General features: G+C 44.7%; 2 protein-coding genes and 1 long non-coding RNA gene across 15 annotated transcripts; all 3 read right to left on the minus strand.

The window, feature by feature from the left end:
• Positions 1-2,013: 2,013 nt before the first annotated feature.
• Positions 2,014-3,074, minus strand: LOC123124365 (splicing factor U2af large subunit A). Its single transcript, XM_044544992.1, has 2 exons — positions 2,892-3,074; positions 2,014-2,668 (listed from the first exon to the last, which is right to left on the minus strand). The coding sequence occupies exons 1-2, from the start codon at positions 3,066-3,068 to the stop codon at positions 2,147-2,149; spliced, it is 699 nt and encodes a 232-aa protein (XP_044400927.1). The 5' UTR covers positions 3,069-3,074; the 3' UTR covers positions 2,014-2,146.
• Positions 3,075-3,640: 566 nt separating this feature from the next.
• Positions 3,641-16,718, minus strand: LOC123119508 (uncharacterized). 12 transcript variants are annotated; one of them, XM_044539335.1, is made up of 11 exons: positions 16,147-16,714; positions 15,919-15,965; positions 15,616-15,656; positions 14,831-15,365; positions 14,570-14,725; positions 14,321-14,506; positions 14,068-14,244; positions 13,795-13,884; positions 4,726-13,621; positions 4,570-4,629; positions 3,641-4,070 (listed from the first exon to the last, which is right to left on the minus strand). In XM_044539335.1, exons 4-7 carry the CDS (start codon positions 15,348-15,350, stop codon positions 14,072-14,074), a joined length of 1,035 nt encoding a protein of 344 aa, XP_044395270.1. In that variant the 5' UTR covers positions 15,351-15,365; positions 15,616-15,656; positions 15,919-15,965; positions 16,147-16,714; the 3' UTR covers positions 3,641-4,070; positions 4,570-4,629; positions 4,726-13,621; positions 13,795-13,884; positions 14,068-14,071. The 12 variants fall into 12 exon arrangements, 11 of the variants coding, with proteins under 11 accessions (XP_044395270.1, XP_044395271.1, XP_044395268.1 ...); XM_044539336.1 differs by lacking the exon at positions 15,919-15,965; XM_044539333.1 differs by having other exon boundaries at positions 14,831-15,656.
• Positions 16,719-19,104: 2,386 nt separating this feature from the next.
• On the minus strand, positions 19,105-32,685 carry LOC123119509 (uncharacterized). Of its 2 annotated transcripts, XR_006458721.1 has the most exons (10): positions 32,239-32,685; positions 32,021-32,162; positions 31,884-31,955; positions 22,706-22,828; positions 22,257-22,328; positions 21,958-22,047; positions 21,563-21,819; positions 20,889-21,042; positions 20,488-20,795; positions 19,105-19,446 (listed from the first exon to the last, which is right to left on the minus strand). It is a non-coding gene; the product is annotated as an uncharacterized lncRNA (long non-coding RNA). The 2 variants fall into 2 exon arrangements; XR_006458722.1 differs by lacking the exons at positions 22,706-22,828; positions 31,884-31,955 and having other exon boundaries at positions 19,110-19,446; positions 32,239-32,684.
• Between the last annotated feature and the right edge of the window lie 39,404 nt (positions 32,686-72,089).

Genomic DNA, 72,089 nt, shown 5'->3' on the forward strand with positions numbered 1-72,089 from the left:
GACACTACATGAAATTACAAAACCCTTCTTTTTTGCAGGTTCAATAGTAGTTTATTTCATAATAATAGATTTACAATCTAGAGGCAAGAGCTCCTCAATACACGGGGGACCACTTTCGACCCACACTATTGTGGCCCGCTCTGAACGACTACACCTTGCCAGACATTCTGCAATTCTGTTTTGAGTTCCATTTAGCTTATGTGGAATGAACTCTCTACCGATCATTAAAGACTTAATCTCAGCAACTAAATGACCATAAGCCGAACGATCCAAACTTGGCTCAGAGAGACAGGAGAGGGCAGTCGAAGAGTCAGACTGCACCAGAACAAATCCTTTCTTGCTTCGATGGTCTAATAATGTAGAGCATGCAATTAATTTGCTATCAAACTACAACTCTATTTAGAGTTCGGTACTTCGGATGATTACTTTTGCCGTACACAGTTCTAAACATAATTCTTGATCCATGGCATGATCTTTTTATGTCAAATATCTTTTAGTGTTATGTCCATGATGACATGCTTAATAAACATGTAAAGTAAACAAAAGTGATCAGCAAAAGCTATGACTTCAAAAGTTATAGTTTGAGTGTTCCCACCTCAACTTGTTACTCACTCTTGTGCTAAAGTTATACCAAAATTTAATTTTCAATGGCTAAGGCGGGCTAAAATATTCTAGGATATAGAATTGGGAAATTTGAACTAGACAACAAATAGCACTAGTGCTATCGAATAGCCATAATCAACAGAAACTAACAAGTAAAGAAGAACTTAACCTAATTCATACATCTAATAGCATTTTTTACAAAAATGCTGAGGGCCATATATTAGATAAAACGAGCCCTTATAAGAAGCTCCTTATAGAAATAAGAAATTAAAAGCAAGTCCTTGAAGAAAGAAACACCATCTTCCTTCTGCATCCACTGGCGGCGCGCCATGAGCAAAGCTCGTTGCCACCTCTAGGTCTCCATCTGAGCAGAGCAACTTTATGTAAAGCCAGGAGCTTGGAGAAGTAGTGGCCGGGAAATCGTTGATTTAGACTAGAAGACACCGATACATCTGGAAAGATCGCCATCCCGAAAAAGCCAACGCTAAGGACCAGAAGATAATCCCAACTCCGACAAGATAGAGGAGGGGTATAGAAACCATGCAAGTTCCCCACTGCAACCCCATCTTGCCGAGCCTTCATTGGAACCCGAGTAAAATGAGACGCTACAATATCACCCCTACCGTCGATCACCTACACAAAACAAAGACATAAATGAGATCCAATATCTGCCCCTAGTTGAAACTCCGCACGCCCTTCGCAAATGCCGAACAACATCGCCGGAACGTGGATAGGACGGGGATAATTTATTCCTAGCCATTGATGACACTATCGTCTCACCACCAGCAAGATACATGAACTTGATCCTAACTGAAGTTAGGGTGACTGAAGACTACAAAGACAACCCAACTGCCCCCCCCCCCCCCCCCCGACGCCGAAGGTACCTGGAGGCGAGGGGAAGCGGCGGCTGTTAGAGGAACCCTAGTAGCATGTTTTTCAAAGAGGCCATTCACAGTATTTTCAAAACGTGCAAATTGACAAACCTGTATAACTAGAGTGCCACATCCTCTTCCTTGGATAAGATTAATCCTGGATTAAAGAGTATTTCATAGCATAGAGAAAACAAAGGAATTCTGAAAACGTTTTTGAGTTGATAGAATGTTTTTTTCCTGGGGTGCAAATGAATTGTAAGGAAATGTTCCTAAGGATTCCAATGATGTTAATCAAATGAGTAATGTTTGGAAAAAATACTAAGAATTCAAATCCTCCACAAATCATGAAATTCCTTTGAATCAGGGCACCCTTCGAGATAACATTAGTGTGACCTATCCCGGATGGAAATTCAAGTTCGGACGACGAAAAACAATATTTTACTGTAAGCAGATAATCTGCCACAAGTTTTTTCTTATTTGCACTGTTAATCTGCCAAGCTAACCTGAAAATAATCATATAGGATCATTCAATTTCTTCTTCTTCGAACTTCCTAGTTTGAATTACATATAACACATGGAACATTCATACAATGTGCTTTCAGATCAAGATCCATGCTTGCGCGCATGTCTTATAGGCACTAGAAATTAGAGATTGATTAACTACAAATACTTTATCCATCATCTTCAGGGCAGTGTACGTCATAGCCGTAGTCTCCAGCAGCAAACATGTCCTCAGGGTAGAACCCAGCAGCAATTCGCCTTCCAGCAAACCACATGCGATCCATACTCCTCCTACAATGGGACGAGCTGTCGAGGCACGCGTACTCCAGAAATGCCTTCCCGACTCCAGCAACCGCCGGATTACTGCCGGGGCTGGGCCGCGGGATCACAACCTTCACAAGGTTACCAAATGTGCGCGCTTCTTCTGTGACATCCTCCACCAGGTCTTCGAACTCGTCGTCCTCGAGGCAATCGTCCGGCGAGAGCATCTTGGTCAGGCGTACCACCTTGGTCGCTCCGGCTTCGGGAGGCACCCGAGACCGGTCTGTGGTGGTGGTGGTGGTGTTTGTTGGGTGTTGTTGATGAGCATTAGTTCTTGGACGATTTGGCCTGCAGTGAAGATGAAGTTGGAGCGGAGTACCGTCTGGTTTCCTGATGTGTTTACACTCTAAAACGACCGGAGTCCACTCATGCTGCAATTCAGCCAAAATTAAGTTAGAATGGATGTACTGTAGTGACGAAACATCGTCCAAGAGCAAATTAAGCAATTCCGTCACCCGACTTGCCGCAAGCCAATCTGAGCCGATTAGTCAATACCTGAATTGCATGCTTGTGGTGAGTTCGCAGCCGTGAGTCCGCGAGTGGACCAGAAGAGAAAAAAAGAAGTTACGAGAGGGGCGGGAGATGCATGCGAACCTGGTGGGAGTGGCCGTCGGCCGGCGGAGAGGAGTTGGCCATGCGATACGGCGGCGGCAGCGGCGGCGGAAGATTCCGTCGGTGGGATCGGAGTCGGGCCGATCGATCGTCCTTTGTGGGGTTTGGTTGGTTCCGCCTATCGTCGCTGAGGTGGAGGAGACGAGCCGGGCCGTTCATATATAAGGGCCGGCCGGGCCGTGGGGTATGACGTTTCAGATAGGAGTCGGTGTCCGAATTCAGGTAGGCGTTTTTCAGTGTCTCAAAAAAAATAAGGTAGGCGTTTTTCTAGGGGATTTTTGTTTTTATAAGAGTACTTCGGTCCCATCTTTATTTTTACCTAATAACTAGTAAGCGTGCATGTGCAAATGCACGTCTCAACTAATATCCAAGTATATGTGAGAACTATATAGATAGGGCTTGACGACAATGAGTCAGTGGATATCGGCCGAGAGTTTTATGACAGACGAAAAACTATATATTTTACATGCCTTTGGCATGCGGCGGAGGACGGGCTTGGTCTCGTCGGTTCGTGCCCATATTCATACGCTGAGTTTATTATTTTTCAGGTTTCGTACGCTGAGTTGGTATTTTGCCTAACACTTTTTTTTTCAGAAGAGTACAAATTGTGTCCAACAAAAAATACATCTAAATGAGTAAATATAGTGGCAAAATACTTTCTTAGGGGTTTGCCTAACACTTTTTTTCTGTCAAAAGGGTACAAATTGTGTCCAACAAAAAATACATCTAAATGAGTAAATGTCTGAGACTTTCATACATTCATAAGTACATTAGTGTTGAGCTTACAAAGAAAAAATTTTAATATTTGTGAACTCTAACACATCATTATTTCACAAAAAAATGGGGCTGGAAAAGAAATTCGAGGCTCACATTACAGAATTGTCACATAAATTTGGTCTCCACAATCCATAACTCTGACACGTCATTATCACACAGTTCAAAGTAAAAGGCTCACAATACATTAGCCTCACACGATCCAAGGCTCACAATACATTATATATATACAGGAAGTGTTGCTTCAATTGATGTTGTTCTTGGTGCATTGAGCTCAGGTCCCGCTTGGAGAAGATCCTCATATTTTCCAGCTTGGGTGATATGAAACAGAGGCACCTTTAAAGAAAATATGCCTTTGTCACCAATGCTCGAGATATAGAATCAGCACTGCAACAAGATGAAGCATCAGGTACCATATGCAACAAGTTCATGCACATGCAAATGAATTACTTGCAGGTAAATTTTAAATTCAACCAAAAGTGGTGACACACAGCAAGAAGACTTCAACAGAACTATTATGGCTTTTAGTGGAAATCCCACCTTTTTTCTTCAGAAAATACATACCCAAAGAACAGAAGAATTCAACAGTTTTATCGTGTGAAAGCAATCATCTATTCATCCATAAATGTTTTCTTGGAACGACCCGCCATCACAGTTGCATTCAGAGGTACATGCTAATTGATAGTCAATCAAAGCAATTCCAGAGTAGAGCTCAAACTTACAGTAAGCAGAGGTTGATGATTATAGGCTTAGTTCAAAAGTTGCATTATTCTCATAAAAATTAATACTGTAACAGGCAGGCCCGTGAGGAATAATGTCAAAAAAACTGTTAAAAATAATTTTGAGCCTAAATAGTACATGAACATATGCCCAAAATGTAATTCACCTCTTTGCAATGGTCACAGGAGAAATCAAGCTCAGTAGTTTGCTTCTTTAACTCCAGTTCCTATGGAGAAAGCAAGTAAATGAACGTCACCCAACAAAGCATATGCCCTTGTGTTCATTCTCACTGAAAATTTAAAAGGAAAAAGTGAAATAGTACTTAGTGTCGCAGCAGGTGTCCAGAAAAGACCAATCTCCTAGATTTGTATCAGTATGTGAGGCAATAATAAGGCGGACGTGAACCTGCTCCAAATGAAAGAAAAAGTTGGACCTAATTATCATTAATAGCTGGAAAAAAATCTACTGAAACCAGTACTGTTTCAAGCATAGTATGAAGAAAATTTATATAAAGACCTTAATTAGAAAAAACAAACTGGTGTTATATTGGCATCTCTCAACTGAATAAACATTTAACAACTATATATTATTTTTCAGTTCAACTGCAAAATAACAGAATCAGGCACAATACCAACATACTCTTTTGTATCTGGGCAAGAATATTCATAATCAAGATACTCTAGTCCCTTCTTATGGTACTCCAAATGAAAGAAAAAGTTGGACCTAATTATCATTAATAGCTGGGAAAAAATCTACTCAAACCAGTACTGTTTCAAGCATAGTATGAAGAAAATTTATATAAAGACCTTAAATAGAAAAAACAAACTGGTATTATATTGGCATCCCTCAACTGAATAAACATTTAACAACTATATTATTTTTTAGTTCAACTGCAAAATAACAAAATCAGGCACAATACCAACATATTCTTTTGTATCCGGACAAGAATATTCGTAATCAAGATACTCTAGTCCCTTCTTATGGTAGCACAACTGCAGTCTTGTTTTATTTAGATCAATGTTATTACTCTTTTGTATCTGAGAGTTCTGGCCCAAATCTGCCAAATTGGGCAACGAACAAACCCAGACAACGATGCAATATTGGCTATTGGAATCGAACAAACAATCCACACAAATGTCTTGGTACATGGAGAGCATACATGTGTTATCCCTCCAAGACATCTCTGTACACAATGTTCTTGGTGCTTTTACCCGTTTGATCTATTTCTTTATTTGGCTTTGCCAGAACCCGAGTTGTCTGCCTTGAAACACCCCTTGGCAGTGCAACATAAAGCTGGCCGTGCGAGAATACAGGCTCCGGAAGGTAAATGCCAACAGTTGGGATGGTTTGCCCCTGGGCTTTGTTTATGGTTATTGCAAAACTCAGACGAATAGGGAATTGCTTCCTCTTCAACTTGAAAGGAAGTGAAATATCCTCCGAGGGTGCCATCGAGATCCTAGGGATGAACACTCTCTTTCTAGCATGTTGTCCACCAACAATCTTGGCGTCGATTGCGTTATTTTGGAAAGCTCTAATCATCAATCTCGTTCCATTGCAAAGTCCATTATTAGGATCAAGATTTTGGAGCAGAATGACACGACAATTGACTTTAACTTTTAAAATATGGGGAGGCAAGCCATTCAGAGTGAGGTTGTTCAGATAGTCAATTGGGTAGTTATTGCGTGTATCATCATCGATGGAATCAAAGCTATAGTATACCTTTTCTTGGCCGGGAAATCTGTCAATCGTCTTTGCATTTAGGTCGTCCACGTGCTCATTCTTGGTAGAAAGAATAACACGTGTGCTCATGTAGGCACCGGATGATGCGTTCTCATGAAGAGACGGGAACACGTGTTCAATAAGCTTCATGACTGGTGCGTCACCAGGTGTGTAACCTATCACAATTTCATCAGGAAGATGCACATAATCATCACCGATCGTCTCCTCTGTTCCATTGCCAATTCTCAAGAGGTATTTGGAGAACCACGGGTCAATCTGTGCTCTCATATTACGCTTGAGGCGTATTTGTCTAATTTTCTCTCATAGATATGATCTTTGCAGCGTGCCATCAGTGATCTGTGCTCTTATCCCACGCGGGACCACGGGAAGGACCTGCCTAAAATCCCCTCCAAACACCACAACCTTTCCCCCAAATGGCATAACACATCCCATGATATCCTGTAGTGACCTATCCAACGCCTCAACTGCTTGACGCTTCGTCATGGCAACCTCATCCCAGATAATCAGAGATGCTCTCCGAAGCAACTCTACAGTACCACTCTGCTTGGTGAAGCTGCAGGTGCTATTATCCATGAGCTTGATCGGAATTTTGAACCTGGAGTGGGTGGTACGTCCACCTGGCATGATTGATGTGGCTATTCCGGATGTCGCAGTTGCAATAGCTATTTTCCCCAATGAACGCACTTTAGCAAGAAGCGCCTTGTAGAGATAAGTCTTCCCCGTGCCACCAGGACCATCAACAAACAAAACATGTTTCCTGTTGTTCACCACGTGATCCAAGATTTCCTCAAACCCAGCTCTCTGCTCAATGTTCAGGGATGTATACAGATCTAGATGCTCTTGATCCACACCGACTGACAACTCCTCTCGAACCTCCCTTAGGAGGTCGCCGGAACCATCACCGGTCTCAACCAGCTCCGGGAGGCCATAGCTTTTAATATCTTTGCCCATTGAATGCACCAAATCCCGGATGTCTCTAAGGACCATCTGTTCCAGCACAGCCTGGTTGGACTGGGTACGACGGTAATCCTCAGACATTGACTCTAGATGCTTCTCCCACAATGCACGGATGTTGGTCGCCTCGCAGAATACAAGAATAGTTGCAAAAAGCCTTCTTAGAGCATAGGGCATCTGGAAAGTAGCAGACTCAGTCAAGCAATCGTCAAGAGATTTGTCAGTCTCTATTAGGCCCATGAGCTCACACGCTTCCCTGAAGGTCGAGCAAAGCCTTCCATTTACAGTTCTCAAATCCTCATATGAAGTGGCACCTCTTCTATGATTCAGAAGCACTCTCAGGAAGTACCTCTCACCATCAGCAGGGTGTGCATAAACAATCCTTCCAACTTGTCCCCGGCCCCTCTGGCTTCTTTTCTGCCACTTTTTCTTACCCTTAATCCATCGAAAGAATTCTAGGAACTCTTTATACAAGAAGTTTCATGCATAAGGGTCCACCTCATTCATCCTAAAGTATTCTGTGAGCATGGTTTAAGAAGAGGACGGTCGGTTCATGACATCCTCTAGGTTATCAGCACCGCTGATTGCAACAGTATGCATGCTGGGCAAATGCAGCTGTAGTTGCAACACAGCAGGAGAGACACCAAACATACGGAAAGCACATACCCTGTACATAGACTCTACTGGTGTTACAAACCTTGCATCCCTGTATTGCCGAATCTCATTTATCACACCACCATCAGTTGCCGCCGGGTCAACTGAGAAGGAAGCACGATCATGCCCCTTGTATATGTACTTGTACAAATATTTGACTGCCTTTATGCTTGAGCAAGCTTCAACATTAATGTGACAATTATATCTCATAAGCAATCCGGGGTTGTACGGGACAACCCATCTGTTGTCCAACACTGCATTCCTAACTTTGACTTGGCGGCCATCATCCCTTCTTCTATATATAGGGTATGGGTCCTTTCCTTGTTGTGTTGCAGGGCAAAACTGTCGAAGGTAACGAAAACGACAATTTCCATCTATCATGCAAGGACAATTCTTCTGGAGAGTACCACATGGGTCGTGGAGCATATGCTTGATAACCAGTCCATGCAACACAGGGTACTTCTCACAGCTAGGGATCTCTACCGAGATTACCCTATCATAGGCGTCTGGATTTGTTAGCTTACTATCTGAGGCCATGATCAGCAGGAAGTGCTCATGTGGCAGACCCCTTTTTTGGAACTCGGTAACATGAGCATACGCCGCAATCGGACCAAAGTACTTCTTTTTTATCAAGATCTTTCAGACTCCACATCTTGGCCCTGTATACTCTGGCCACCAGGTCAGGACGGTCTTGTGGTGTTTGTCCGAGTGCAAGTCTGGAAGTTATCTCCTCCCAGTAAGGGTTGCAAGTCATAGTGATTAAGTAATCAGGCTTTCCGTATCTCTGGACGACGGCCATCGCATCAAGGAATCTTTGCTGCATGTCTCGATCACCTCCCGGAAAAGTCCGAGGGAGCACGATTCTTTTTCCAATCTGAGCAGCACGCGTCTCTCCAGAAGCAATGGTGTCAACAACACCCTATGAAACAAATGAATTAGGCTCATAATTGGTTCTTGCTTTTAGAATACAAGCATGATGATAATCAACAAGACTACACATTAGGCTCATATTTGGTTAATGCTTAATTCTAGTTATCTAGTAACATACCAGTGTCTGACAAGTTGTCATAGTATGTTGATGAGACTAGGGAGATTTAAGTTACCTGGTATAGCTCAACACGTATGAGTTTTTGGTTCTGAGGCTTTGAGTAGAAATCAAGCCTCATAGTCTCCATTTTGATGTACATGTCAACAAGCCACTGTTGGAGAAGACGCCCCCCAAACAATAGGATGTTAAAAATTCCTTTCCTGATCTGCAACTTGAAACAGTAATACTCCCTCGCACTGACATATTTTCTAGACTCAGTGGCTTCATCCTCATCTTGTTCTTCATTGTCATCTACAAGATGGTTGCGACGACGAGTTATGAATAATGCCACTACTAAAGATCGGAGGAATTCATGGATGGGACCAATTGTTATGACACCTTTACCTGCTTCTCGTTCATCGTCCTGGTTGTCGTCTTCATCATCATTGTCTGCCTGAGTGGGAGTTGGTCCCTCATATGGCAGCCAACGGTTCCTTCCTGTCTCCCCAGCCGGGTAAAATAATGGGTACGCTAAAGGATCATAGCATCCATAGTAGGCTCTGATGTACAAAGGACGGTCCCCTTTTGCATGCACTACAACACTTCTATCAAAAGTGTGTTGCAGGTCACTACCTTCAACCCACATTGCAGCCACCTGAGAAGTTGTAGGGGCATTGTACCTCCGCTGGTCCAATTTTATATTTGTGTTCAATGTAATCTTATATTCCGCTAGGTCTGGAACTGAACCAAGGCTCTTAAATGTCTCGACATACGGGTTGTTCTCCAATATACGAAGAATCTTCCGTATGAGATTGATATCAAGATCTGGAGAGCGCTTGACCCTATGTTCCAAGGCTTCATCTATATCATAAATGTACAGCTGCAAATGCCTGGGCCCGTGATCACCCGGTACAAGGTGGTCTAGACGGTGGTACAACTGACCATGAGCACGAAATGTGTATATACCGGTTCTTGTCGCGGTGTTGACCCGCTGGTCAAGGGTAACACCAAGACTTGTGAAGGAGAAGTGGGAGTTGAAATATCGAATGTGTTGTCTAAAGTATTTTGCATCCTCATCTACCTGATTTGAAAACAATTGTTGTAGCTCTTGAGGAACCTCTGGGGTACATACCTTGACTTTACCTTTTCTGCAACAAAAGGCTGGGCTTTCATACTGGAACCTAATTGCTCCACAATGGACACAGTCTTTTACTGGCTTCAAAACATGATGCTTAGTCGATAGATTCTTGTAGACATGGTCATAAGGATCATCAGACTCAAAAGCATGTGAAACATTAGGTGTCAATCTGTATGATTGTTTGACACGAGAAAAATCTTATAAGCTCTCCGTGAGAAGGGAAGAGAAGGAGTGTGGATTTCTCTCATGCGCCGGGGGAAAGAATATGCGGGCGTGCCAGTGTACCGTAGTACACAAAGAAAAGGGGTACGGGAAACAAGTATTTCATTAATCTCATCGGATAAACAAAATTACAAGATCCCATAAAAAATGAATGCGCTTCGTGGCCTACTAGCGCGGCCAGCCTGACTATGGCGATGTGCGGTCTCCTGGTTCCCGGGGCCTCGGAAAGCTCCCGGTTAATTACTCCCGCGGGTTATTCCGCGAGATACCTCCGATTAAGCCGTGTGGTCGTCTTCGCTTCGCGTTCTCCATGCATGATGATGGTGTGTGTGTGGTGTGGGTGGCGGCAAAGCCCGTGTCCTCGTCGGTACACGTGCCGCTCAAAACATGGCTTTGTGCTGGCCACGTTCGCCCTCGCCGTCGCGCCTCGTCGGTCTTAACAGCGTTGATGTAGTCGGTGTTGAAGTTGCATGGGTCCTGCTCTGCTCGGACTTCTTGACGATGTAGCGGTTTCGTCGGGGTACGCAAGGGGTTCGCCTTGCGGGAGTATTCTTATGGAGACCGGCGTCGGTGTAAAACCAACGCTCGCTCATATCGGCAATGCCGGTGTGGTTGGCACCTCGTCTCGGCTGGACTCTGAGTTTACGGCAGTCCGCCAAGACAAGGGTGCCACCTCACGGGGCCACAATAAGATGCTGGTGAAGTTGCATCGCGTTCCCGCCATCGCGCGTCACGTTCACTGCCTCCGAAACATGGACAACGCCATGTGGTGGTGCCTCGTCTCGACTAGATGCCGAGTTTACGATGGTCTGCCAAGACAAGGGCAGCGCCTCACTGGGCCGGGGTAAGATCTTGGTGAAGTTGCATCGCCTTCCCACCGTCGCGCCTCATCATCTTGGGCTCCGGGTTGCGAATAGCATCATGCGGCAGTCTTCTCCTCCGGGTCACGGACAGCACCGTGTAGCGCCATCTTCTTCTCTGTGTTGTGAGCTTCATGTTGCGGGCAGCACGGGGGTGTGCGTCGTCTTTGTGGCTCCGAGTCGCGGGCTCCATCTTGATGACGTAGACATCGGTGGCGTCATCCCGCGAGCTCCACGCGTCCATCCTCCGCGACACCAGCTTGATGATGTTGATGATGGACGTCGTGCTGGTGAGTTCCGTGTCGCTATCCACCATGGCACGACGGCGGCATCCTCGCGAGCTCCACGCCTCCATTCTCCATGGCACCAGCTTGATGAAGAAGTTGACGGGCATCGTCCTTGCGAGCTCCGTGTCGTCATCCTTCGTGACACGCGGCGGCATCCCCGCGAGCTCCATGCCTCCGGGCTCCAGCTTGATAATGTTAGCGATGGACGTCATCTTGGTGAGCTCCGGGCCACCATCCACCGTGGCACGGCGGCGGCATCCTCGCGAGCTCCACCGCCTTCGTCCTCCATGGCGCCAGCTTGATGAAGAAGGCGGGCGTCATCCTAGCGAGCTCCGTCCATCCACCGCGGCACGGCGACGCGCCGGCTTGGTGAAGAAGACGATGGGCATCCTCCTAGCAAGCTCCACCCATCCACTGCGGCATGCTGGCGGCATCCTTGTGAGCCTCCGTGCCTCCGGGCTCCAGCTTGACGAAGTAGACGTCGGCAGTGTCCCCAACGAGTGCCACGCCTCCGTCCTCTAGCTCCAGGATGCCGAAGTAGATCGCGGGCGTCCTCCTTGTGAGCTCTCCATCACGATCCTCCGCGGCACCGGGTTGAGGATGTTGGTGATTGGCGTCGTCTTGGCTAGCTCCGCACCGCCATCCACCACGGTAGGGCGGCGGCATCCTCGCGACCTCCACGCCTCCGTCCATCGGCTTGATGAAGAAGGTGACGGCCTCTTTGGAGTGCTCCTTGCTCTGCTGCTAGATGTGATGACGCCGGATGCATATCTCCCCTCTGCGTGCGTCGGCTGCGTGGGTTTGTTGTGCTCAGGATGTCCTTGGGTTTCCTACAAAAATAAGATGATAGCACATAGAAGAAGATTATTGTATGGTTAGATGCATCTCTTTCACCGCACGTATTTCCACAGCCGGCGCGTACGCACGTCCGCCGTTCATCTGATATTCACGACGCTGCCACCACGGGCGCGTCTCGTCCTTGATGCTGCTGCCACGGGCGAGTTTCTCCTCCTTGTGTGCACCTCATCTCCGCCGGCTGCCTCCTCTCTCTCGTCCGCTCTGCTGCGTACCTCCTCCTCCTCTAGTTCGTGGTAGCTGCCTTCTCAACGTTGGGCTGGATACAATCTTACCAGGAGTAACCTGTAAGAGACAAGAATAGAAAGAAAGAGTGCAGCGGTCACGGCCACCATGCGTCCGCTGCCCTTCGTCGTCAGCGTGTTGCAGCTGCCGCATCACTATTGTGCTTCCTCGACGCTGGGCGCACGCGCCGCCGCCATGAGCGTGTCTTGTCCTCGATGTTGGGTGCGTCTCCTCGTCGACGCCGCCGCAACCACGGACGCGTTTCTTCTACGTGCGATATTTGTTTGTGCGTGCGTGAGTTCTCGCCTGGGACGTGTCTCCTTGTTGCGTAGGCTGGCTGGCTTTATATAGTCAGCCGACGGAGTTGGATGGATGGTATGCGGAGCACGTCCGGTCACGGATCTTCTTTTGATTCTTCTTGACGCCCAAGTCTGCATGCAGAAAAGGAAATAAATAGACACGTACCTTGTTATTTGACGCCTATTCCTTTTTATGTGATTCCCGTGGGTCGGCTGTACTTATTTCCAAATTCTCATTCCTAGCTTACCTTGCCCACACACGTGCATGTTACCTGTTTAAATCAAATTAAATAGGAAAAAAATACGTGCATGCAAGGTTAGCTAGGTATTTCAGGTATTCAGGGAAGTATACATGCATGCCCGCCGGCCGCAAATACACAAATACTCCCTCCGTTCCTAAATATAAGTCTTTTTAGACATTTTAAATAGACTACAACATACGGATGTATGTAGACATATTTTAGAGTATAGATTCACTCATTTTGCTCCGTAGGTAGTCACTTGTTGGAATCTCTAAAAAGACTTATATTTAGGAACGGAGGGAGTACGTATGTATATGTGCATGGCACCGTCCAGGACGTGTGCATGGCACCGTCCAGGACGTGTGCATGTACACAATTTGGTTGCACCTATATTTCATGCATACGTATGTGCTGAGTACGATGCGGGCATGTGCCATGCAATAGCATTTTGCCTTTGTATTATTAACCACTAGCCTTTGCACAGATAACCTGCATCAAAACTCATTAAAAATAAAATTATTTTATGCAATATTGCACAAAAAATCGTGGAACAATGATTCAAACTCATGACCTACAATAATATTGGGGTAAAAAATGTGTCATAGTCTGCATGATATAAGGGGATATGCATTCATGGTAAATATCCTGCATTCATCATCACCATCATCATCATCACCATACATTGGTTGCCCGTGTTGTGTGTCGTGCAAGCATTCTACGAAAACAATAAACATTAAATCAGCTTCATGTATGGATGTCAGCATCACTATTTCTAACATTGAAAAATGAAGGAGTGTAACGCTAAGATATGTGAAGAACCAAAATAAGGAGCTATAGCTGTAACTGATAGGATTAATGGTTAAATTATTGAGCATTATTTTCATATACCGTCCACTTCGGCAGATGGATCCATAGGCTCTAATATTCAAGCATCATCGGAGTCTTCACCATTGTTCTGGCCACCTGGATGCACACCACCTGCATGGTAGAAACAAAGTTGAACATCACATGACAGGTGAAATTGAATACTACGAGAAATAGGGTTATTTCTGGCAAAAAATAAGAGTTATTTCTGGCAAAAGTTGAAGATCAATGGTCTTTTATTGGAAATAATTAAATCAGGTATAAGGTTATATTGGCTTGATGGTTGCGCATGTATACTTGGCTAGGGGGCTGCAGATCCACATGCTGGCTCAGCAAGGTTGGACTGTTCAGACCATGGATGGCGTTTTCCCATCTTATACGCGTGTTTCCTCTGCAACACAACTTCTTTTTCTTCTGGCGTCATTCCATGATATTGTTCTCTCATGCGATGCCGTTTCTTGGCAGAAGATACCTCTGAAACCGATACATGGTTAGAATACTGCGTCTGTAATATCAAATTGAGTCAGTCAGGACTGAATCATGAGCATACCAGTCACTTGAACAGAGCGAAGTGAGTTACTTCCGGGCAGAAAACTTTCTTGCCTATGTCTCCCTTCAGATACAGACATGTCCACTACCTCATGAACATTCATCTGTTGTCGTTCATAAGTGGGATTCGTGTGCAGCCAATCAATCTGACCATCTGTCTGCATAGATGATCCACTATGAGCAGTACCTACAGAAATACAATGCATTATATGGCTTTCATATGGTGGTAGAAATTATTTGTTGAAATTACCAGGTGTTACTTGGACGCTAGTGGTTGCAGCTCGCTTTTCTAGTCGAGCGATCCGGAGCTTCTTGCAGTGCTCTGCTATCTCCTCGTCAGAGCTTCGTTTTCTGCGTCCAAGAGCTGCATCTCCAAATTGATGGTCGGTATCAGCCGAGGTTGCAGCTGCATATATATTAGGCTAGTCTGTCAATAGAGTAGGGCAGCATAGTAACATGAAGATAGTAGTCAGAATATTAAATTAGTAGTATGCAAAGATAAAGAACGAACCGGTTATGTTGCTCAAAGGGGTTCGTAGCACATCCAGCGATGAAGAAGCATGTGTTCGAGAGAATTCCTCATGTCCAATAGTAAGGACAGATGCAGCCTTGTTGTCTGCTCGGGCCATACGTCGCTTCTGGTTGTACTCCGCTCTCTTCTCATCGGACAATCGTGCATACCAATTTTTACCGCTTTTTGCTTTTTCACCGGCTTGTACGTTTGAGTTGGATATGTTGCTCAAAGGGGTTCGTAGCACATCCAGCAACGAAGGAGCATGTGGTTCAGAGACTTCCTCATGGTCAATACCAATGGCAGATGCAGCCTTTTTGTCGGCTTGGGCCATATGCCGCTTCTGGTTGTACTCTGCTCTCTTCTCATCGGACATCCGTGCATACCAATTTGTTCCACTTTTTGGTTTTTCACTCGCTTGATTCGCAGTCTCATTAGTAGGTGTATTTGTCAGATCTTTAAATGGGGAACGCTCGGCTGATTCTAACGCAGACGGACGATGATTCCTCATCAGTGACATGTGTTGGGGAACATCCTAAATCAGTAGAATGACAAAACAATGGTACATAGGGTTCTTAAGAGTAGGTATGCAGAGCTGTGATGTAATATTGAGAAGCTTAATTCTTAAATCCTAATTCAGTCCAATGACAAAACGATGCTACACAAGGATCTTAAGAGTAGGCATGCGGAGTTGTCATGTAATATTGAGAAGCTCAATTCATAAATGTTTGAGTAAATCGAACTGTCAAGTGTTTTAGTAAATCTGAAACTGTGACAAAAAGGACCTTAGATGCAGGGAATGGTGATGAGTGGGAATGGTCTGAACCTGTATAAATAAAGTAGGTGTTGTTAGGGAGGAGGCAAAAACAGAAAATATAAAATATTGTGAGTGAGATTGCATAAATATCTTAGATCAGAAAGCTCAGAAGCTTCTGGGTGGTAATTTTTGTGCCACCTGAGGAATGTTCAGAATTCTGAGAGCTTTGAAAAGGTAATTGGAGTGACAGCAAACAATTTGTGAACCATACGAAGAGCTTAAATACTCATAAATCAGATTGAGCTTAAATACTCATAAACCAGACTCTGACCCTTTTAGTGCTGAGTGTGGTATTGGCGTTGGATCATGATAATTCACCTGCGACAGTTGTTCCAGAATAATGGTGGTTAACTTTGTTCGCTGTGTGGAAGGATCATCTATGCACTAAAATAATCATAACCAGAAGGATCATGTACGCATCATATTGTCTTGTGTGGAAGGAACATAATCACAAGCATGCTGTTCAAACAATTCACAGTTCAATGTAAAGAAAACTTACTGGCTGGATAAGGTCGTTGTCGGCAGCAGAGGCGGACACCGCCACCCGGCCGCGCTCACGTTTTTCCGAGTGGCAGCAGAGGAAGGCTGGCGGGATGCTCACGCTCTCCCACCTTGTTGGGGCAGCAGAGGAGGACCGGCGGGCGGCTGCTCACGCTCGCGGCGGAGGAGAATAGGATGGGCGGGAGGAGGGCGGCGGCGGCGGGAGGAGGGCGAGGATGAGCGGGAGAGGGTGGGCGGGCGGCTAATTACGGTCGCGGCGGCTCCAGCTGTCCCGCGGCGAAGGGCTGCGGCGGCTCCCCCGGCGCGTGACGGGCGGCGGCCTCCGGCTATCCCAGGGGCGAAGGGCGCGACGGTCGGCCGCGACCTGCGGCGACTCCCGCAGCGAAGGACGGCGGCGCCCGCGGCGGCGGCTCCGGCTGTCCCGCGGCGAAAGGCGCGACAGTGGGCGGCTCCCGCAGCGAAGGAGCGACGGGCGGCAGACGGCGCGGGGAGGAGCAAGAGGGGGCGAGAGGTCGTGCGGAGGGGGGCGAGAGATCGTGCGTACAGTTTTTTCTTTTTTTTGATGGGCGTGGCTAGTTAGGGCATCTTCAATGCAAAGCGCTTAGATAGGCGCTTAGGAAAATAAAATAACTTTCATAAATTGAAAAATCATCGTTCGCTAACACAACGCTGGCCGCTAACTATAGGCGCTAGCTAACCACTGACCCAGCTGTAAAATTGGTCGTTGGACGCATGTTCTAACTCATCGGAAGGAAAAAAAGGTTAAGCGCTCGCGGCCAGAGTTTGCGTCGATGCCGGGCTTGACGCCAGGATTAGTCAGCCCAACTTCCAATCGGGGAGGATAGTAATCCTGGCGCCTACCCTTAGCGGCCCGCATTGTTGATGCTCTTAGGGCATCTCCAATGCAGGAGCGCTTAAATTCCTGGGCACGAGCGCATACACAAGCGCCCGGGCGCTAGCGTTAGTATTTTGTATTAGTTTTTAAGCGCCCGACTCCTCTTCATGCATCGATGCCAAGAAAGAAACCGGGAATCAGTCAAAAACTGCCAAAACTACTGGGATTTAATTCCTAGCGCCCAGGCCTAAGCGCCTGCATTGTACATGCCCTTAGCGATCGATTAAGTGCGGGTTAGCGATCGATTAAGGGCGTGGTTGGTAGCGTTACCACAGAAAGATTAATGGCCATTAGATATTGGTAATGGATGGGTGTGATTGCTTGGATCTGCCCCTCTCTTTCTTTTATAGATGTATAAGTAGTATATACTCCCTTTGTTCCTAAATATTTGTCTTTCTAAAGGTTTCAACAAGTGACTACATACGGAGCAAAATGAATGAATCTACACTCTAGCATTAGTAGCTCGCATGTCAATCAATTTGCATTTATTGATTGGAAAAGAATTAAAACACACATTAATTGGTAGAGAGAGAGAATAACATAATAAAAAGGAAAGAAATATACATGCATGTACGCACAATGTGACTCGCCAGCTTGTAGACCTTGTATGCACAGATGAATACACATATACATTAAAATTGTACCTTCATAAGGTATCTATGACTTATTATTTGTATCAATAAATTGTGCACTGACTCCAAATATTAGAGACATACCCATGATATATATATACCTACTAATGAATTATGTACATACGCGGGCATGTATATATATCCAATGATTTATTCTAGGTCTTGCTAATAAAGAAATTATATGCATAGTGGATATGTATATACCTACTAACTAAATTATGTACATACGCGGGTATGCATATACCTACTAATGAAATTATATACATACACAGGTATGCATATACCTACTAATTAAATTATATACATATGCGGGTATGCATATACCTACTAATGAAATTATATACATACGCGGGTATGCATATACCTACTAATTAAATTATATACATACGCGGGCATGCATATACCTACTAACGAAATTATGTACATACATAGGTATGCATATACCTACTAACAAAATTACATGTATAGGTATATGTATACCCAATTATGTTGTGAGTATATGTATACCCAATTATGTTGTGGGTATACTTATACCTAACTGAAATTACGTAACATATACGTGTATGTACATACAAAGTGATTTAGCCTACGAATAAATAAGTGCTATATAAGGAGGTAATAAATATTGATTTTTAATCAATATGGTATTTTAATTTCCTTCCTTTTCTATGATGTGACATGCATGCATGGAATGATTAAATAATTAAAGCCTGCCAAATTAAGCCATTTTCACTAGTTTCCAAATCAGTCGCTAAACACGATCCAACGACAAGTCGCTAAACACGATCCAACGACAGATAGGCAAGGTGACTGGGCCCCTAGGTGTCTCAAACTACCGTGTGTGTGTGTGTATATATATATATATATATATATATATATATATATATATATTATATACATCTGGGCTATTCTGTTACGCGTAACAGAATATAGGATGCCCGTGCGTTGCCACGGGCTAACAAAATATATGCACAACAAAAAATATGCTACTAAAAATGTATATACAAAGAGAAATGCCATGTGATATGGGAGTGATAGACAACATGCGATGATATTGCATGCTTGTGATGCGGTAGATAAATACATCTCCTCGTCATCTTTCCCTTCCCCTCCCTATCTCACAATCTTTTGTTCTTCGTGTGTTTCTCATGGGGCAAGCATAATCATTGATATGAATAGTCATGAAAATATCAGATCACTACAACGCACACACACACAAATTATAAATTTGACAAGCATGTTGGTCGATATTTAAACAGGGTAATAAATAAACCAAGATGTGAGACTATTCTATGGTGTACCTAATAAAAAAATCCTTTGTGATTCAGTTGTATATATGTAACTGTAGAAAAATATTGACATACGCAAGAGATTAAAAAAAGCACCATGTCATACATACACGTATTTGATTTGTTCCCATGTTCTATCCACCTTCCTATTCTCCACTAATTCCTCCTTCAAGTCTCCATCTTCCGACTAAATTCAATCAGATCTGAAGCTCATGCATCCTCCTTTTTGTATTGGTCTTCGTATGGTCTTCCTGCCTTTTGTATTGCCTGCATTTATAGCACAGATCTAATTTTTGCAACCAAGATTTGAGTTCCCAATTAATATGATGTGTTACAAATTTTGTAGAGTACTAATAATTTCTAACGACCCTTGTTGGCTTTGCTTTCTTCTACTCGGAAATACCAGAGCATCTTACGAAAATGAAGCTTTCCAGTACTACTCTTTGCAAGTTTAATCCAAGAAGCTCCACGACCATTGTAACCTACAAAAATGAGGAAACATATATCAGATTCAGTGACGTTGTAGTTGTGTTCTCTCCCAGAATAAGCTAGTCAGATGCATCTTTCCAATACTACTTTTTAGTAGTTTCGCGCCCTAATGGTAAAGTATATAGATGCAAAAGGATTTTGCATACTACTAAAATGCATAGCCATTCCAATACACCGATCCAACAAGCACATTATCGTTGTCGGTTAGTGGTTGCCGGTTGTCTATGCTGGTTGTCTCCCTTATCACTTAAGGGGCTTTGGCGAGACCAAGTTCTAATCTCTGCAATTTTACTTCAATCCTCTGCATTAGTGTCATTAATTCAGTGGCGCCATCCGAGCTAGCGGCACTATCCAATCCAATTTCCTATAAATCATTATTAACAACTCTCTTCTCTTTTTACATGTTTTAAAAATCTGCATATTTTCTTGGAATGATTTCAGTAACATAATTGAATGGCTCGGTATATGCTCACATATCCCCGCTCTTACAAGCTACCATAAAGCTTGTATCAGACTGGTAGTGTATACTATATTGCTAACTCTAAGATTGGATTTTGTGTTAACTATAGACAACAACAACAAAGCCTTTAGTCCCAAACAAGTTTGTGTTAACTATAGAATCTTGAAAAAAGAAATAGTGGGCTGATTAGATATAATAAGATTTAAAATAGAAAATAAATGATGAATAGCAAATGACCATTTTAATCAAGCGCTAGAAGTCGCTGCACACTTAAAAAAACAAGCTAATTGCACATCAGCTCCGTCTCGATTCGGTGCCACATTAGAATTAGAGGAAATTTAGAGAGGCAGATCACATTCTTTGTTTGTCTAATGCCAACTTTAATCATACACTATGAATCTACAAAGTTGACTTGTCCAACAAATTTCTGAATTTAATTAGTGTGACTACTTGTTGGAAAGAAATCATCATCATATGACAAAACAAATACCCAAAATATGTTCCCATCACATGACACAACCAAGATGTGCAGTCAACCATGAGGTTGCAATGAAATGTAAGAACAAAGAATTACAGTCGGTTGGGTGGGTTGTGGTCACGTGTGATGAGGATAGTGAGCCCGGCAGCGTAAATGCCGTCAGTTATCTGCTCCTGCGTGGACGCTGACCCAAACACACTGGAGCCCGACTTGCTGTAGATGAGCGACAAGATACCCATCTGGTCATTAGTGGACTCCCTAACAGAAGGGAGCCCATAAATAGGAGGTAAAAAAAGAAACAAAACAGAGTGCGAGTCCCCAAGAACCACATAACGACCAGTTCAAAAAAGAGAAAGAGCCACGAATCGATTCTCACCTGATAGGTTGTCCTCTGTGTATAGCACCTGAAAGTATTGTCGGGAGATAGAAAAGGAGTAAGGGCACAACAGAATACAATATCATGTCATGATGAGTAAAAGGTGTATGTTTGAACATACCATCCTATGGCTTTGTTTGGCAAATATCTTGGCATTCCCTGAAGAAAAGGTTGGCCAGTAGCACAAGTTTAGGTCCTAGTTTTCAGTACAATCAGTTCGGTTCGATAGTCTCATTTGCCGCCATAGTGTTTTGTTTTCTAGTTACACGCCCACCCTGAAATACACCAAATAACTTGATTTGAGATATGGTCGACAGTGTTTTTCTCATTGTTCAGTACCATGCACATATCCTTTTCTTAAATGCATAAACATGATTCTTTTAATTACAAAGGCCAATAACCAAATAACATGCACTCTTTTTAATTCATTGTTGGATTGGATGCAAATGTAGCAACAACCTTTTCTATTATGAACAAAAGTGTAACACCAGCCTGGTGGTCAGAAATTAACTATAGTTAAAACCCACTAAATATGGTTGGATAAATTAGAAAAGAAAACTTGTTTGTTTAAGAAATTAAAGCATGATTAAGAAGTTCCCTTATCTCTAATTGATGTGATCTCTACCACAGCAAGGCTTCTATGCCTGAATATTGAATATACAGTGTTTTACAGAGAGTTTATGTCAGAAACTGGTTCCCTAATTTTCTGATACTCCACCCATGTAAATCTCGAGACTTGTAGCAGAGATATATATGTAGCACAACAAACTGCTCTCAAACTTGATAGATGCTTACCAGGGGACAAATGGGCAATGTCTTCACTTCTCTTGGCAGCATGAACATTCTTCGTATACAATATGTCTGTTTTGGATGCTTGCATCGTGGCTCCACCAATGGACACCCTACGGTTTACACCACCCATCGAGTGTCTAGGCGCCTTCTTTATACTTTGAGGCTTGGATGGACTTGGTTTTGAACCGTAGAGAGTTGAACACCGACCGTCCTTCTGCCCACCCCTCTGCCTCGAGGTGGATGCTGACTGCCCTCCATCCCTAGCCGACGAGAGAGAGTGGAGATGAGGAGAAGCTAAGATGGGGCGAAGACGGTGGTGGATAGTATGTAAACAAACATTGCAAGTAATAGTATGAGAAATAATTGTAAAGAAAAAGGACAACCAAAAATCAATTTACCCGCACTTTACCAAATTTGGCAAAATACTCTTTGAAGTCCTCCCTTAAAACTATTTCTTTATGAAGAAGCAGAATCTACATGATTCTATTCTACAAGAGACACCACTCTTAAAAGAAATAAAATAAAATAGGAACTTAAGAGGTCATCAGGCAAGACATAAGAAAATAATGACTACCATGCAGCAAAAATAGCATCAAGACCAGGTGCGAGTTCACACGCCCTTATGATGATTTGGTATAGTTCCTAGGGCTGAAATTAGGGAGGAAATTGCAGTAACATTAAACCTGAGCGTGCTTACCAATGAGGCGTTGATACAAACTGGATTCTGTCCTGGGCATCTCACTCTTCCAATAAGAAACGTAAAACCAACCTAGAATAGCATATCCGCATAGTCAGGGTAAGACCGGAATCCAAATGCAAGAGGATCAGCACATAACTTTATGCCCAAAAACAAACATGTCATCATTCTGTTGTTAGTATCAACTATGTGCAGATTATCATACAAGATTTCCATTACCCTGAACATTAGTACAAGAGACGAAAAGGAAACCTATAAACTAAGATTTCTAAAATAAACAAAAGAAGCTACTACTGTGCATCATATCCCACAATTAATTCATGATGCTAGCGAAGCTGTACAAGAGCCCAAAAAGAAACCTATAGTATTAAGTGCAGACTTCATCTGAATAGCCTTGCTTGTTCAGTGTTCCTAGTTATTGTGCGGACTTCAATCCTAATTTAACCGACCTCATCTGGGTCTCGAATCAAATGTACCACAGCTCAAAGAGCCGCAAATCTGAAGATATACTAAAGAGCCGCAGTTTTCTTTGCTTCAGTCTTCCGCCCTAAAATATAAAGCGCCCATTCAACCTGCAGGTTGCAGTTTCAAGTATTCACTGTTGGAAATATGCCCTAGAGGCAATAATAAATGGTTATTATTATATTTCTGTGTTCATGATAATAGTCTTTTATTCATGCTATAATTGTATTGTCCGGAAATCGTAATACATGTGTGAATACATAGACCACAACCTGTCCCTAGTAAGCCTCTAGTTGACTAGCTCGTTGATCAACAGATAGTCATGGTTTCCTGACTATGGACATAGGATGTCATTGATAACGGGATCACATCATTAGGAGAATGATGTGATGGACAAGACCCAACTTAAGCATAGCATAAAAGATCGTGTAGTTTCGTTTGCTAGAGCTTTTCCAATGTCAAGTATCTTTTCCTTAGACCATGAGATCGTGCAACTCCCGGATACCGTAGGAGTGCTTTGGGTGTGCCAAACGTCACAACGTAACTGGGTGACTATAAAGGTGCATTACGGGTATCTCCGAAAGTGTCTGTTGGGTTGGCACGGATCGAGACTGGGATTTGTCACTCCGTGTAAACGGAGAGGTATCTCTGGGCCCACTCGGTAATGCATCATCATAATGAGCTCAATGTGACTAAGGCGTTAGTCACGGGATCATGCATTGCGGTACGAGTAAAGAGACTTGCCGGTAACGAGATTGAACAAGGTATTGGGATACCGACGATCGAATCTCGGGCAAGTAACATACCGATTGACAAAGGGAATTGCATACGGATTGATTGAATCCTCGACACCGTGGTTCACCCGATGATATCATCGTGGAACATGTGGGAGCCAACATGGGTATCCAGATCCCGCTGTTGGTTATTGACCGGAGAGGCGTCTCGGTCATGTCTGCATGTCTCCCGAACCCGTAGGGTCTACACACTTAAGGTCCGGTGACGCTAGGGTTGTAGAGATATATGTATGCGGAAACCCGAAAGTTGTTCGGAGTCCCGGATGAGATCCCGGACGTCACGAGAGGTTCCGGAATGGTCCGGAGGGGAAGAATTATATATGGGAAGTCCAGTTTTGGCCACCGGGAAAGTTTCGGGGGTTATCGGTATTGTACCGGGACCACCGGAAGGGTCCCGGGGGTCCACCGGGTGGGGCCACCTGTCCCGGAGGGCCCCGTGGGCTGAAAGTGGAGGGGAACCAGCCCCTAATGGGCTGGGGCGCCACTTTGGGCCTCCCCCCATGCGCCTAGGGTTGGGAACCCTAGGGGGGGGGAGTTTCCCCTTGCCTTGGGGGGCAAGGCAACCCCTTCCCCCTTGGCCGCCGCCCCCCCCCCTTGGAGATCCCATCTCCAAGGGCTGCGCACCCCCCTTGGGGCCTATATAAAGGGGGGGAGGGAGGGCGGCATACTACAGCCTTTGGCGCCTCCCTCCTCCCCTGCAACACCTCTCTCTCTCGCGTAGAAGCTCGACGAAGCCCTGCCGGAGAGCCGCTACATCCACCACCACGCCGTCGTGCTGTTGGAACTCCATCAACCTCTCCTCCCCCCTTGCTGGATCAAGAAAGGAGGAGACGTCGCTGCACCGTACGTGTGTTGAACGCGGAGGTGCCGTCCGTTCGGCACTCGGTCATCGGTGATTTGGATCACGGCGAGTACGACTCCGTCATCCACATTTATTGGAACGCTTCCGCTCGCGATCTACAAGGGTATGTAGATCCACTCCTTTCCCCTCGTTGCTAGTAGACTCCATAGATGCATCTTGGTGAGCGTAGGAAAATTTTAAATTATGCTACGATTCCCAACAGTGGCATCATGAGCCAGGCCTATGCGTAGTTACTATGCACGAGTAGAACACAAAGAAGTTGTGGGCGTTGATGTTGCCAATTCTTCTTGCCGCTACTAGTCGTTTCTTGTTTCGGCGGCATTGTAGGATGAAGCGGCCCGGACCGACCTTACACGTACGCTTACGTGAGACAGGTTCCACCGACTGACATGCACTAGTTGCATAAGGTGGCTAGCGGGTGTCTGTCTCTCCTACTTTAGTCGGAACGGATTCGATGAAAAGGGTCCTTATGAAGGGTAAATAGAAATTGGCAAATCACGTTGTGGTCATACGTAGGTAAGAAATCGTTCTTGCTAGAAACCTACAAACCACGTAAAAACTTGCAACAACAATTAGAGGACGTCTAACTTGTTTTTGCAGCAAGTGATATATGTGATATGATATGGCCAGAAGATGTGATGAATGATATATGTGATGTATGAGATTGATCATATTCTTGTAATAGGAATCACGACTTGCATGTCGATGAGTATGACAACCGGCAGGAGCCATAGGAGTTGTCTTTATTATTTTGCATGACCTGCGTGTCATTGAATAACGCCATGTAATTTACTTTACTTTGTTGCTAAACGGTTAGCCATAGAAGTAGAAGTAATCGTTGGCGTGACAACTTCATGAAGACACAATGATGGAGATCATGATGATGGAGATCATGGTGTCATGCCGGTGACGAAGATGATCATGGTGCCCCGAAGATGGAGATCAAAGGAGCATGATGATATTGGCCATATCATGTCACTATTTGATTGCATGTGATGTTTATCATGTTTTTGCATCTTATTTGCTTAGTACGACGGTAGCAAGTAGGATGATCCCTTATAATAATTTCAAGAAAGTGTTCACCCTAACTGTGCACCGTTGCGAAGGTTCGTCGTTTCGAAGCACCACGTGATGATCGGGTGTGATAGATTCTTACGTTCGCATACAACGGGTGTTGACGAGCCTAGCATGTACAGACATGGCCTCGGAACACACGCAATACACTTAGGTTGACTTGACGAGCCTAGCATGTACAGACATGGCCTCGGAACACGGAGGACCGAAAGGTCGAGCATGAGTCGTATAGAAGATACGATCAACATGGGGATGTTCACCGATCTTGACTAGTCCGTCTCACGTGATGATCGGACATGGCCTAGTTGAGTTCGGATCATGTTTCACTTAGATAACTAGAGGGATGTCTATCTGAGTGGGAGTTCATTAAATAATTTGATTATATGAACTTAATTATCATGAACTTAGTCTAAAAATCTTTACACTATGTATTGTAGATCAAATGGCCCACGTTGTCCTCAATTTCAACGCGTTCCTAGAGAAAACCAAGCTGAAAGATGATGGCAGCAACTATACGGACTGGGTCCGGAACCTGAGGCTCATCCTCATAGTTGCCAAGAAAGATTATGTCTTAGAAGCACCGCTAGGTGAAGCACCAATCCCTGAGAACCAAGACGTTATGAACGCTTGGCAGCAGCGTGCTGATGATTACTCCCTCGTTCAGTGCGGCATGCTTTACAGCTTAGAACCGGGTCTCCAAAAGCGTTTTGAGAAACATGGAGCATACGAGATGTTCGAGGAGCTGAAACTGGTTTTTCAAGCTCATGCCCGGGTCGAGAGATATGATGTCTCCGACAAGTTCTTCAGCTGTAAAATGGAGGAGAACAGTTCTGTTAGTGAGCACATACTCAGAATGTCTGGGTTGCACAACCGCTTGTCTCAGCTGGGAGTTAATCTCCCGGATGACGCGGTTATTGACAGAATCCTCCAGTCGCTTCCACCAAGCTACAAGAGCTTTGTGATGAACTACAATATGCAGGGGATGGAAAAGACCATTCCCGAGGTATATTCAATGCTGAAATCAGCTGAGGTAGAGATCAGAAAAGAACATCAAGTGTTGATGGTGAATAAAACCACTAAGTTCAAGAAGGGCAAGGGTAAGAAGAACTTCAAGAAGGACGGCAAGGGAGTTGCCGCGCCCGGTAAGCCAGTTACCGGGAAGAAGTCAAAGAATGGACCCAAGCCCGAGACTAAGTGCTTTTATTGCAAGGGAAGTGGTCACTGGAAGCGGAACTGCCCCAAATATTTAGCGGACAAGAAGAAGGCCGGCAACACCCAAGGTATATGTGATATACAAGTAATTGATGTGTACCTTACCAGTACTCGTAGTAGCTCCTGGGTATTTGATACCGGTGCGGTTGCTCATATTTGTAACTCAAATCAGGAACTACGGAATAAACGGAGACTGGCAAAAGACGAGGTGACGATGCGCGTCGGGAATGGTTCCAAGGTCGATGTGATCGCCGTCGGCACGCTACCTCTGCATCTACCCACGGGATTAGTTATAAACCTCAATAATTGTTATTTAGTGCCAGCTTTGAGCATGAACATTGTATCTGGATCTCGTTTAATTCGAGATGGCTACTCATTTAAATCTGAGAATAATGGTTGTTCTATTTATTTGAGAGATATGTTTTATGGTCATGCCCCGCTGGTCAATGGTTTATTCTTGATGAATCTCGAACGTGATGCTACACATGTTCATAGTGTGAATACCAAAAGATGTAAAGTTGATAACGATAGTCCCACATACTTGTGGCACTGCCGCCTTGGTCACATTGGTGTCAAGCGCATGAAGAAGCTCCATGCAGATGGACTTTTGGAGTCTCTTGATTACGAATCATTTGACACGTGCGAACCATGCCTCATGGGTAAGATGACCAAGACTCCGTTCTCCGGAACAATGGAGCGAGCAACCAACTTATTGGAAATCATACATACCGATGTGTGCGGTCCAATGAGTGTTGAGGCTCGCGGAGGATATCGTTATGTTCTCACTCTCACTGATGATTTAAGTAGATATGGGTATGTCTACCTAATGAAACACAAGTCTGAAACCTTTGAAAAGTTCAAGGAATTTCAGAGTGAGGTTGAGAATCAACGTGACAGGAAAATAAAATTCTTACGATCAGATCGTGGTGGAGAATATTTAAGTCACGAATTTGGTACACACTTAAGGAAATGTGGAATAGTTTCACAACTCACGCCGCCTGGAACACCTCAGAGAAATGGTGTGTCCGAACGTCGTAATCGCACTCTATTGGATATGGTGCGATCTATGATGTCTCTTACCGATTTACCGCTCTCATTTTGGGGTTATGCTTTAGAGACTGCCGCATTCACTTTAAATAGGGCACCGTCTAAATCCGTTGAGGCGACACCGTATGAATTATGGTTTGGGAAGAAACCTAAGCTGTCGTTTCTAAAAGTTTGGGGATGCGATGCTTATGTCAAGAAACTTCAACCTGAAAAGCTCGAACCCAAATCGGAAAAATGCGTCTTCATAGGATACCCTAAGGAAACTATTGGGTACACCTTCTACCTCAGATCCGAAGGCAAGATCTTCGTTGCCAAGAACGGGTCCTTTCTAGAGAAGGAGTTTCTCTCGAAAGAATTGAGTGGGAGGAAAGTGGAACTTGATGAGGTGATAGTCACCCCTTCCGAGTCGGAAAATAGCGCAGCGCGGGAAAATGTTCCTGTGGTGCCTACACCGACGGGGGAGGAAGTTAATGATGATGATCATGAAGCTTCGGATCAAGTTGCCACTGAACTTCGTAGGTCCACAAGGACACGTTCCGCACCAGAGTGGTACGGCAACCCTGTCCTGGAAATCATGTTGTTAGACAACGGTGAACCTTCGAACTATGAAGAAGCGATGGCGGGCCCGGATTCCGACAAATGGCTAGAAGCCATGAAATCCGAGATAGAATCCATGTATGAAAACAAAGTATGGACTTTGACTGACTTGCCCGATGAGCGGCGAGCCATAGAAAACAAATGGATCTTTAAGAAGAAGACAGACGCAGATGGTAATGTGACCATCTACAAAGCTCGACTTGTCGCTAAGGGTTATCGACAAGTTCAAGGGGTTGACTACGATGAGACTTTCTCACCCGTAGCGAAGCTGAAGTCCGTCCGAATCATGTTAGCAATTGCCGCATACTATGATTATGAGATATGGCAGATGGACGTCAAAACGGCATTCCTTAACGGCTTCCTTAAGGAAGAGTTGTATATGATGCAGCCGGAAGGTTTTGTCGATCCTAAGAATGCTAACAAAGTATGCAAGCTCCAGCGCTCAATCTATGGGCTGGTGCAAGCATCTCGGAGTTGGAACATTCGCTTTGATGAGATGATCAAAGCGTTTGGGTTTACACAGACTTATGGAGAAGCCTGTGTTTACAAGAAAGTGAGTGGGAGCTCTGTAGCATTTCTCATATTATATGTGGATGACATATTATTGATGGGAAATGATATAGAATTCTTGGAAAGTATAAAGGCCTATTTGAATAAGTGTTTTTCAATGAAGGACCTTGGAGAAGCTGCTTACATATTAGGCATCAAGATCTATAGAGATAGATCAAGACGCCTCATTGGTCTTTCACAGAGTACATACCTTGACAAGATATTGAAGAAGTTCAGTATGGATCAGTCCAAGAAGGGGTTCTTGCCTGTATTGCAAGGTGTGCAATTGAGCACGGCTCAATGCCCGACCACGGCAGAAGATATAGAAGAGATGAGTGTCATCCCCTATGCCTCGGCCATAGGGTCTATTATGTATGCCATGCTGTGTACCAGACCTGATGTAAACCTTGCCGTAAGTTTGGTAGGAAGGTACCAAAGTAATCCCGGCAAGGAACACTGGACAGCGGTCAAGAATATCCTGAAGTACCTGAAGAGGACTAAGGATATGTTTCTCGTCTATGGAGGTGACGAAGAGCTCGTCGTAAAGGGTTACGTCGACGCTAGCTTCGACACAGATCCGGATGACTCGAAGTCACAGACCGGATACGTGTATATTTTGAATAGAGGAGCAGTAAGCTGGTGCAGTTGCAAGCAAAGCGTCGTGGCGGGATCTACATGTGAAGCGGAATACATGGCAGCCTCGGAGGCAGCACAGGAAGCAGTCTGGATGAAGGAGTTCATTACCGACCTAGGGGTGATTCCCAATGCGTCGGGCCCAATGACTCTCTTATGTGACAACACTGGAGCTATTGCCCTTGCAAAGGAGCCCAGGTTTCACAGGAAGACCAGGCATATCAAGCGTCGCTTCAACTCCATTCGTGAAAGTGTTCAAAATGGAGACATAGATATTTGTAAAGTACACACGGACCTGAATGTAGCAGATCCGTTGACTAAACCTCTCCCTAGGGCAAAACATGATCAACACCAGGACGCAATGGGTGTTCGATTCATCACAATGTAACTAGATTATTGACTCTAGTGCAAGTGGGAGACTGTTGGAAATATGCCCTAGAGGCAATAATAAATGGTTATTATTATATTTCTGTGTTCATGATAATAGTCTTTTATTCATGCTATAATTGTATTGTCCGGAAATCGTAATACATGTGTGAATACATAGACCACAACCTGTCCCTAGTAAGCCTCTAGTTGACTAGCTCGTTGATCAACAGATAGTCATGGTTTCCTGACTATGGACATAGGATGTCATTGATAACGGGATCACATCATTAGGAGAATGATGTGATGGACAAGACCCAACTTAAGCATAGCATAAAAGATCGTGTAGTTTCGTTTGCTAGAGCTTTTCCAATGTCAAGTATCTTTTCCTTAGACCATGAGATCGTGCAACTCCCGGATACCGTAGGAGTGCTTTGGGTGTGCCAAACGTCACAACGTAACTGGGTGACTATAAAGGTGCATTACGGGTATCTCCGAAAGTGTCTGTTGGGTTGGCACGGATCGAGACTGGGATTTGTCACTCCGTGTAAACGGAGAGGTATCTCTGGGCCCACTCGGTAATGCATCATCATAATGAGCTCAATGTGACTAAGGCGTTAGTCACGGGATCATGCATTGCGGTACGAGTAAAGAGACTTGCCGGTAACGAGATTGAACAAGGTATTGGGATACCGACGATCGAATCTCGGGCAAGTAACATACCGATTGACAAAGGGAATTGCATACGGATTGATTGAATCCTCGACACCGTGGTTCACCCGATGATATCATCGTGGAACATGTGGGAGCCAACATGGGTATCCAGATCCCGCTGTTGGTTATTGACCGGAGAGGCGTCTCGGTCATGTCTGCATGTCTCCCGAACCCGTAGGGTCTACACACTTAAGGTCCGGTGACGCTAGGGTTGTAGAGATATATGTATGCGGAAACCCGAAAGTTGTTCGGAGTCCCGGATGAGATCCCGGACGTCACGAGAGGTTCCGGAATGGTCCGGAGGTGAAGAATTATATATAGGAAGTCCAGTTTTGGCCACCGGGAAAGTTTCGGGGGTTATCGGTATTGTACCGGGACCACCGGAAGGGTCCCGGGGGTCCACCGGGTGGGGCCACCTGTCCCGGAGGGCCCCGTGGGCTGAAAGTGGAGGGGAACCAGCCCCTAATGGGCTGGGGCGCCACTTTGGGCCTCCCCCCCATGCGCCTAGGGTTGGGAACCCTAGGGGGGGGAGTTTCCCCTTGCCTTGGGGGGCAAGGCAACCCCTTCCCCCTTGGCCGCCGCCCCCCCCTTGGAGATCCCATCTCCAAGGGCTGCGCACCCCCCCTTGGGGGCCTATATAAAGGGGGGGGAGGGAGGGCAGCATACTACAGCCTTTGGCGCCTCCCTCCTCCCCTGCAACACCTCTCTCTCTCGCGCAGAAGCTCGACGAAGCCCTGCCGGAGAGCCGCTACATCCACCACCACGCCGTCGTGCTGTTGGAACTCCATCAACCTCTCCTCCCCCCTTGCTGGATCAAGAAAGGAGGAGACGTCGCTGCACCGTACGTGTGTTGAACGCGGAGGTGCCGTCCGTTCGGCACTCGGTCATCGGTGATTTGGATCACGGCGAGTACGACTCCGTCATCCACGTTCATTGGAACGCTTCCGCTCGCGATCTACAAGGGTATGTAGATCCACTCCTTTCCCCTCGTTGCTAGTAGACTCCATAGATGCATCTTGGTGAGCGTAGGAAAATTTTAAATTATGCTACGATTCCCAACATTCACAAGGCAAAACAAGCACGAGAAAGTAGCCTGAACCCTGCAAGCCAATTGTTTTCCTCACTTCTGAACCCACACTATGTTGGGAAATGTTCCGCATCACGAGTGCAGACGTATCAAACGGACCAGTCCAAACTCTAAGCATCAACAAATTCAGTTTTGAACAATAGAACTCAAACGAAACAAAGCCGCGAGAAACCCAACGGTGCAGCCAGGAGCAAATCAAGAATCTCTAGGTGGTCGTTTTGAACACATACATACAAATAATAATGGCAGATTGATGATAAGCTACAAGCACCACTACAATTTGTACGCACTGCTTGGGTATCCTGCAAATAAAACAGAGGTAATAAATTCCTTATAGCTAATCACGTGAATATAGCAAATTGATTACCTGTGGTTTGATTCCATGTACTCTATCCAAAATAGATCAAATCTGCAGGACATCCTAGGCTATGAGTGGTCAGCTGTAGATGCTGTTGCTTGTGCTTTTGCACCAAAGGGGCCTGAAGAGCCCCATCTCCCTTCAACAACCTCTGAATAGTAAAGAACATCATATAACAAGTAATTAGGAAAAAGATAGTCTAATCGAAATCAATTCGTTCGACTAACCATATGTGCATAGTGACAAAAGTATGTTTCACAGGGGGATTGCAAAGTATGTTGCAGCCTCAGAAGCAAGCTTCATGCGTTGCTGATGCTCAAAGTTGATGTATATATATTAACCCCACCGTCCCAATAAGGTGAATAAATCTGCGAAAGAAATAAACTTGGCTTAGACCCAAAAGTAAGCTAGCTTTAAATAAATCCTTACTGATGGCGCCAGTCATATAGGATTGCCCATAGCTTTTGCACTTTCTCTCTGCAATCAAATTCAATCACCATGACATAAATCAACAATATATACACTCCATTGCGAACATACAGAATGGGGAGAACCAAAACACCTTGATGTATTCATATTATCCATAAGTTGTAAGGATGGAGCTCCAAATGCAATAGCAAACATGAATCGTATTTCTTAACTGTGGTAAGACAAAAAAATTGGGATGATTAAAACGAATTAGGAGGATGAAACTGGTGGGGGAGGGTGTCGTCCAGAGCGGTGCAGAGTGGTCACTGGAGGTCGGCCTCCCTCCTCAGCTTCTTGGCGGACGAGGGCGGCTATGGATGGCGATGTATATGGTGAGCAGCCTCTGGCCTCCCCTGCTCCCCAATGATCCTGCTCGACGCCCGCGCTGCCCATTCACCGCTGCCATCGCTTGCCAAGTTGAGATTGAGTGAGAGAGAGAGAGAGAAAGAGAGAGAGAGGAAAAAAATAGTGGAGGGAAAGCTCAGAAACTGGTGCTCATACAAAGAAAAGCAATCAGATTATTGGATACATGTGGTTTTAGAAAAAGCAAAAATGTAATACATACAACATCCACTAAAAACTGTAACAAAGTTTGCTCGATTGATGCCAAACCTACTGTGAACTTCACGCTAGGCACAACAATATCCCCTCTATTTTTTCAGTTCAGAGCAACACAAAATGAATTGTAAGGATGGAAACCTACTGTGAACTCGTTTTCTGATGGCTAGCAGCAACATAAAACAACAACCACTTATATAAACTGAACCAAAAAGGAAAATGATCCAGAACTGAACCAAAACGTCATGTTTCCGATTTCTGATATTTTTTCCTCCAATCTCCTGCAGACAGGAGAGCAGTATTGCACTATAAATAAATAAACAAACTTGAGAATCTGAATACTACTGTAAGGCATAAGATGTCCTTGGCATAATTATAATAAAGAAGGGAAAAACTGAACCAAAATGTGGTGTGCACCTCACGTCCTCAATGGATGCATGCACAAGATGCTGCTGCAGGTGATAGATATTGTGAGCCACCTGGTGGTGGGGGTAGATAAGATTGGATGGGGGAAGCTCACCTCACGTCCAGCCGATGGCTGCTCCACCTCCTCTCCTCTCCTCTGGCCGTTGTACCACCTAGAGACAAGTGAAGAGAGAGACACGTAGGGGTCAGAGGAAGAAGAAGCCGCCTGCACATCACTCACTCACTCATGCATCACAGGAACAAGGAAGAAAACCAGAGGAAGAAGAAGAAGGAAGGGGATCTGACCTAGGGCGCCATGGGCGGGGCTCGATTGCTAGGGTTTTGGGCGGCGGCTACGGGGTGGAAGGAGGTTGCTTCGTGGTGGAGGAGCCGAGCCGGCGGTGGTCCTCTGCTGGTCGACGCAGCCAAATCCATGAGATCCAAATCCTTCGCTTTCGCTCGACGCGCTAGGGGCGGCTACGTTGGCCTCCCCGCCTTCAGATCCAAATCCATCCCGTCACCCGTATTCCTCCCTCATCTGGCCATGGAGATCAGCTCATCCTCTCCCGCAAGTGGGGCGCCTTTGATGTGAGACCGAGTGCAGCGGCGAAGGGATGAAGGGCGGCGGAGGAGAAGGGATGAAGGCGGCGACGAACGAGGTCAGGGAGTCTAGCGTGCGAGTCGTTCTCGCTCGAGGGCATGCGACTTCGCTCGTACGTGCGGGGTTTTTTTCCGCTGGTTATTTTTTGTAGGTTTTTTTTATCGCTGGTTAATCGTCGTAGATTTTTCTTCGTCCTGAAGAGCGCGGGGGCTGGTGGAGGACTCGGTACGTGGTTTTTTCGGCTAGTGGCGGGTCAGCGTGAGGTGGGAGGAGGTACCAAAATAGGTACCAAAAAAACCGGGTGAGGTGGGACGAAAATAAACCTAAAACGGAGACTACCAACTGAGACATTAGGAGTAGAGACTGATGAATTCAAGCGGTTGAACTGATGAAATTCGAGCGGTTGAACTGATGCTTTCTGTTTCTGTTAAAAATCGTCTTCTTTAGTTCAATTTTTTTTGCAATTCTTTTTATCGAAACGCGGCGTGTAATATATCGTTGGAAAGCTGTTGACATCTACATTACAATCATATAATTTGTTTTTGCAAAAAAATTATGGTTTAAGAGCAGTTTTGAAAAAACCGTTTTTTTTCAAAACCGAAAACGTGAATCGTATTTTGAACTTAATTTTCAAACGGTTTGTCGGAATTGAGCAAATGAGATGGCGTTGGAAAGCTTGTGAAAATCCGCATCTTCCATATATCTACTATTTTTCAAATTCTATATGATTTAAAAGTAATTTAAAAATAATGAAATTCTGGGCGAAACATATTTTCGCTGTTTTTTGCAAACGGTTTGTCGGATTGACCCAAGTGATACGGAGTTGGAAAGTTATGGAAAATGCACAACTTTTGCGTATAGAAGGCCTTTTCTAATTCCTTACTGTTTAAATACGAATTCAAATACGGTTAAAGTTGGTTTTGAACGTGATTTTGTTAAAAAGTTTATTGAAATGGGGCAAATAATATACCATTGGAAAGCTACCAAAAATGCGAAATTTAGTCATGTTGAACATTTTCTCAAATTCGCAATCGTTTAAGAGTAATTTTGAATACCGCAAGACGGATCCTGTTGTTTTCCCGTCTGAAAAATAAAGTACTCGTACTGATATATGTGTGTGTTTGTACTGAGCTATTTTTTTAGAGTAATTTTGAATTGTTCTGAAAAAAGAGCACTTGTACTGATGTTTGCATGAGTTTGTACTAAATGTGTTTTCACTAACTAGACTTTGCTCTGTTTTTGGATAATATTTTCGCCCGTAAGTTTTCAACGGTTTATTGTATCGTCGCCCTTGTACTTGCATGGTTTGTATCATTGTACTGAATGATATTTTTTTTAAAGAAAATGTTTTTTATTCTTTTTTCTAAACTAAACATTTTTTTACAATGATGTTCTGGACTTCTCTTATTTTACAACTTGTACTTTTACCATTTTGAATTGCATGGAGTTTCTTTTTGCTTGAACTTTTACAATTTGAATTTCTGACATTTCTTTTATTCCGAACGGACCACCATTTTTAACTTGTACTAATCAATATTTTTAATTAAACCATTTTTCTTTGTAGAACGGACCATCATTTTTGTTTGTACAGATCAGTTGTAGAACTTGAACGTCAACGTCACAGAATTACACTTTGGACGGATCATCCTCTCCCATCTGGACTGACCACAAAACTTGCATCAGGAAACTCACAAAAATAAGGAGGATTACAACGAGATCGATGAGAATGTATGAACCATAGCATTTTTAGCTCAATAAATACTATACACAAAACAAGCAGAACTTATTAAACAAGATGTTTTTAAAGTTTCTCACATTAACACTTTTTATAATACAAAACCGAATGGTTCACTTTTACCTCCTCTTTTTTAAGTATTACAAACTGATGAACTAAAATAAAATTGTGAGCACAGTGCATTTTTGTACCACAGTTGGTAATAGGGGCACATTCCATGTGAATTGTATAAAAGGTAAGTACCAGTAAAAATGGATTGCTGGTGTTTTTATAGAGTTTGTAGTACCATCACAATCAAAGTTCGTACTGACATAAGCTCTGGTCGTGCTCCAGCCAGAAAAAGATACATAAGTACACTGCGGCCAAAGTATTACAAACTGACAAACATAATCAGCCACCTCGCTAGAACAGAGCATCTCAGATGCTTCTACTCCCATTGCCTTTCCTTGTGCAGGAGGCTGTTGACGGAGCAGACAGTGACACAGGGGGCCATGGTAACGACACGCGCAGTGACGCAGGTCTCCGAACTGATGGTCGCGACGAACTCGGCCACCCTGAAGCCATGCGGTTGGACCGAGCATGGCGCTGAAGTTGAGTAGAACATTTAGGAATTAGGATAATTAGGAAACAACAAATAGGTGAAGAAAATCGTGAAGTGAAATGAGTTATAGAAGACAGTATGCATTACACCTTGCTGATTTCTCAACTGAAACTGTTTACTGCACAGCTGCCATATTTGACTGAGCTACCGTGAAGTTGCTGGAATGGACAAAAGTCTTAATCAGAATCTCACCAACGTTTGAAACTAGAATGAATTTCTGAAAACTTACCCAGTTTGGTTAGCTGCTGACTTGAGAAGAGCCATCCTTTTTGCATCGAAGAGCTGTTGTGATGTACTGAGCAATTGTTTTTTTTACCTTACAAAATTATGTCCGATGAATCTCTCTAATATGGATGTGTGAACCTTCCAAAATTAAATATGGATGTGTAAACATGGCATCTTCTTTTTTCCATAAAAACAACAGGAGCGCATCGGCATAGTTATTCATCTCCATATCAATAATACTTGGCCACCAAAAACCCGACAAATGTTTTTTCTTGAAAACACACAACACATTTTTGGAGTGCATCAGTACAAGCTGACATTTTTCAGTTTTTAGAGAAATCAGAAGAGAAATTTTAAGGAGAAGAACATTATAAGTTTGCAACCATTAAAGAATTAAGTTCCTATGGCTAGTAGCTATGCATGTTTTAAGTGAAATCTCGGTAAAAGTAATTTTGTACTCCCCATGTAGTAATACCTGGACTTGCTGTCACATGTCTTCTTTATAGCAATACTAGACTGATTTTATATATCTTTATAACAATACTGGGCTATTTTTTGTTTTTTTGTATGAACTGTTTGTATAATACATACTGTACCACAGTATATCCTATAGATATTCTTCATCATAAAGGACCACAACAGCCATCATTTCAAAAATGAACATAGAACGGAAAATGGAATTTACTTTCAGTCTCGATAGCGAGCCTCTCAAGATCATGATCTGCAAGGAAAAAAATGGAGCAATATTGGCAAAAAAATCATACAAATCAGATGAACTATCACATGCAATAGATTACTTTCTTTCTTTCAGGAATAAGAACAAACATCCATGGAGCACAAAATGGAAGCGGTCGGCAAGTAGATGCAAAAAATGGTTGCCAAACTAGCAAGATGCGGCCTAAACCAACAGAATGGTCTTGAACTGTAATTCAGCAACCATTATTTGGATCCATTTAAACTAAAAGGGAGCTCCGTTTTTCAGCTGCAAGATGAATTGAAAAAGCACACAATGTTGATCTGAAGAACCACCATATGTCGAACTGAACATACACAAGAAAAGGACTGGCAGCCAGTCAGCAGATGTCAACTGAACTACTAGATGTCAATATATAAATTGATGTTTTTTGCAGGTTTTTGGGAATGAGAATTCATGTTTTGTAACTACATAAAAGTTCTAAATATGTATACTGCTCCATAAGAAATGTTATTACTGCATATGCCCAAACTATTTAGCTTCTATTTGACAACAAAGAAACATCAAAAAGGATTATTTAAGTTCTTTTAGGCATATAAACAAATAGCTTGAGAGCAACAGGAATAGTACAAGTTCTCCAATGCAAACAGAACAAGGTTTACCAAGCATATAAGAACAAAAAGGTAGAGTGCACCCAATTGGTTCGGGCCTCTTTTCCAAACTTTGTGCATGCTAGATATAACAAACGAGGATCCAGCGATCAAAATATAAATTTAATCACACCAATTGGTAGAGAGAGACGTAACAGCACAAACACACTCCATCTTTGAGAACACAGAGAGAGTTGTAGACGGCTATGGGTGTTCCACCCCCGTGATCACTCAGTTTTGCTTCGTTTGGTGTTTCGTTCCCGTGTACCAAAAGCTGACCTTCAGGAGGTGGCGAAGAAGAACGACCAACGACCAACGGTGACCAATGGCCATAGCCACCCATAGCGTGACGGCCGACGAAGACGGTAGTGTCCAACAACTTCCCTGTCCTGGCTCATTGCGGGACATGCATTGGACTGATACGTCTTCAACGTATTTATATTTTTTGATTGCTCCATGCTATATTATCTTCTGAACATTATTAGGCTTTATTATACACTTTTATATTATTTTTGGGACTAACCTATTAACCGGAGGTCCAACATAGAATTGCTGTTTTTTGCCTATTTCAGAGTTTCGCAGAAAAAGAATATCAAACAGAGTCCAAACGGAATGAAACCTTCGGGAACGTGATTTTCGGAACGAACATGATCCAGAGGACTTGGACCCTACGTCAAGAAAGCTACCAGGAAGCCACGAGGTAGGGGGCGTGCCTACCCCCTTGGGCGCGCCCTCCACTCTCATGGGCCCCACGTTGCTCCACCGACGTACTCCTTCCTCCTATATACACCTGCGTACCCCCAAACTACCAGATATGGAGCCAAAAACCTAATTCCACCGCCGCAACCTTCTGTACCCGTGAGATCCCATCTTGGGGCCTGTTCCGGAGCTCCGCCGGAGGGGGCATCGATCACGGAGGGATTCTACATCAACACCATAGCCTCTCCGATGAAGTGTGAGTAGTTTACCTCAGACCTTCGGGTCCATAGTTATTAGCTAGATGGCTTCCTCTCTCTTTTTGGATCTCAACACAATGTTCTCCCCCCTCTCTTGTGGAGATCTATTCGATGTAATCTTCTTTTGCGGTGTGTTTGTTGAGACCGATGAATTGTGGGTTTATGATCAAGTTTATCTATGAACAATATTTGAATCTTCTGAATTCTATTATGTATGATTGGTTATCTTTGCAAGTCTCTTCGAATTATCAGTTTGGTTTGGCCTACTAGATTGATCTTTCTTGCAATGGGAGAAGTGCTTAGCTTTGGGTTCAATCTTGCGGTGTCCTTTCCCAGTGATAGTAGCGGCAGCAAGGCACGTATTGTATTGTTGCCATCGAGGATAACAAGATGGGGTTTCATCATATTGCATGAATTTATCCCTCTACATCATGTCATCTTGCTTAAGGCGTTACTATGTTCTTATGAACTTAATACTCTAGATGCATGCTGGATAGCGGTCGATGTGTGGAGTAATAGTAGTAGATGCAGGCAGGAGTCGGTCTACTTGTCTCGGACGTGATGCCTATATACATGATCATACCTAGATATTCTCATAACTATGCTCAATTCTGTCAATTGCTCAACAGTAATTTGTTCACCCACCGTAAATACTTATGCTCTTGAGAGAAGCCACTAGTGAAACATATGGCCCCGGGGGTCTATTTTCCATCATATTAATCTTCCATCAACAAGCTATTTCCGTTGCCCTTTTATTTTGCTTTTATTTTACTCTGCATCTTTATTATAAAAATACCAAAAATATTATCTTATCATATCTATCAGATCTCACTCTCGTAAGTGACCGTGTAGGGATTGACAACCCCTTATCGCGTTGGTTGCAAGGATTTATTTGTTTGTGTAGGTGCGAGGGACTCGTGCGTGGCCTCCTACTAGATTGATATCTTGGTTCCCAAAAACTGAGGGAAATACTTACGCTACTTTGCTGCATCACCCTTTCCTCTTCAAGGGAAAACCAACGCAGTGCTCAAGAGGTAGCAAGAAGGATTTCTGGCGCCGTTGCTGGGGAATCTACGCAAAAGTCAACATACCAAGTACCCATCGCAAACCCGTATCTCCCGCATTACATTATTTGCCATTCGCCTCTCGTTTTCCTCTCCCCCACTTCACCCTTGCCATTTTATTCGCCATTTTTCCGTTCGTCTTTTCGTTTGCCTTGATGTCTTACTTGGCTCGTTTGGTTGAAATAGTTGAGTATTTATTCCTAAACAGAGAAGCTAATATCTATGGATCCTCATCCGCTTGCCAATCTTTTTAAGAGATCCAATTATGGTGAACCAATTCCTAGTGATTTGGATGCACTAGATTATCTTTATAAGGTTTTGCTTGAAATCCGTGAATCTGAAAATTGTGATGAAGTGCTTTATGAAGTGATTCACGATAGATCTTTGAATAAAAAGCATGATTGCAATGATTTTATTATAAATTCTATTGATGTAAATTATGCTAATAATATGCAAAACCCTAAGCTTGGGGATGCTAGTTTTGCTATGTCCACTACCTGTTGCAATAATCATGATTGGGGAGATTCTTCTTATGATCTTGAAAATTTATTTAAGCCCCATGATGAATATAAGATTGATAATAGTGTTTGCAATAATATTGAAAGTGGGTTTGGAAGAGTGTCAACTTTAGATCCCACATATTTGGATAATATTCAATCTTATGAAATTTTTGATAAAAGTGGGCTTGGAGAAATCATGACTTTAGTTAATGATAATCCCACTATTTTGGAAGAGTGTCAACTTCGCATGCATGTGGATCGTGTTGAGAATATGTTATGTGATAGCTATATCGTTGAATTTTCTTATGATCCTACATGTAATTATTATGAGAGAGGAAAATATGGTTATAGAATTTTTCATGTTACTAAATTACCTCTCGTTATGTTGAGATTGCTATTGTTCCTTTCCGCTTCCTTGCAAATGCTATTTTTTGCTTGCTATGATAATTTGTTTTTCCATAAGATTCCTATGCATAGGAAGTATGTTAGACTTAGATGTATTTGTCATGTGTTTTATGATGCTCTCTTTGTGCTTCAATTCTTGTCTTTCATGTGAGCACCATTAAAATTATCAATGCCTAGCTAAAAGGCTTTAAAGAAAAACGCTTGTTGGGAGACAACCCAATATTTTTCGTTGCTGTTATTCAATAAATATTTGTTCTAGCCTCTGGTTAGATGTGTTTTTATGTTTTAATTAGTGTTTGTGCCAAGTTAAACCTATAGGATCTTCTTGGATGATAGTTATTTGATCTTGCAGAAAATTCCAGAAACTTTCTGTTCACGAAAATAATTGTTAAAAATCACCAGAATGTGATAAAATATTGATTCCAATTGCTGCTTATCAATAAACAAATTTTCTAGGTCTTCCTATTTTAGCTGATTTTTTGGAGTTCCAGAAGTTTGCGTTAGTTACAGATTACTACAGACTGTTCTGTTTTTGACAGATTCTGTTTTTCGTGTGTTGTTTGCTTATTTTGATGAATCTATGGCTAGTAAAATAGTTTATAAACCATAGAGAAGTTGGAATACAGTAGGTTTAACACCAATATAAATAAAGAATGAGTTCATTACAGTACCTTGAAGTGGTCTTTTGTTTTCTTTCGCTAACGGAGCTCACGAGATTTTCTGCTGAGTTTTGTGTTGTGAAGTTTTCAAGTTTTGGGTGAAAGATTTGATGGATTATGGAACAAGGAGTGGCAAGAGCCTAAGCTTGGGGATGCCCATGGCACCCCCAAGATAATCTAAGGACACCTAAAAGCCAAAGCTTGGGGATGCCCCGGAAGGCATCCCCTCTTTCGTCTACTTCCATCGGTAACTTTACTTGGAGCTATATTTTTATTCACCACATGATATGTGTTTTGCTTGGAGCGTCTTGTATGATTTGAGTCTTTGCTTTTTAGTTTACCACAATCATCTTTGCTGTACACACCTTTTGAGAGAGACACACATGATTCGGAAATTATTAGAATACTCTATGTGCTTCACTTATATCTTTTGAGTTATATAGTTTTTGCTCTAGTACTTCACTTATATCTTTTAGAGCACGGTGGTGGATTTGTTTTATAGAAACTATTGATCTCTCATGCTTCACTTAGATTATTTTGAGAGTCTTAAATAGCATGGTAATTTGCTTAAATAATCCTAATATGCTAGGTATTCAAGATTAGTAAAAACTTTCTTATGAGTGTGTTGAATACTAAGAGAAGTTTGATGCTTGATGATTGTTTTGAGACATGGAGGTAGTGATATTAAAGTTGTGCTAGTTGAGTAGTTGTGAATTTGAGAAATACTTGTGTTGAAGTTTGCAAGTCCCGTAGCATGCACGTATGGTAAACGTTATGTAACAAATTTGAAACATGAGGTGTTCTTTGATTGTCCTCCTTATGAGTGGCGGTCGGGGACGAGCGATGGTCTTTTCCTACCAATCTATCCCCCTAGGAGCATGCGCGTAGTGCTTGGTTTTTGATGACTTGTAGATTTTTGCAATAAGTATGTGAGTTCTTTATGACTAATGTTGAGTCCATGGATTATACGCACTCTCACCTTTCCATCATTGCTAGCCTCTTCGGTACCGTGCATTGCCCTTTCTCACATTGAGAGTTGGTGCAAACTTCGCCGGTGCATCCAAACCCCGTGATATGATACGCTCTTTCACACATAAACCTCCTTATATCTTCCTCAAAACAGCCACCATACCTACCTATTATGGCATTTCCATAGCCATTCCGAGATATATTGCCATGCAACTTTCCACCATTCCGTTTATCATGACACGTTCATCATTGTCATATTGCTTTGCATGATCATGTAGTTGACATAGTATTTGTGGCAAAGCCACCGTTCATAATTCTTTCATACATGTCACTCTTGGTTCATTGCATATCCCGGTACACCGCCGGAGGCATTCATATAGAGTCATACTTTGTTCTAGTATCGAGTTGTAATCATTGAGTTGTAAATAAATAGAAGTGTGATGATCATCATTTTCTAGAGCATTGTCCCAAGTGAGGAATAAAAAAAGGAGAGAAAGGCCATAAAAAAAGGCCCAAAAAAATGAGAGAAAAAATGAGAGAAAAAGATAGAAGGGACAATGTTACTATCCTTTTACCACACTTGTGCTTCAAAGTAGCACCATAATCTTCATAATAGAGAGTCTCTTGTTTTGTCACTTTCATATACTAGTGGGAATTTTTTCATTATAGAACTTGGCTTGTATATTCCAACAATGGGCCTCCTCAAGTGCCCTAGGTCTTCGTGAGCAAGCAAGTTGGATGCACACCCACTTAGTTTCTTTTGTTGAGCTTTCATATATTTATAGCTCTAGTGCATCCGTTGCATGGCAATCCCTACTACTTGCATTAACATCAATCGATGGGCATCTCCATAGCTCATTGATTAGCCTCGTTGATGTGAGACTTTCTCCTTTTTTGTCTTCTCCACATAACCCCCATCATCATATTCTATTCCACCCATAGTGCTATATCCATGGCCACGCTCATGTATTGCGTGAAGGTTGAAAAAGTTTGAGATTACTAAAGTATGAAACAATTGCTTGGCTTGTCATCGGGGTTGTGCATGATGAGAGCATTCTTGTGTGACGAAAATGGAGCATGACTAAACTATATGATTTTGTAGGGGTGAACTTTCTTTGGCCATGTTATTTTGAGAGGACATAATTTCTTAGTTAGTATGCTTGAAGTATTATTATTTTTATGTCAATATTGAACTTTTATCTTGAATCTTTCGAATCTGAATATTCATACCACAATTAAGAAGAATTACATTGAAATTATGCCAAGTAGCATTCCACATCAAAAATTCTATTTTTATCATTTACCTACTCGAGGACGAGCAAGAATTAAGCTTGGGGATGCTTGAGACGTCTCCAACGTATCTATAATTTTTGATTGCTCCATGCTATATTATCTTCTGTTTTGGACATTATTGGGCTTTATTATACACTTTTATATAATTTTTGGGACTAACCTATTAACCAGAGGCCCAGCCTAGAATTGCTGTTTTTTTTCCTATTTCAGAGTTTCGCAGAAAAAGAATATCAAACGGAGTCCAAACAGAATGAAACCTTCGGGAACGTGATTTTCGGAACGAACATGATCCAGAGGACTTGGACCCTACGTCAAGAAAGCTACCAGGAAGCCACGAGGTAGGGGGGCGCGCCTACCCCCCTGTGCGCGCCCTCCACCCTCGTGGGCCCCATGTTGCTCCACCGACGTACTCCTTCCTCCTATATATACCTACGTACCCCCAAACTACCAGATACGGAGCCAAAAACCTAATTCCACCGCCGCAACCTTCTGTACCCGTGAGATCCCATCTTGGGGCCTGTTCCGGAGCTCTGCTAGAGGGGGCATCGGTCACGGAGGGCTTCTACATCAACACCATAGCCTCTCCGATGAAGTGTGAGTAGTTTACCTCAGACCTTCGGGTCCATAGTTATTAGCTAGATGGCTTCCTCTCTCTTTTTGGATCTCAATACAATGTTCTCACCCTCTCTTGTGGAGCTCTATTCGATGTAATCTTCTTTTGCGGTGTGTTTGTTGAGACCGATGAATTGTGGGTTTATGATCAAGTTTATCTATGAACAATATTTGAATCTTCTGAATTCTTTTATGTATGATTGGTTATCTTTGCAAGTCTCTTCGAATTATCAGTTTGGTTTGGCCTACTAGATTGATCTTTCTTGCAATGGGAGAAGTGCTTAGCTTTGGGTTCAATCTTGCGGTGTCCTTTCCCAGTGACAGTAGGGGCAGCAAGGCACGTATTGTATTGTTGCCATCGAGGATAACAAGATGGTTTTTTTATCATATTGCATGAATTTATCCCTCTACATCATGTCATCTTGCTTAAGGCGTTACTCTGTTCTTATGAACTTAATACTCTAGATGCATGCTGGATAGCGGTCGATTTGTAGAGTAATAGTAGTATATGCAGGCAGGAGTCGGTCTACTTGTCTCGGACGTGATGCCTATATACATGATCATACCTAGATATTCTCATAACTATGCTCAATTCTGTCAATTGCTCAACAGTAATTTGTTCACCTGCCGTAAATACTTATGCTCTTGAGAGAAGCCACTAGTGAAACCTATGGCTCCCGGGTCTATTTTCCATCATATTAATCTTCCATCAACAAGCTATTTCCGTTGCCCTTTTATTTTGCTTTTATTTTACTTTGCACTTTATTATAAAAATACCAAAAATATTATCTTATAATATCTATCAGATCTCACTCTCGTAAGTGACCGTGTAGGGATTGACAACCCCTTATCGCGTTGGTTGCGACGATTTATTTGTTTGTGTAGGTGCGAGGGACTCGTGCGTGGCCTCCTACTGGATTGATACCTTGGTTCTCAAAAACTGAGGGAAATACTTACGCTACTTTGCTGCATCACCCTTTCCTCTTCAAGGGAAAACCAACGCAGTGCTCAAGAGGTAGCATGGACCAACAAGAAAAAGATGACTGAAAATTTTGTCACAACATAATTGCAAATCAACATCTAGCTTCTTATACAACAGAGATCTACCCAACTAATCAACATATGAAAGTCTGATACATACCAAATTGGTTCAAGATGATTACCAGAACAAAATGGATGCTATTTTCATATTTGAATTTCTACTAATTGGACTTGTGACAGGGAAGTAGATGGACTGAAAAGTGGGAACTATTATAAATTTTCTATACAATATAAAACTGAAATTATTTTTTGAACACGCACACTGCACTGATTCAACTTTCCTTTACGAACTGATGATGAATACATACTGGGATGCTACATGGGGGCTATCGATGACGTGAATCATGCCGAGTTGGACTACGGAGCTGGACGTCCTCGAACCCCCGTGGTTCCTCAGGTCGCACTATTTCACCAGTGAAGCAGAGGCGATGGAGTTGGAGCGGGGCACGCCAACAGCAGCGAGATAGAACGGCCGGGGATTGTGGCATTGAACTTCCTGCACGCGGCAGCGGCGCATCGATACAGTGCGGGCGGCCATCCCGGCACTAAGAGCTGGGGGATGGAAGCACGGGGTAGCCTCCGGCGTTGTTGGGGAGGGAGGCGGCAAGCGGCAGCGTGGGGAAGGGAGGCGGCTTCCAGCGGCGTGGGGGCGGAGGCGACGACCGGAGGAGTGGGGGCGGAGGCGGCGGCCCGCGGCGTGGAGTGCGGAGGCGGTGGCCCGTGGCGTGGGGTGCGGAGGCGGCACCCGGCGGCGTGGGGGACGGAGGCGGCGGTCGGAGGAGTGGGGACGGAGGCGGCGGCCCGCGGCGTGGGGTGGAGGCGGCGCCCGACGACGTGGGGACGGAGGCGGCAGCCGGCGGCGGTGGAGCGATGCGTTGCGAGGGACTGCGGGAGCGATGCGAGGGTTGCGGGCCTTTTTCATTCTTTCTTTTCGGTGCATAGTGTTTGGGCATCGCAAAAACGGATCGAGCCCTATAGGGCCGAGGGGGTAACAGAATAATATTCTGTTACGGGTAACAGAATAGTCCAGCCCTACATATATATATATATATAGGGCTTAGGGTTTTCCGTACACATATACATATATATATATGGATTTTCCCTACATATATATAGCCCTAATATTAGCAGAATAACTATTCTGATAACACTTCCGCACTGCACGCTCAACGCAAGTGCACGTCATTGTTTGAACGAAGTGTGCTGCAGTACTCACGCGAGTGAACTTCTCGTCGCAAAAAACTGCACGCTGTATTTTTCGGTACCTTTTTTGCTCTAATTTTTAACCGTTTGTCGGAATGAGGCATGTAATATACCGTTGAAAAGCTATGGATTAGGCGCTACTTCGTCATGTTGAACACTTTTCGAGATTCCTCGCGGTTTAAGAGCAGTTTTGAAAATGGTGCGGCCCATGACGAGTGGCAGCGAGTGTTTTTTCGCGATTTTTTCTAAACCGCTCGTCGGAATGAAGCAAATGATACACCATTGGAAAGATATCATCAAGGCGCTTCTTTTTCATATCTATTATTTTTCTAAATCATTACGATTTAAGAGCAGTTTCAAAAATACTAAATCGCGGAATTCTATTTTTCAAATTTTTGCAAATTTTCAGTACTGTTTTTGCTCTAGTTTTTTAACTGTTTGTCCAAATGAGGCCTGTGATACCCTGTTGGAAAGCTACGGACGAGGCGCAACTCTCATATGTACAAATGTTTATGAGATTCCTTACGGTTTTGAATTAATTTTGAAAATAGTGCAGCAGACGAACTAGTGGCAGTTTTTTCGTGAATTTTTGCAAACCGCTTGTCAAAATGATGCAAATGATACGCCGTTGGAAAGATATTGACGAGGCACAAGTTTTTCATGTAGAACACTCTCTCTAATTCTTTACGGTTTAATAGGAATTTCGAATTTACCGAAATGCGGACACTCTGTTTTTCGCGACACCCAAATCGACGTGCGTACTTCATCCGACTGAAAACCGTACTGCATCGGACGAAACACCGCACCGCATCAGACGGGTAAGAGAACTGCATGGTTTCTTTTATTCAAAAGTAATTTTGTCAAGGACGAGAAAGTAGAGTGCACTTCACATCGGGTGTAAATGAACCACAACCCTATCAAGAAGTGAACCGCATTACTTTTCTTCGCTTCCGTAACAATTTTTTCGCACTTACGGGATGAACAACATCATACGGCCGACCGCACTGCTTCATACTAAAAACCGCACTGCATCAGACGTGCAAGCGACTTGCATAAATTTTTTGTTGGACATAAATTTTCCATGACGAGGAAGTGGACCACGCTTCACATCGAGGCGTAAGTGAACCGCAACACTACCGAAAGTGAACCTCAACACTACGAAAACTACATCCGAGGACCAAACACACTGCATGTGGTCATGTAGTCGACTGAATTTTGAGACACACGAAACAAATTGCACTTCATACAGAGTGGTAATGGGTTGCTACACAAATGGACTGGACTACATTTTTTGTCTCTCTCCCAACAAATTTGTTCAATACACTACAAGCACCCTCACCGGTGGACTGCACACCCATCCGCACAGCAGCGACGACCCATGCGGACTGCAGTGTTGCGCCCAAATGAACTGCTCATGATACGCCCGAGGTGCTCACGTCGAGCAACGGTCCTGGATCTAGCAGCAGAGCGGAGCGGCCGCACTGCAGCACCGCTGCGACTGAACCGCGTTGGGAGCCCAAGAGTACTGCACTCTCCGCACCCCCGTCGGACCCTGTAGGACTCCGTGCATGATACAATGTAACCCTGCATCAGGAAAAGGAGCTGATTTCTTTAATTTATTTTCTAACTAAAAGAAACGGGTTAACTAAACCCATCTCATAGCAAACTGCAGGGCACTGAAGATTTTTCAACCGCAAAAAATCAAAATAGTGTACTGCAAGACCAACTTCCCCCAATAAATTTTAAACTCAAAATAAAATGCCACTCGGGCACTTTTTCTCAACCACATGATCCTTCTTTGTCCTCTATCACTTTCAGGGAGCAACCGAGCGCACTGCTTCACACCCACAAGCATACTGCTCGTCGGAGGTGAGCTGCACGGGGTAGTGGCAACCGAGCGCACTGCTTCACACCCACAAACATACTGCTCGCCGTAGGTGAGCTGCACGGGGGCGGCAAGCGAGCTACACGGGGGAGCGGCAACCGAGCGCACTGCTTCACACCCACAAGCACACCGCAGCGCGGATGAATTCAACATCAACCAAAACAAACTTCATACTGGGGGAGGAGAAATTGAGGGGGCACACACCCACTGTACTGCACGCGGAGTCACGGTGCACTGCACCTGCACAACCGTGCTGCTCCAGCTGCGGAGGTGGGCAGAGGGCCGGCTCACCGGCGGGGGGGGGGGGGGGTGGATCCCGCAGCAACTCCTTGGGGGAGGCCCGATCCGGTATCTCGGGGGCGCGGGGAGGCCGATCCGGCCGCGTTGCATAGTTGGGGGGAGCCCCCGGCCTGGATCCCGATCCAGTGACCCCCAAGGTGGGAGGTGAGCGCGCTAAGGGAGGGGAGTTGGCTGGAGGAGATGGCGTCGGTGTAGGGGCCGCAACACGGGATCCAAACCACGGGGTAGGGCGGAGAAAGAAGTGGGCTCGGGCAGGGCCAGGGCGCCGGCGCCAGCGACGAAGGAAGTAGGGTTGGCGAGGTAGGGTTGACTGGGGAACACTGAAGGAAAATATGCCCTAGAGGCAATAATAAAGTTATTATTTATTTCCTTATATCATGATAAATGTCTATTATTCATGCTAGAATTGTATTAACCGAAAACTTAGTACATGTGTGAATACATAGACAAACAGAGTGTCACTAGTATGCCTCTACTTGACTAACTCATTGAATCAAAGATGGTTAAGTTTCCAAGCCATAGACATGAGTTGTCATTTGATTAATGGGATCACATCATTAGAGAATGATGTGATTGACTTGACCCATTCCGTTAGCTTAGCACACGATCGTTTAGTATTCTGCTATTGCTTTCTCCATGAATTATACATGTTCCTATGACTATGAGATTATGCAACTCCCGTTTACCAGAGGAACACTTTGTGTGCTACCAGACGTCAGAACGTAACTGGGTGATTATAAAGGTGCTCTACAGGTGTCTCCGAAGGTACTTGTTGGGTTGGCGTATTTCGAGATTAGGATTTGTCGCTCCGATTGTCGGAGAGGTATCTCTGGGCCCACTCGGTAATACACATCACTTAAGCCTTGCAAGCATTGCAATTAATGAGTTAGTTGCAGGATGATGTATTACGGAACGAGTAAAGAGACTTGCCGGTAACGAGATTGAACTAGGTATTGAGATACCGACGATTGAATCTCGGGCAAGTAACATACCGATGACAAAGGCAACAACATATGTAGTTATGCGGTTTGACCAATAAAGATCTTCGTAGAATATGTGGGAGCCAATATGAGCATCCAGGTTTCGCTATTGGTTATTGACCGGAGACGTGTCTCGGTCATGTCTACATAGTTCTCGAACCCGTAGGGTCCGCACGCTTAAAATTCGATGACGGTTATATTATGAGTTTATGAGTTTTGATGTACCGAAGGTAGTTCGGAGTCCCGGATGAGATCGAGGACATGACGAGGAGTCTCGAAATGGTCGAGACGTAAAGATCGATATATTGGACGACTATATTCAGACATCGGAAAGGTTCCGAGTGATTCGGGTATTTTTCGGAGTACCGGAGAGTTACGGAATTCGCCGGGGAGTATATGGGCCTTATTGGGCTTTAGGGGAAAGAGAGAAGAGAGGCTGCGCGCCCCCCAAGGCCTAGTCTGAATTGGACTAGGGGGAGGGGCTGCGCCCCCTCCTTCCTTCTCTTCTCTCTTCCCTTTCCTTGACTCCTACTCCTATTACTTGGAAGGGGGGAATCCTACTCCCGATGGGAGTAGGACTCCTCCAGGGCGCGCCATAGGGGCTGGCCCTCTCCCCCCTCCTCCACTCCTTTATATACGTGGCCAGGGGGCACCCATGGACACAACAATTGATCTCTTAGCCGTGTGCGGTGCCCCCCTCGACCATAATCCACCTCGATAATATCGTAGCGGTGCTTAGGAGAAGCCCTGCGTCGGTAGAACATCATCATCGTCACCACGCCGTCATGCTGATGGAACTCTGCCTCAAAGCTCGGCTGGATCGGAGTTCGAGGGACGTCATCGAGCTGAATGTGTGCTGGACTCGGAGGTGCCGTGCGTTCGGTACTTGATCGGTCGGATCGTGAAGACGTACGACTACATCAACCGCGTTGTGCTAACACTTCCGCTTTTGGTCTACGAGGGTACGTGGACAACACTCTCCCCTCTCGTTACTATGCATCACCATGATCTTGCGTGTGCGTAGGATTTTTTTTGAAATTTCTACGTTTCCCAACAGTGGCATCTGAGCCTGGTTTTATGCGTTGATGTAATATGCACGAGTAGAACACAAGTGAGTTGTGGGCAATATAAGTCATACTGCTTACCAGCATGTCACACTTTGGTTCGGCGGTATTGTTGGATGAAGCGGCCCGGACCGACATTACGCGTACGCTTACGCGAGACTGGTTTTACCGTCGTGCTATGCACATAGGTGACTAGCGGGTGTCAGTTTCTCCAACTTTAGTTGAACTGAGTGTGGCTACGTCCGGTCCTTGCGAAGGTTAAAACAGCACCAACTTGACAAACTATCGTTGTGGTTTTGATGCGTAGGTAAGAACGGTTCTTGCTCAGCCCGTAGCAGCCATGTAAAACTTGCAACAACAAAGTAGAGGACGTCTAACTTGTTTTTGCAGGCCATGTTGTGATGTGATATGGTCAAGGCATGATACTATATTTTATTGTATGAGATGATCATGTTTTGTAACCGGGTTATCGGCAACTGGCAGGAGCCATATGGTTGTCGCTTTATTGTATGCAATGCAATCGCCCTATAATTGCTTTACTTTATCACTAAGCGGTAGCGATAGTCGTAGAAGCAATAGTTGGCAAGACGACAACGATGCTACGATGGAGATCAAGGTGTCGCGCCGGTGACGCTGGTGATCATGACGGTGCTTCGGAGATGGAGATCACAAGCACAAGATGATGATGGCCATAACATATCACTTATATTGATTGCATGTGATGTTTATCTTTTATGCATCTTATTTTGCTTAGATCGACGGTAGCATTATAAGATGATCTCTCACTAAATTTCAAGGTATAAGTGTTCTCCCTGAGTATGCACAGTTGCGAAAGTTCTTCGTGCCGAGACACCACGTGATGATCGGGTGTGATAAGCTCTACGTTCAAATACAACGGGTGCAAAACAGTTGCACACGCGGAATACTCAGGTTTAACTTGACGAGCCTAGCATATGCAGGTATGGCCTCGGAACACTGAGACCGAAAGGTCGAGCGTGAATCATATAGTAGATATGATCAACATAGTGATGTTCACCATTGAAACTACTCCATCTCACGTGATGATCGGACATGGTTTAGTTGATTTGGATCACGTGATCACTTAGATGATTAGAGGGATGTCTATCTAAGTGGGAGTTCTTAAGTAATATGATTAATTGAACTTAAATTTATCATGAACTTAGTCCTGGTAGTATTAGCATATCTATGTTGTAGATCAATAGCTCGCGTTTAGCTCCCCTGTTTTATTTTGATATGTTCCTAGAGAAAACTAAGTTGAAAGATGTTAGTAGCAATGATGCGGACTTGGTCCGTGATTTGAGGATTAACCTCATTGCTGCACAGAAGTATTATGTCCTTGATGCACCGCTAGGTAATAGAACTATTGCAGGAGCAGATGCAGACGTTATGAACATTTGGCAAAGCTCGGTATGATGACTACTTGATAGTTTAAGTGCACCATGTTTTACGGCTTAGAACTGGGACTTGAAAAATGTTCTGAACGCCACGGAGCATATAAGATGTTCCAAGAGTTGAAATTGGTATTTCATACTCATGCCCGTGTCGAGAGGTATGAGACCTCTGACAGTACTTTGCCTACAAGATGGAGGAGAATAGCTCAACCAGTGAGCATGTGCGCAGATTGTCTGGGTACTACAATTGCTTGAATCAAGTGGGAGTTAATCTTCCAGATAAGATAGTAATTGACAGAATTCTCTTGTCACTATCACCAAGTTACTAGAACTTCGTGATGAACTATAATATGCAAGGGATAATGGAAACGATTCCCAAGCTCTTCGTGATGCTGAAATTGACGGAGGTAGAAATCAAGATAGAGCATCAAGTGTTGATGGTTAACAAGGTCACTAGTTTCAAGAAAAAGGGCAAAGGGATAGAAGGGGTACTTCAAGAAGAACGACAAGCACGTTGCTGCTCAAGAGAAGAAGCCCAAGTCTGGACCTAAGCCTGAAACTGAGTGCTTCTACTACAAAGGGACTGGTCACTGGAAGCGGAACTGCCCCAAGTATTTGGCGGGTAAGAAGGATGGCAAAGTGAACAAAAGTATATTTGATATACATGTTATTGATGTGTACTTTACTAGTGTTTATAGCAACCCCTAGGTATTTGATACTGGTTCAGTTGCTAAGAGTAGTAACTCGAAACGGGAGTTGCAGAATGAACAGAGACTAGTTAAGGGTGAAGTGACGATGTGTATTGGAAGTGGTTCGAAGATTGATATGATCATCATCGCACACTCCCTATACTTTCGGGATTAGTGTTGAACCTAAAAAATAAATGTTATTTAGTGTTTGCGTTGAGCATGAATATGATTTGATCATGTTTATTGCAATACGGTTATTCACATAAGCTTGAGAATAATTGTTGTTCTGTTTACATGAATAAAACCTTCTATGGTCATACACCCAATGAAAATGGTTTGTTGGATCTCGATTGTAGTGATACACATATTCATAATATTGAAGCTAAAAGATGCAAAGTTAATAATGATAGTGCAACTTATTTGTGGCACTGCCGTTTAGGTCATATTGGTGTAAAGCGCATGAAGAAACTCCATGCTGATGGGTTTTTGGAATCACTTGATGCTTGTGAACCATGCCTCATGGGCAAGATGACTAAGACTCCGTTCTCCGGAACAACGGAGCGAGCAACTGACTTATTGGAAATAATACATACTGATGTATGCGGTCTGATGAGTGTTGAGGCTCACGGCGGTTATCGTTATTTTCTGACCTTCACAGATGATTTGAGCAGATATGGTATATCTATTTGATGAAACATAAGTCTGAAACATTTGAAAAGTTCAAAGAATTTCAGAGTGAAGTGGAAAATCATCGTGAAAAGAAAATAAAGTTTCTACGATCTGATCGCGGAGACAAATATTTGAGTTACGAGTTTGGTCTTCATTTGAAACAATACGGAATAGTTTCACAACTCATGCCATCTAGAACACCACAGTGTAATGGTGTGTCCGAACGTCATAACCGTACTTTATTGGATATAGTGCAATCTATGATGTTTCTTAACGATTTACCAATATAGTTTTGGGGTTATGCATTAGAGACAGCTGCATTCACGTTAAAAAGGGCACCATCTAAATCCGTTGAGACGACACCATATGAACTGTGGTTTGGCAAGAAACCAAAGTTGTCGTTTCTTAAAGTTTGGGGTTGCGATGCTTATGAGAAAAACTTTCATCCTGATAAGCTAAAACCCAAATCGTAGAAATGTGTCTTCATAGGATACCCAAAGGAGACAGTTGGGTACACCTTCTATCACAGATCCGAAGGCAAGATATTCGTTGCTAAGAATGGATCCTTTCTAGAGAAGGAGTTTCTCTCAAAAGAAGTGAGTGTGAGGAAAGTAGAACTTGATGAGGTAACTGTACCTGCTCCCTTATTGGAAAGTAGTTCATCACAGAAATCTGTTCCTGTGACTACTACACCAACTAGTGAGGAAGCTAACGATGATGATCATGTAACTTCAGATCAAGTTACTACCGAACCTCGTAGGTAAACCAGAGTGAGATCCGCACCAGAGTGGTACGGTAATCCTGTTCTGGAGGTCATGTTACTTGACCATGACGAACCTACGAACTATGAGGAAGCGATGATGAGCCCAGATTCCGCAAAATAGCTTGAGGCCATGAAATCTGAGATGGGATCCATGTATGAGAACAAAGTATGGACTTTGATTGACTTGCCCAATGATCGACGAGCCATTGAGATAAAATGGATCTTCAAGAGGAAGACGGATGCTGAAAGTAGTGTTACTATCTACAAAGCTAGAATTGTCGCAAAAAGTTTTTGACAAGTTCAAGGTGTTGACTACGATGAGAGTTTCTCACTCGTATCTATGCTTAAGTCTGTCCGAATCATATTAGCAATTGCCGCATTTTATGAAATCTGGTAAATGGATAAACAAAACTGCATTCCTTAATGGCTTTATTAAAGAAAGAGTTGTATATGATGCAACCAGAAGGTTTTGTCAATCCTAAAGGTGCTAACAAAATATGCAAACTCCAGCGATCCATCTATGGACCGGTGCAAGCATCTCGGAGTTGGAATATACGCTTTGATAAGTTGATCAAAGCATATCGTTTTATACAGACTTGCGGTGAAGCCTGTATTTACAAGAAAGTGAGTGGGAGCACTTCAACATTTCTGATAAGTATATGTGAATGACATATTGTTGATCGGAAATAATGTAGAATTATTCTGCAAAGCATAAAGGAGTGTTTGAAAGGAGTTTTTCAAAGAAAGACCTCGGTGAAGCTGCTTACATATTGAGCATCAAGATCTATAGAGATAGATCAAGACGCTTGATAAGTTTTTTCAATGAGTACATGCCTTGACAAGATTTTGAAGTAGTTCAAAATGTAACAGTCAAATAAAGAGGTCTTCCGTGTGTTACAAGGTGTGAAATTGAGTAAGACTCAAAGCCCGACCACGACAGAAGATAGAAAGAGAATGAAAGTCATTCCCTATGCCTCAGCCATAGGTTCTATAAAGTGTGCCATGCTGTGTACCAGATCTATTGTATACCCTACACTGATTTTGGCAAGGGAGTACAATAGTGATCTAGGAGTAGATCACTGGACAGCGGTCAAAATTATCCTTAGTGGAATAAGGATATGTTTCTCGATTATGGAGGTGACAAAAGGTTCATCGTAAAGAGTTACGTCGATGCAAGCTTTGACACCGATCTGGATGACTCTAAGTCTCGATCTAGATACATATCGAAAGTGGGAGCAATTAGCTAGAGTAGATCCGTGCAGAGCATTGTTGACATAGAAATTTGCAAAATACATACAGATCTGAATATGGTAGAGCCGTTGAATAAACTTATCTCACAAGCAAAACATGATCACACCTTAGTACTCTTTGGGTGTTAATCACATAGCGATGTGAACTAGATTATTGAATCTAGTAAACCCTTTGGGTGTTGGTCACATGACGAGGTGAACTATGTGTGTTAATCACATGGTGATGTGAACTATTGATGTTAAATCACATGGCAATGTGATCTAGATTATTGACTCTAGTGCAAGTGGGAGACTGAAGGAAATATGCCCTAGAGGCAATAATAAAGTTATTATTTATTTCCTTATTTCATGATAAATGTTTATTATTCATGCTAGAATTGTATTAACCGAAAACTTAGTACATGTGTGAATACATAGACAAACAGAGTGTCACTAGTATGCCTCTACTTGACTAGCTCGTTAATCGAAGATGGTTGAGTTTCCTAGCCATGGACATGAGTTGTCATTTGATTAACGGGATCACATCATTTGGAGAATGATGTGATTGACTTGACCCATTCCGTTAACTTAGCACTTGATCGTTTAGTATGTTGCTATTGCTTTCTTCATGACTTATACATGTTCCTATGACTATGAGATTATGCAACTCCCGTTTACCGGAGGAACACTTTGTGTGCTACCAAACGTCACAACGTAACTGGGTGATTATAAAGGTGCTCTATAGGTGTCTCCGAAGGTACTTGTTGGGTTGGCGTATTTCGAGATTAGGATTTGTCACTCCGATTGTCGGAGAGGTATCTCTGGGCCCACTCGGTAATGCACATCACTATAAGCCTTGCAAGCATTGTAACTAATGAGTTAGTTACGGGATGATGTATTACGAAACGAGTAAAGAGACTTGCCAGTAACGAGATTGAACTAGGTATTGAGATACCGACGATCGAATCTCGGGCAAGTAACATAACGATGACAAAGGGAACAACGTATGTTGTTATGTGGTTTGACCGATAAAGATCTTCGTAGAATATGTGGGAGCCAATATGAGCATCCAGGTTTCGCTATTGGTTATTGGCCGGAGACGTGTCTCGGTCATGTCTACATAGTTCTCGAACCCGTAGGGTCCGCACGCTTAAAGTTTCGGTGACGATTGTATTATGAGTTTACGTGATTTGGTGTACCAAAAGGTAGTTCGGAGTCCCGGATGAGATCGGGGACATGACGAGGAGTCTCGAAATGGTCGAGACGTAAAGATCGATATATTGGACGACTATATTCGGACATCGGAAAGGTTCCGAGTGATTCGGGTATTTTCGGAGTACCGGGGAGTTACGGGAATTCACCGGGAGAAGTATTGGGCCTTATTGGGCCATACGGGAATAGAGGAGAGAGGCCAAAAGGAAGGAGGTGCGCACCCTCCCTCTGGTCCAAATTGCACAAGGGGTGCAGCCTCCTTTTCCTTCTCCCTCTCCCCCTCTTTCCTTCTCTCCTACTCCGGAAAGGAAAGGGGAATCCTACTAGGACTTGGGAGTCCTAGTAGGACTCCCCACACTTGGAGCGCCCCCTCTAGGGCCGGCCTCTCCCTTGCTCCTTTATATACGGGGGCAGGGGGCACCCCATAGACAACAATTGATCCCTTGGATCTCTTAGCCGTGTGCGGTGCCCCCCTCCACCATAATCCACCTTGATAATATCATAGCGGTGCTTAGGCGAAGCCCTGCGTCGGTAGAACATCATCATCGTCACCACGCCTTCGTGCTGACGGAACTCTCCCTCAAAGCTCGGCTGGATCGGAGTTCGAGGGACGTCATCGAGTTGAACGTGTGCTGAACTCGGAGGTGCCGTGCGTTCGGTACTTGATCGGTCGGATCGTGAAGACGTACGACTAGATCAGCCGCGTTGTGCTAATGCTTCCGCTTTCGGTCTACGAGGGTACGTGGACACACTCTCCCCTCTCGTTGCTATGCATCACCATGATCTTGCGTGTGCGTAGGAAATATTTTAAAGTTACTACGTTCCCCAACAGAAATCGACGAAGGTAGATATCAAGAAAGAGCATCAAGTGTTGATGGTTAACAAGACCACTAGTTTCAAGTAAAGGGACAAAGGGAAGAAAAGGGAACTTCAAGAAGAACGGCAAGTAAGTTGCTGCTCAAGTGAAAAGCCCAAGTCTGGACCTAAGCCTGAAACTGAGTGCTTCTACTACAAAGGGACTGGTCACTGGAAGCCGAACTGCCCCAAGTATTTGGTGGATAAGAAGGATGGCAAAGTGAACAAAGCTATATTTGATATACATGTTATTGATGTGTACTTTACTAGTGTTTATAGCTACCCCTCAGTATTTGATACTGGTTCAGTTGCTAAGAGTAGTAACTCGAAACGGGAGTTGCAGAATGAACAGAGACTAGTTAAAGATGAAGTGACGATGTGTATTGGAAGTAGTTCCAAGATTGATATGATCATCATCGCACACTCCCTATACTTTCGAGATTAGTGTTGAACCTAAAATAAATGTTATTTAGTGTTTGCGTTGAGCATGAATATGATTGGCTCATGTTTATTGCAATACGGTTATTCATGTAAGCTAGAGAATAATTGTTGTTCTGTTTTTATGAATAAAACCTTCAATGGTCATACACCCAATGAAAATGGTTTGTTGGATCTCGATCGTGGTGATACACATTTTCATAATATTGAAGCCAAAAGATGCAAAGTTAATAATGATAGTGCAACTTATTTGTGGCACTGCCGTTTAGGTCATATTGGTGTAAAACACATGAAGAAACTCCATGCTAATGGACTTTTGGAATCACTGGATTATGAATCACTTAATGCTTGCGAACCATGCCTCATGGGCACGATGACTAAGACTCAGTTCTCCGGAACAATGGAGCGAGCAACAGATTTGTTGGAAATCATACATACTGATGTATGTGGTCCGATGAATATTAAGGCTCGCGGCGGGTATCATTATTTTTTGACCTTCACAGATGATTTGAGCAGATGTGGGTATATCTACTTGATGAAGCACAAGTCTGAAAATTTGAAAAGTGCAAAGAATTTCAGAGTGAACTGGAGAATCATCGTAACAAAAATAAAAGTTTCTACGATATGATCACAGAGGCAAAATATTTGAGTTACGAGTTTGGCCTTCAGTTAAAACAATGTGAAATAGTTTCACTACTCACGCCACCTGGAACACCACAGTGTAATGGTGTGTCCGAACGTCGTAACCGTACTTTATTAGATATGGTGCGATCTATGATGTCTCTTACCGATCTACCACTATCGTTTCGGGGTTATGCATTAGAGACGGTTGCATTCACATTAAATAGGGCACCATCTAAATCCGTTGAGACGACACCTTATGAACTATGGTTTGGCAAGAAACCAAAGTTGTCGTTTCTTAAAGTTTGGGGTTGCGACGCTTATGTGAAAAAGTTTCATCCTGATAAGCTCAAACCCAAATCGGAGAAATGTGTCTTCATAGGATACCCGAAGGAGACAGTTGGGTACACCTTCTATCGCAGATCTGAAGGCAAGACATTCGTTGCTAAGAATGGATCCTTTCTAGAGAAGGAGTTTCTTTCGAAAGAAGTGAGTGGGAGGAAAGTAGAACTTGATGCGGTAACTGTACCTGCTCCCTTATTGGAAAGTAGTTCATCACAGAAATCCGTTCCTGTGACTCCTACACCAATTAGTGAGGAAGCTAATGATGATGATCATGAAACTTCAGATCAAGTTACTACCGAACCTCATAGGTCAACCAAAGTAAGATCCGCACCAGAGTGGTACGGTAATCCTGTTCTGGAGGTCATGTTACTTGACCATGACGAACCTACGAACTATGAGGTAGCAATGATGAGCCCAGATTCCGCAAAATGGCTTGAGGCCATGAAATCTGAGATGGGATCCATGTATGAGAAAAAAGTATGGACTTTGATTGACTTGCCCAATGATTTGCGAACCATTGAGATTAAATGGATCTTCAAGAGGAAGACATACGCTGATAGTAGTGTTACTATCTACAAAGCTAGAATTGTCGCAAAATATTTCCGACAAGTTCAAGGTGTTGACTACGATGAGAGTTTCTCACTCGTATCTATGCTTAAGTCTGTCCGAATCATGTTAGCAATTGCCGCATTTTATGAAATCTGGCAAATGGATGTCAAAACTACATTCCTTAATGGATTTCTTAAAGAAGAGTTGTATATGATGCAGCCAGAAGGTTTTGTCAATCCTAAAGGTGCTAACAAAATATGCAAGCTCCAGCGATCCATCTATGGACTGGTGCAAGCATCTCGGAGTTGCAATATATGCTTTGATAAGTTGATCAAAGCATATAGTTTTATACAGACTTGCGGTGAAGCATGTATTTACAAGAAAGTGAGTGGGAGCACTACAACATTTCTGATAAGTATATGTGAATGACATATTGTTGATCGAAAATAATGTAGAATTATTCTGCAAAGCATAAAGGAGTGTTTGAAAGATGTTTTTCAAAGAAATACCTCGATGAAGCTGCTTACATATTGAGCATCAAGATCTATAGAGATAGATCAAGACGCTTGATAATTTTTTCAATGAGTACATACCTTGAAAAGATTTTGAAGTAGTTCAAAATGGAACAGTCAAAGAAAGAGTTCTTGCCTGTGTTACATGGTGTGAAATTGAGTAAGACTCAAAGCCCGACCACGGCAGAAGATAGAAAGAGAATGAAAGTCATTCCCTATGCCTCAGCCATAGGTTCTATAAAGTATGTCATGCTGTGTACCAGATCTATTTTATACCCTACACTGATTTTGGCAAGGGAGTACAATAGTGATCTAGGAGTAGATCACTGGACAGCGGTCAAAATTATCCTTAGTGGAATAAGGATATGTTTCTCGATTCTGGAGGTGACAAAAAGGTTCATCGTAAAGGATTACGTCGATGCAAGTTTTGACACTGATCCAGATGACTCTAAGTCTCAATCTGGATACATATTGAAAGTGGGAGCAATTAGCTAGAGTAGCTCCGTGCAGAGCATTGTTGACATAGAAATTTGCAAAATACATACGGATCTGAATGTGGCAGACCCGTTGACTAAACTTCTCTCACAAGCAAAACATGATCACACCTTATTACTCTTTGGGTGTTAATCACATAGCGATGTGAACTAGATTATTGACTCTAGTAACCCGTTTGGGTGTTGGTCACATGACGATGTGAACTATGGGTGTTAATCACATGGTGATGTGAACTATTGGTGTTAAATCACATGGTGATGTGAACTAGATTATTGACTCTAGTGCAAGTGGGATATTGAAGGAAATATGCCCTAGAGGCCATAATAAAGTTATTATTTATTTCCTTATATCATGATAAATGTTTATTATTCATGCTAGAATTGTATTAACCGGAAACTTAGTACATGTGTGAATACATAGACAAACAGAGTGTCACTAGTATGCCTCTACTTGACTAGCTCGTTGAATCAAAGATGGTTAAGTTTCCTAGCCATAGACATGAGTTGTCATTTGATTAGCGGGATCACATCATTAGAGAATGATGTGATTGACTTGACCCATTCCGTTAGCTTAGCACACGATCGTTTAGTATTCTGCTATTGCTTTCTTCATGACTTATACATGCTCCTATGACTATGAGATTATGCAACTCCCGTCTACTAGAGGAACACTTTGTGTGCTACCAAACGTCACAACGTAACTGGGTGATTATAAAGATGCTCTACAGGTGTCTCCGAAGGTACTTGTTGGGTTGGCGTATTTCGAGATTAGGATTTTTCACTCCGATTGTCGAAGAGGTATCTCTGGGCCCACTAGGTAATACACATCACTTAAGCCTTGCAAGCATTGCAATTAATGAGTTAGTTGCAGGATGATGTATTACGGAACGAGTAAAAAGACTTGCCGGTAACGAGATTGAACTAGGTATTGAGATACCGACGATCGAATCTCGGGCAAGTAACATACCGATGACAAAGGGAACAACGTATGTTGTTATGCGGTTTGACCGATAAAGATCTTCGTAGAATATGTGGGAGCCAATATGAGCATCCAGGTTCCGCTATTGGTTATTGACCGGAGACGTGTCTCGGTCATGTCTACATTGTTCTCGAACCCGTAGGGTCCGCACGTGTCGTGGAATTGTCACGGCAGATGTCCTCGAGCTAGGACTTAGTCGTGGAGCCATCGCAACTAGGAAGCTTGAAGGGGTTAATGTGGGACAAGGGACACGAGGGTTTATACTGGTTCGGCCCCTTACGGTGAAGGTAAAAGCCTACGTCCAGTTGAGATGGTATTGATTAGGGTTATGATCACCAGGGAGCTAAACTTGCTATGCCCGGCTCTCGATGAGATTGTTCTTGTTCCTAAACCGCTGCCGGGTCGTCCCTTTATATAGGGAGGAAAACGCCCAGCAGCTCTTAGAGTCCCGGCCGGCTCATAAGAGTGTCCAGCTCAGACTCTCAACTATACTTGCCTTATGCTACAAGTTTAACCATAATAATGATTGTAACTACGGGCTTTAAGCCATATCTGGGTCTTAGCCCATCTCTGGCCCATCGTCTTCAAGCTTGGCTCCGGGCTTCTGGTAACGACCATATGAGTAACCCGGCCCCTCCTGGCGGGTGACTCTAAGGTCTATATCCTCCACATTAGGCCCCAGATTGATTTGAGCTGGCTCATGTCAATCTTCAACTCTGCCGACAGAAAAAATCTCCGGCTTACCATTCATGTGAAAGCCATAACCCGGCGTGACGTCATCCTCTGGACTCCGGATAATCCGCCGTGATGTCATCTTCCATTAAGCCCGTTTTTTACTCCACCAGATCCGCAACGGATCTTTGCTTTTACTGTCATTCCGAAAATCGAGGCGTCGTGGGGGGAGATAACCACGCCGTGGTCTCCTTGAATCTCGCGCCCACTTATGACCTTGCCTTATAAATAGGCCGGCCCGACGGGCTTTCAGCCACTTCCCCCCCATCTTCTTCCTCGTGCCATCGCTCCTCTGCCCGAGCTCCTCCGCCGTCGCCGCCGCGGGTCTTCTCGTCGTCACCAAGCTCAGGCCACTGCATCACCCTGAACGGACCAGAGAAACGCAACAACCTCCGCAGCTCTCCAACTCCGGTAAGTCTTGCTTGCCCTGTAAGATAGATCTACCGTAGGGTTCGTCTGTGTTCTTCGTGTTCGTCGCCATTGCCACATACTTCGGTAGCTTTCTTTCTTACTGCTCCTGTTGATCTTAGATCTGTATAGACTTGCTGCAGTAGTTGTTTAGTACTCATTTTACCTGCAAAACACACGTCTTTCTACTGCATAAGACCTCCTTCGGGCTCAAGAACTCCCCTGCGTCCGCATTTTAGGTCTAGAAAATTTTCTTTGGACCGACCATTTTGATCCAAAAAAGTTACGGCAATATGTGAAACCTATTTTACCACACTTAGGAAAAACTGCAACCATTGAACCTTGGCGGCTTACAATTCCGGTTTAAAGAGACCACGCGCCGTAGAATCCTCCGGCTTTAAAGAAAACCATGCTTCGTAGAATCCTCCGGCTTAACTGTGGTAAGGCCGTAGATAACCAACTTACTCTGAATGCCCCTGTGGCTTAAATAACCCACTGTACCAGAGTATATATCATTAGTCCCCTTCATAAGCCGCCACCTTAGTTGTGAATTGTAGATCTCCGGCTTAAAATTAACCCGGACATTTTTCCTTTTTGTCATAGACTGCCAACTTTCACCATGCCTCCTAAGGCTCCCATCACTTGCAACTGGATGAGGTCCAACGTCACCAACGAGACCCTAGCCAATTTTGTTAAGTCCGGATATCTGCCTAAGAAGGAAATCATGTCCTACCGTGCCCCTGACCCGTCAGAAGAGAGACCACAGCCAAAGGACGGGGAGGTAGTGATTTTCGCAGATCATATGAGCCGGGGCTTCGCACCGCCCGGCTCAAAGTTTTTCAGGGACGTGCTCAACTTCTTCGACTTGCGGCCTCAAGATATAGGCCCCAACTCAGTGTCCAACATCTGCAATTTCCAAGTCTTCTGCGAGGTTTACCTTGGAGAAGAGCCTAGTCTGCTGCTCTTCAGAGAGCTTTTTTATTTAAACCGCCAGAATGAGTGCGCCAACGGACCAAGTCTGGAGTTAGGTGGCATTTCCATCCAGCGGCGTAGGGACTGTCTTTTCCCTTACGCAGAGCCGCCGAGCCACCCTAAGGACTGGAACATGACTTGGTTTTACTGCCAAGATACGTCCCCGGCTGATGAAAGCCCGCTGCCCGGCTTTCGCCCAACACGTCTGGAGCCGACTCACCCACTGTCGGACAAGCTGACTCAAGCGGAGCGCCAGCCTCTGCTTCCTACTATCAACAAAATCAAGGCCCTCCTGGGCAACGGTCTGAACGGAATTGACCTGGTCCGGGTCTGGATCTCCTGGCGGGTGATCCCATTGAGCCGCCGCCCCGGCTTAATGTGTGAGTACACAGGGCGAAAGGATGACCCTCAGAGGCACAGCCGCAATGATCTTCCAGAAGACGTTGCAGAGGAGGAGACCAAGGCTCTTTTAAACGAGAGCCTGGCAGACTGCGGAAGGACCGGGTTAGCCCCCTTCTGCAAGACCAATCCAGCCCCAGCGGTAAGCCGCTGTCTTTAACTTTTTATCTTCGTCTGCATATAACCTTCATCTGAACCGTTTTAAAAATCTGTCATTGTATTTTTCAGGCTGATGATAAGTTCTGGCGGGTCAAATATGACCATGAGGCGGCCAAGAAAGCCAGGAAGGCGAAGAAAGCCGCCCCTCGCAAAAAAGGAAGCAGGCCTACTGCTTCGGAGCTGATGCAATTAAGCGACAGCTCCGAGTCAGAGGTAACTCCTGAGCATTTAAGTCTTTACTATATTCACTGTTTGTTGCTGTCCGCCTTATCGATACTTGCTCATTGACAGGATGACACCGGCGCAAGTAACCCGGTGGTTGAAGAGGTAATGTCACTTTCCTCCGACTCGGAGCCCTTGCCACAGCTGAAAGTCCGAAGGGTAACCCGGAAAGTAAGCTTTTCACATCCTTTAGCTCATCAAGACCCTCAATTTCTTTTGAAGCGACAGGTTCACGAAAGCCGGCGTCACACCCGGACCAACAAGGACACCGACCTCTCCGCCGGGTTACCCGACGCAACAAGGAAACGCCGAACTGAGGTTATTTCCCACTTGTACCCTTTTCACCCGTTGGCGGGTGTTATCCGTCAGCCACTCAACTCTTCTGACTCCAATTACCAGGAGACCTCCCCCTCTTCGGGTGACTCCATGCAGTCAAATCTGCCGACTTTCAAGACCGCGCCCGGGTAACAACAATCATCTTATGTTGTTCGGATCTTTATTCATATTCTTTGTACCAACCTTTGTTGTTCTTTCAGTGCCCAAGCAAAGCTCACCAAGAGGGTGAAGAAAACCAAGTCGGCCGGAGTGCCGGATCTGCCTGAGCCGGCGGTGACAGTCCAAGAACCGCCAGCTGCCTCCGCCCCCGAAGCCACCACTCCAATGGACACGGCACCTGAAGCCCCCGCCCCAACTACCAAGGCAACGACCGAAGCTTCGGTTAACCCGGAGGCCTCCGGCTCAGCTCCTCCAGCAGACGACCCGGACGTGGTAATCACCCGGATGGAGTATGTTGAGCCGGGGAGACCGACCGTGTTGGCCAGGTGCTCCGCTAAGGGGGAGTTGCTGCAGCCCCACCGGGCGAATCTGGACCTCTCCAACTACAGCAACCTGAGCATTGGAGAACTCGTCTCTGGCTACATCAGCCAAGTACACAAGAGCCGGGACGCCGAGGTCGCCATAGTAAACCAGATCCAGCAAAAATCTGAGGTATCTTTCTGCTATCTTCTTACTTACTGCATAGTTACCTTTGCCATGCTAGCCCCCAAGTCGACGACTTATGACGTGAATATGTTGTAGACTTAGGTTCCGGCTTACTCAATTGAGCCGGCTGTATGTAGATAGATACGTTCAATATGCATTAGCCCCCAAGTGCCAAGTGTCTTTGCTTGGAAAACGCTTGGGACTTATATAATGACTGTTAATAACCCGGAAATTTATTCAGGCTGTTGGCAAGAAGCTAGAGTCGGACCTTGCGGATCTCAAGAGCCGGCTGAAGACGCAGGAGATGGAGACCCGGAAGGCAAACGCCAAGTTTGTCTCCAGCATCGCCGCTCAAGAGAAGCTGAAGACAGAATTTGATGCTGAGCGGAAGGCCTGGGCTGAAGAGAAGGCCGCACTGGTGACCCGGGCAGAACAGGCGGAGAAGACTCTCTCTGAGAAGACCGCCGAGCTCTCCGGCCTAAAGCGCCAGGTTTCCCAAATGGTGGCCGCCATCTTCGGTAAGTCGCCTCACCGGCTTTCATCAATGTTAGAATGTTTATATCTCATGATTCATCCTTGTCGCCGACTTACTTGATTCTGTTAAACAGGTCCCAGAAGTGCCAACCTCAACCAGAGCGTGGTCACCAAGCTAAAGGCCGTGTATACCCTGGTGGAGCAGCTCTACACCGGGTCACAGCGTGCCTTAGCTGTGGTGGCCCTATCCAACGAGGTGCCGACTCACCTGGCAGAAGTCCTGCGCCGGCTCGCCGTTCTGCCTCAGCGGATCCAAGAGCTGCGACGGGCTTCTGCGAGAGCCGGAGCAATCGCCGCGCTGAGCCGGGCCAAGGCATTCCTGCCGGAGTTAGACCCGGCAGACATTGCCCTTGGCTATCCAAGCCTGAAGGAAGACGGCTCAGCTTTCGATCAAAAGGATTTCGCAGCGTGCGTGAAGGCTGTACGCCCGGTGGCCACCCTCATCGGGAATGACACAGATCTGACCAAGTACCAGCCGGGTTATGACGCGAAGAATCAGAGGATTCCAACCCCTCGCTATGAAGCCCTCAACCTGATCCCGCCGGCTCGTGAGCACACCTTCGCTCCGGAGATTGACCAGGCCGGGTTAATTGACGAGGAAGCCCAGTTCGAGGCTCTCAGCGGCATCGACTGGAAGTCATCAACCTTCCAGGTCTTGGGATCAGCCGGAGGAGAGGACAGGAACGAGCCGGAGACTTCCACCCAGCGGGCATCGTAACTCGGCTGTCGGTTTACCAAACAATGCTCCACCCTTGTTAGATTTGATGAATGTTGTAATAAAGTAGGTGCAACAGTCTATCTCTGCCGTGCCATCGTGCACATATTGAATGCCAAGATCTTTTGAAGTTGTCTCTTTGATGTTTCTCCGGGTCATAATCATCCCTTTGTTTTTCTCAACCTCAAAGAGGTGCCTTTAAGTATCCTGCATAGAAAGGCAAATCACAAGTCTCGAGGCGGCTTACCACCCTGAGAATTAGGTGTTTTGGATGGATAACCCGGAATACGAATCAAAAAAGACTGGCCCTCGGTAGTATCCTGAAGATAGCCATGATAACACACTTAGCAGCCTGTAGCATACTTCCGGGTTAGATAAACCGGGTAACAAGGTTGGTACCTCATCTCTGAGTCACTTGTTTTAATGACACCCATGGTGTTCAACTAACATTTTAAGCCGGCAAAGTGAGACCCGGCCGTACACATCTTGACATAATCAGAGTAAACTTGTGATAAAGCAGAAGAACTTAGGGGCTTCCGGTTCGAATACGACCAGAGACCCGGCCCAAAGGGGTTTAAGCTAAGATTCGGATACGACCATATAGCCCCTAGTGGGTGTGGCGATGCCAATCAAGAGGGTACCGACAGCTATGTTCTCTTTGGTTCGAATACGACCCATGTTTGAACAGGAAGCCCCCAAGTGATTTTAAGAAATTGTTTAACGACGCTGATTCGAATACGATCCACGTCGGTTCTCAGAGGGGTTAAACTATGATTCAAATGTGACCAAAGGTAACCAATCAATGAGCTCGGCATTTTGCCAATCAAATGGGTATCGACAGCTATGTTCTCTTTGGTTCGAATACGACCCATGTTTGAACAGGAAGCCCCCAAGTGACTTTACTGCTTATGGCTCGATTCGAATACGATCATAAGCCGGATCCTCCTTTAAGCCATCATGTAATCTTGTACTAAAAACAACACGTGCATATTTGGAGGAGAAAATAGGACAGAGGTCCTGCTTTATTGCTTTATCATAATATATACATGTCTGAGAGAAATATGTACACCACGAGAGCCGGTGGCTCAAGTGTAGTAGGGCCGAAGCTGAGCTATGTTCCACGGCCGACGGGTCTCCTCCTCCGTCTTATGTGAATCTTTGTGCTCCCGAATGTCAATGAGGTAATACGACCCGTTGTGCAAGTTCTTGCTGACCACAAAGGGCCCTTCCCAAGGCGGGGATAACTTGTGTGCATCTGTTTGATCCTGGATGAGCCGGAGCACAAGGTCGCCTTCCTGGAAGACCCGGGTTGACCCGGCGGCTATGATAACGGTGCAGGTCTTGTTGGTAAATCGCTGAACGGGCTGCTGCCACATCACGCTGTTCGTCCAACAGGTCAAGAGCATCCTGGCGCGCCTGTTCATTATCCGTCTCAACATAAGCCGCCACGCGAGGTGAGTCGTGACGGATGTCACTGGGGAGGACTGCTTCTGCTCCATAAACCATGAAGAAAGGCGTGAAGCCTGTAGACCTGTTAGGAGTAGTGTTGATACTCCATAAGACGGAGGGCAACTCCTCCACCCAACAACCCGGCGTCCGTTGCAAAGGGACCAAAAGCCGGGGCTTGATGCCCTTCAGAATCTCCTGGTTAGCTCTCTCAGCTTGACCATTGGATTGAGGATGAGCCACTGAGGAAACATCAAGTCGGATATGCTCTCGTTGACAAAACTCTTCCATAGCGCCTTTGGAGAGATTGGTGCCATTGTCAGTTATGATGCTGTGCGGAAAGCCGAAGCGGAAAATCACCTTTTTCATAAATTGAACCGCCGTGGCTGCATCGCACTTGCTAACTGGCTCAGCTTCCACCCACTTTGTGAACTTATCAACTGCCACCAAGAGGTGGGTCTTCTTATCCTTGGACCTTTTAAAAGGCCCAACCATGTCAAGCCCCCAGACCGCAAAGGGCCAAGTGATTGGGATCATCCTCAGCTCCTGAGCCGGCACATGAGCCCGTCGTGAGAACCTCTGGCAACCATCACATTTACTGACCAAGTCCTCTGCATCAGCATGAGCCGTCAACCAATAAAAACCATGACGAAAAGCCTTGGCCACAAGAGACTTTGAGCCGGCGTGATGGCCACAATCCCCTTCATGGATCTCACGCAAGATCTCTTGACCTTCCTCAGGGGAGACACAACGCTGAAACGCTCCTGTAACACTGCGATGATGCAACTCGCCATCGATAACAATCATTGACTTGGCCCGCCGGGTTATTTGCCTGGCCAAAGTTTCATCCTCAGGCAACTCGCCCCGGGTCATGTAAGCCAGATATGGCATTGTCCAGTCTGGTATGATATGGAGAGCCGCCACCAGTCGTGCCTCCGGGTCAGGGACAGCCAAGTCTTCCTCCGTAGGCAACTTAACCGAAGGGCTATACAGGACATCCAGGAAAGTGTTAGGCGGCACCGGCTTTCGCTGAGAGCCTAGCCGGCTTAGGGCATCAGCCGCCTCGTTCTTCCTGCGATCAATGTGCTCTACTTGGTAGCCCTGAAAGTGCCCAGCAATGGCATCAACTTCGCGGCGATAAGCCGCCATTAGAGGGTCCTTAGAGTCCCACTTGCCTGATACTTGTTGAGCCACCAAGTCTGAGTCACCGAAGCATCTTACCCGGCTCAAGCTCATTTCCTTAGCCATCCGAAGACCGTGGAGCAAGGCCTCGTACTCAGCCGCATTGTTAGTGCAAGGAAACATCAACTGTAGCACATAATGGAACTTGTCACCTTTAGGGGAAGCCAATACAACGCCAGCCCCCGAGCCCTCCAACTGCCTGGACCCATCGAAGTGAATAGTCCAATATGTGTTATCCAGCTTTTGCTCAGGCACTTGTGACTCTGTCCAATCATTGATGAAATCCACCAAGGCCTGAGATTTAACAGCAGTGCGTGGCACATATTTGAGACCATGAGGTCCAAGTTCTATAGCCCACTTAGCAATTCTCCCTGTGGCCTCTCTGTTTTGGATGATGTCACCAAGGGGGGCAGAGCTGACCACAGTGATGGGATGACCCTGAAAATAATGCTTAAGTTTCCGGCTTGCCATGAACACACCATACACAAGCTTCTGCCAATGCGGGTACCGTTGCTTGGACTCAATGAGCACTTCGCTGACATAATAAACCGGCCGCTGAACCGGATGTTCCTTACCCGCCTCCTTGCGCTCTACCACAATAGCCACACTGACGGCTCGTGCGTTTGCCGCCACATACAGTAGCAAGGGCTCCTTATCAACCGGAGCAGCAAGGACTGGGGGCTCTGCCAGCTGCTTCTTCAAATCCTCAAAGGCGGTATTAGCTGCATCATTCCAGACAAAGTTATCAGTTTTCTTCATCAACTGATATAAGGGCATGGCCTTCTCACCCAAACGGCTTATAAACGGCTTAAAGCAGCAATGCGACCCGCCAAGCGCTGAACGTCATTTATACACGCCGGCTTAGCCAGGGAGGTGATGGCCTTGATCTTCTCCGGGTTAGCCTCAATGCCCCTGTCAGAAACCAAGAAGCCCAAGAGTTTGCCTGCAGGAACACCAAAGACACACTTGGCCGGGTTAAGCATCATCTTATAGACCCGGAGATTATCAAAGGTTTCCCTTAAATCATCTATCAGGGTTTCCTCTTTTATGGACTTAACCACAATATCGTCCACGTAAGCGTGAACATTACGCCCAATCTGTTTATGAAGACAGTTCTGTACACAACGCTGATAAGTCGCCTGTGCACACTTGAGTCCAAAGGGCATGGATACATAGCAGAAGGCTCCAAAGGGAGTGATGAACGCCGTCTTCTCCTGGTCCTTAACTGCCATCTCAATCTGATGATAACCGGAATAAGCATCCAAGAAACTTAAACGTGCACAACCTGCCGTAGCATCAATGATTTGATCAATACGGGGGAGGGCAAAAGGATCAGCCGGACACGCCTTGTTCAAGTCCGTGTAGTCCACACACATCCGCCAGGTGCCGTTCTTCTTGAGTACGAGCACCGGGTTAGCCAACCACTCTGGGTGAAAGACTTCAACAATAAACCCGGCCGCCAAGAGCCGGGCCACCTCTTCACCAATAGCTTTCCGCCTCTCTTCATTAAACCGCCGAAGGAACTGTCTGACCGGCTTAAATTTAGGATCAACATTGAGAGTATGCTCAGCGAGTTCTCTAGGTACACCTGGCATGTCAGAAGGTTTCCATGCGAAGATGTCCCTATTCTCACGGATGAACTCGATGAGCGCGCTTTCCTATTTCGGATCCAGATTTGCACTGATGCTAAACTGCTGAGATGAGTCACCTGGAATAAAATCAACAAGTTTAGTTTCATCAGCCGATTTAAATTTCATCGCCGGCTCTGTTCTCCGTAGTCGGCTTTTTCAGAGAGGTCATATCTGTTGGGTCAACATTGTCTTGTAAAACTTCAACTCCTCTGTAGCACAAACAGATTCTGCATAAGCCGCATCGCCTTCCTCACACTCCAGAGCCACCTTCCGGCTGCCGTGAACCGTAATGGTCCCATTGTGACCCGGCATCTTGAGCTGTAAGTACACATAACACGGCCGTGCCATGAACTTGGCGTAAGCCGGCCGTCCAAATATAGCATGGTACGGACTTCTTATCTTGACCACCTCAAAGGTCAATTTCTCCACCCTGTAGTTGTTCTCATCACCAAAAGCCACTTCCAATTCGATCTTGCCGACTGGATAAGCCGACTTACCAGGTACCACACCATGGAAGATAGTGTTTGACTGGCTGAGGTTCTTATCAACCAACCCCATACGGCGAAAAGTCTCATAATAGAGGATGTTGATGCTGCTGCCTCCATCCATGAGCACCTTTGTGAACTTATATCCTCCCACCTGAGGAGCCACCACTAAGGCCAAGTGGCCCGGGTTATCCACCCGGGGAGGGTGATCCTCCCTACTCCACACTATAGGCTGCTCAGACCACCGTAAGTAGCGTGGGACCGCCGGCTCAACAGCATTCACCGCCCTCTTGTGAAGCTTCTGATCTCGCTTGCACAAACTAGTGGTAAACACATGATACTGTCCACCGTTGAGCTGCTTTGGATTGGTCTGATAACCCCCCTGCTGCTGTTGATGACCCTGGCCAGACTGTTGATTAAAGCCCCCTTGACCGCTCTGAGGACCAGAATTTGAGCCGCCGCCCGGGCCATGAAAGCCGCCGGCGCCTGAGCCGCCGGCACCTGAGCCGCCGCCCGGGCCATTGTAGTTCTTAAAGGCCTTCATGATCGCACAATCCTTCCACAGGTGAGTCGCTGG

This window comes from Triticum aestivum, chromosome 5D (assembly GCF_018294505.1).
Source record: "Triticum aestivum cultivar Chinese Spring chromosome 5D, IWGSC CS RefSeq v2.1, whole genome shotgun sequence".
NCBI lineage: Eukaryota > Viridiplantae > Streptophyta > Magnoliopsida > Poales > Poaceae > Triticum > Triticum aestivum.

What these genes read in the sequence shown, in the direction of transcription:
- LOC123124365 (XM_044544992.1), bottom strand. Translation starts at nt 3,068, where the DNA reads ATGAACGGCCCGGCTCGTCTCCTCCACCTCAGCGACGATAGGCGGAAC. An exon ending in CCGACGGCCACTCCCACCAG is followed by an intron (nt 2,669 to 2,891) that starts GTTCGCATGCAT and finishes GCTGAATTGCAG; the next exon opens with CATGAGTGGACTCCGGTCGT.
- LOC123119508 (XM_044539337.1), bottom strand. Translation starts at nt 15,350, where the DNA reads ATGTCACTGATGAGGAATCATCGTCCGTCTGCGTTAGAATCAGCCGAG. An exon ending in CCCTTTGAGCAACATAACCG is followed by an intron (nt 14,726 to 14,830) that starts GTTCGTTCTTTA and finishes ATATATATGCAG; the next exon opens with CTGCAACCTCGGCTGATACC. An exon ending in TAGCGTCCAAGTAACACCTG is followed by an intron (nt 14,507 to 14,569) that starts GTAATTTCAACA and finishes GTATTTCTGTAG; the next exon opens with GTACTGCTCATAGTGGATCA.